The sequence below is a fragment of the Impatiens glandulifera genome, chromosome 7, assembly GCF_907164915.1.
Source record: "Impatiens glandulifera chromosome 7, dImpGla2.1, whole genome shotgun sequence".
NCBI classification, from domain to species: Eukaryota; Viridiplantae; Streptophyta; class Magnoliopsida; order Ericales; family Balsaminaceae; genus Impatiens; species Impatiens glandulifera.
The window spans coordinates 47,655,894-47,725,105 of NC_061868.1; the positions used below are offsets into that span (position 1 = coordinate 47,655,894).

At 27.9% G+C, this 69,212-nt stretch overlaps 7 protein-coding genes across 9 annotated transcripts; 5 read left to right on the forward strand and 2 right to left on the reverse strand.

The window, feature by feature from the left end:
* The first annotated feature begins 13,874 nt into the window (after positions 1–13,874).
* LOC124945858 (zinc transporter 1-like) lies at positions 13,875–18,821 on the forward strand. Its single transcript, XM_047486372.1, has 3 exons — positions 13,875–14,538; positions 14,611–14,837; positions 18,507–18,821. The coding sequence occupies exons 1-3, from the start codon at positions 13,924–13,926 to the stop codon at positions 18,733–18,735; spliced, it is 1,071 nt and encodes a 356-aa protein (XP_047342328.1). The 5' UTR covers positions 13,875–13,923; the 3' UTR covers positions 18,736–18,821.
* A 10,812-nt stretch (positions 18,822–29,633) lies between these two features.
* LOC124946096 (insulin receptor substrate 4-like) lies at positions 29,634–31,023 on the reverse strand. 2 transcript variants are annotated; one of them, XM_047486660.1, is made up of 5 exons: positions 30,524–31,023; positions 30,191–30,220; positions 30,089–30,118; positions 29,987–30,016; positions 29,634–29,916 (listed from the first exon to the last, which is right to left on the reverse strand). In XM_047486660.1, the coding sequence occupies exons 2-5, from the start codon at positions 30,218–30,220 to the stop codon at positions 29,671–29,673; spliced, it is 336 nt and encodes a 111-aa protein (XP_047342616.1). In that variant the 5' UTR covers positions 30,524–31,023; the 3' UTR covers positions 29,634–29,670. The 2 variants fall into 2 exon arrangements, with proteins under 2 accessions (XP_047342616.1, XP_047342618.1); XM_047486662.1 differs by having other exon boundaries at positions 30,191–31,023.
* A 1,985-nt stretch (positions 31,024–33,008) lies between these two features.
* On the forward strand, positions 33,009–34,630 carry LOC124946095 (decapping 5-like protein). Its single transcript, XM_047486659.1, has 4 exons — positions 33,009–33,449; positions 33,841–34,035; positions 34,122–34,274; positions 34,346–34,630. The coding sequence occupies exons 1-4, from the start codon at positions 33,090–33,092 to the stop codon at positions 34,484–34,486; spliced, it is 849 nt and encodes a 282-aa protein (XP_047342615.1). The 5' UTR covers positions 33,009–33,089; the 3' UTR covers positions 34,487–34,630.
* A 4,156-nt stretch (positions 34,631–38,786) lies between these two features.
* Positions 38,787–40,411, forward strand: LOC124910088 (actin-66-like). Its single transcript, XM_047450711.1, has 4 exons — positions 38,787–38,846; positions 38,924–39,308; positions 39,426–40,033; positions 40,322–40,411. Exons 1-4 carry the CDS (start codon positions 38,787–38,789, stop codon positions 40,409–40,411), a joined length of 1,143 nt encoding a protein of 380 aa, XP_047306667.1.
* Positions 40,412–53,283: 12,872 nt separating this feature from the next.
* On the reverse strand, positions 53,284–54,673 carry LOC124946142 (insulin receptor substrate 4-like). 2 transcript variants are annotated; one of them, XM_047486710.1, is made up of 5 exons: positions 54,174–54,673; positions 53,841–53,870; positions 53,739–53,768; positions 53,637–53,666; positions 53,284–53,566 (listed from the first exon to the last, which is right to left on the reverse strand). In XM_047486710.1, exons 2-5 carry the CDS (start codon positions 53,868–53,870, stop codon positions 53,321–53,323), a joined length of 336 nt encoding a protein of 111 aa, XP_047342666.1. In that variant the 5' UTR covers positions 54,174–54,673; the 3' UTR covers positions 53,284–53,320. The 2 variants fall into 2 exon arrangements, with proteins under 2 accessions (XP_047342666.1, XP_047342667.1); XM_047486711.1 differs by having other exon boundaries at positions 53,841–54,673.
* A 1,989-nt stretch (positions 54,674–56,662) lies between these two features.
* On the forward strand, positions 56,663–58,284 carry LOC124946141 (decapping 5-like protein). The gene is made up of 4 exons (XM_047486709.1): positions 56,663–57,103; positions 57,495–57,689; positions 57,776–57,928; positions 58,000–58,284. The coding sequence occupies exons 1-4, from the start codon at positions 56,744–56,746 to the stop codon at positions 58,138–58,140; spliced, it is 849 nt and encodes a 282-aa protein (XP_047342665.1). The 5' UTR covers positions 56,663–56,743; the 3' UTR covers positions 58,141–58,284.
* Positions 58,285–62,458: 4,174 nt separating this feature from the next.
* LOC124910090 (actin-66-like) lies at positions 62,459–64,083 on the forward strand. The gene is made up of 4 exons (XM_047450712.1): positions 62,459–62,518; positions 62,596–62,980; positions 63,098–63,705; positions 63,994–64,083. The coding sequence occupies exons 1-4, from the start codon at positions 62,459–62,461 to the stop codon at positions 64,081–64,083; spliced, it is 1,143 nt and encodes a 380-aa protein (XP_047306668.1).
* Positions 64,084–69,212: the final 5,129 nt, after the last annotated feature.

The following is a 69,212-nucleotide window of genomic DNA, read 5'->3' on the forward strand; positions in this document are numbered from 1 at the left end:
ATGTTTATGAGTCGTTAAAACTTTTTTAACTAAATTTTTCTCACTCATTAATTATTTTCAGTATTATATTTTATTATTAATATTTAAATAAGTAATAATAAAGACCGAACAAATCAAATTAACAAAAATAAAATAAAATAATTATACTATATATTAAATTATAAATATATAATTAAATATAAAAAATATTAATTTAATTTCTTTATCTCTATAGCAATTTTTTAATATGGTATTTCATGTAAAAAAATTTAAAGAACACTATTTACATATATTATTATTATTTTGTTAATTATTACTTATTTCAAAATTATTGATTAATTATTAACTTAAAATAAAATTAAGGAAAAATTAATAATGAGAGAAACAAGAGAATTAATTAAAATATAAAAATGAAAATAATTGATATTTTTTGTTTTTTTACATTAGCCATATTAAAAAATTACATTAAATTACATATTTCAAAGATATTTTAGTTATATTATTAAATACCTTTCACACCAAACATTTTAGATAAGAAAATAGTATTTTTTCTAAAACTTTTTTACATAATATATATATATATATATATATTATATATATATATATATATATATATTTTAAAGACCAATTAGTTATTAACTTTATTGAGAAAAATATCTAGTTAGCAATTGATATTTATTTGATATTTGTGATTTTTCGTTTCAAATAATATTAATAATTATAAAAATATCATAACTTTTTCAATACAATATTATTTTCAGAATTATTATTAGAATTATTACTATTATTATTATTATTATTTTCAGAATTGTTATTATTATTATTATTATTTTCAATTTTTTTTATTAATATTAGTCATTATTATTATATTGTTATTATTATATTTATTATTATTATTGTTATTATTATATTAAGAATTATTAATATTAATATTATTTTTATTTTTAGAATTATTATTTTTATTTATCAGAATTATTATTATTATTATTTTCAGAATTATTAAAATTAATAATATTATTATTATTTTCAGAATTATTATTATCATTATTTATTATTATTATTATTTTCAATTTTTTGTATTTTTTTTTTCAGAATTATTATAATAATAATAATTATTATTATTTTTAGAATTATGTTATTAATATTATTTATTATTATTATTATACTTTTTAATATTGTATAGTATGCAGTATCAGTTAGTTAGTTTTTTGGAGATTTTTTTTAAAAGAAAAATTTCATTAAATTGATATGATTGTTAATTCTATTATTTCTCTCATTATTTATTTTTTATTAATTTTATTTTCTCATTATTTATTTTTTCTTAATTTTATTTAACAGATATTTATTATTATTATTATTATAATTATATTTATTAATATTATTAATTATTATTACATTTATTAATATATTAATACAGTTATTATAATAATAATAATTATTATTATTATATTCAGAATTATTATTATGATTATTATTATTATAATTTTTTGAATTATTATTATTATTTTCAGAATTAATATTATCATTATTATTATTATTATTATTAGAATTACTAATATTATTATTATTTTTATTATTATTATTATTAATTTTTTAAGAATTATTATTATTATTATTACTTTTAGAATTATTATTATTATTATTATTTTTAGAATTATTATTATTATTTTTAAAATTATTATTATTATTATTTTTAGAAATATTTTATTAATATTATTATATTTATTAATAGTGTTATTATTATAATTATTATATTTATTATTATTATTTTCAGAATTATTATTATTATTATTTTTTTATTATTATTATTTTCATAATAATAATAATAATAATTATTATTATTATTTTTAGAATTATTAATATTATAATTATAGGAGAGAATCTCGAAATGAAATTGTAGGAGAGAGAATCTCTGCTGCTCCAATCCGCTACGCACCTCCGATCTGAGTTCTTCATCTTCTATCTTCTTTCTTCTCATTCTCAGTAAGTGTTCTTCCTGTCTACTCTCATCAGATCATGGATCGATGAATAGATTATAGAATTCATTTTATAATCTATATATATAATTATTTATATTTATATTATAATATTTATAATTATGATAATAATATTAATTATTTATATTTTTTTATCAGAATTATCATTAATAATATTATTATTATTTTCATAATAATAATAATAATAATTTTTAAAATTATTAATATTATTTATTATTATTATTTTTATAATTATTAATATGATTTATTATTATTATTTTTAGAATTATTAATATTATTTATTATTTTTAGAATTATTAATATTATTTATTATTATTATAACTTCATATTAATTTTATTTTTTATTATAATAATTTTATTTATTAATATTATTTATTATTATTATTATTATATTTATTAATATTTTTATTATTATAATTATTATATTTATTTTTATTATTATTATATTCAGAATTATTATTATCATTATTATTATTATTATTATCTGAATTATTATTAATATTATTATTTTTTTTAGAATTATTATTATTATTTTCAGAATTATTATTATTATTATTATATTTATTAATATAATTTATTATTATAATTATTTATTAATATTATTTATTTATTATTATTATTATATTTATTAATATTGTTATTATTATAATTATTATTATTATATTAAAAATTATTATTGTTATTATTAGAATTATTATTTTGAAAATTATTAATATTATTATTATTTTGAAAATTATTATTATAATCATTCTTTTTCTTAGAATTATTAATATTATTATTTTTTTTTTCTTCTCAATAAAATATTTATTATTTCATTAAATTTTAAATTTTTGTTTACTAATATACATTTAAACACCGAACACTATTTTTTTTAATATAGTCAATATTAAATATTATTTTCAGAATTATTATTATCATTATTATTATTAGAGTTATTATTTTTTCATAATAATAATAATAATAATAATAATTATTACTATTCATTTTATTATTACTATATTCATAATTATTATTATTTTCAGAAATATTTTATTAATGTTATATATTTATTATTATTATTTTCAGAATTATTATTATTATTATTATTTTCAAAATTATTCTTCTTCTTATTATTTTCAGAATTATTATTACATTTATTAATATTGTTCATAATTATTATTATCATCATTATAATTTTCAGAATTATTATTATTATTATTATTATTTTTAGAATTATAATTATTATTATATTATTATTTATTATTAATATTGATTATTATTATATTTATTAATATCATCTATTATTATATTTATTTTTTATTATTATTATATTAATAATATTATTTATTATTATTATATTTATTAATATTGTTATAATTATAATTATTATAATTATTATTATTATATTCATAATTATTAATATTATTTTTAGAATTGTTTTTATTTTCAGAATTATAATTATTATAATTAAATAATAATAATATTTATTATATTTATAATAATAATAATACTTATTATATTTATAATAATAATATTTATTATATTATTGTTGTATTTATTATTATTAATTATTATTGTTATATTTATTAATTAAAAGTATATTTATATATTTTATTAAAATAATATATAATAATAATGTCATATATATATATATAATACAATTTATCAATTCATTTCTTTTATGTAAGAATAAATAAATAAATAAAAGAGTAAGTATTATCATATTCTTTTTTATATGATATTTTCACATATTAGTTATTAAAGTTTAGTTTATTAATTTAATGTGGTTTTCAAACGTTAAAATGTGTTGAAATTTTAATTTTGATGTCCTTCATTTTTATTGCAGTGTCTTATTAATTTTAACTATATTAATTGTTCTCTCTATATGGGGTTGGGGGAGCTGGTAATTCTGGTATTGGGTTTTTTCAAGATTTACAAAACAAGTATATATATATATTTGTAAGTATTGATTTTATTTGTATTTTTAACACTTTTATATTATTAATTTTAAATTTTTTTTCTTCAATCTTATAAACTTTTTAATTGAGTAATGGGGTACCCATCGAGGATCAGGTACCCGATGAATTGGGGATGTGGATAAAAGTATAGATACTCATCAAGTTCAAGGTCGTGGTCAATTAATATAATAAAAATTGAGTTAGAGATGAGTACTTCATTATCTAAAGGATAAAATATATGTTGCGATCCTGTCCCCATCAGAAAGGACAAAACAATCATATTACTCACACATGCTATGAGGGGAACAAAATGGATGATCCCCGTAAGAGAAGATTCTTTCAAAAATTGAAATAGTTAAAATTAATAAAGAGAGAAAAAAAAAACAAATTATTAAGGACATCAAAATTAAAACTTCTAAACATACATAGTATAAAAATCAAGCTAAATAAATTTTTTAATAACGAATATATAAAAAGAATGATTTAGGCATATAACGAGAACAAAGTTACGAATCCGACATGACATGTCACATGTACAGTAAAATTGATTTATTTTTCTAAAAAATAACCATGTTCGGAAGAAAAGAATTTTTTTTTTTTACTTTCCGGGAAAATGGCCATGTTCGAAAGATTTTTTGTCCTGAACATGAGTAGAGATTTTTTTTTGGAAAATGGCCATGTTCATGATATTTTTGTTCTGAACATTACCATGTTCGAGAGATTTTTGTCTCGAACATGGCGCAGAAGAAGAAAGAATTTTAATATTTGTTTTATGAGAAAATAATGATCACGTTTGGGAGATTTTTTTTTTATTTCTCTTTCCTGCACACGTGACAGACCACATCAGATTCGTAACCTTGATTTTGTTCCCAAATTCGTTGTTCTTACCATATTTATATAAAAATATAAAAAATAAGAATATATCAATATTTACTTTTTTTATTATTGTTATGTCAAAGAAATGAATTAGTAGATTGAGAATTATTTAGACAAACGTTTTAATAAACTGAATTAATATATTTGTATATTTCAAATTTAACCATTTTTTAAAAAACATAAGCAGATGAATATGTGACATTGTATTTATAAGTTTATTTGTTTATGATGTAAACCATTGTATTTATAAATTTATTTTTTTATAACAATATTAAAGGATGATAAGATATTTTATAAATTATATTAATACAATATTTAACATTAATATCGTTCCACTCTTGTTGTGATATAAAATATTTGAAATTAAAAATAACATCAGACTTCATTTTTTTCACAGTTAATATGATTATGCATTCAACATACATGTCGGCCTGAGGAAAGCCTAGAGACTCACGGGTTTGGACAGCTCACCTCCAGGCAGCCTTAGACAAAAAATTTTATACGTTGGTTGATGATAAACATAAATAAATATATTTGAATATAACTTCAAATTTCACTGCAAACCATTATTTTTAACAATTTTTAAAACTAAAATTAAGTTAACCAAAATTATTTTTTATCGTTTTTTTACTTAGGTCATGGTGACCCGATTCTTGGGATCCACACTGCGAAATATATCAAATTTTGCCCATCTATGAATTACCTTTGTTTTAATGTTGTGTTTGGTAGAAAATAAGGTACAATCGTAAAAGTGTTTGATTAAAATTATTTTATATTTACAGTAAAATCATGATATAATTTATACTTTGAAAAGAGTATAAATTTGTAACACTCTACACCAGTTAAAAGGAGGTATTAAATTCATAATTTATTTTTACTATTTTTTTATCCTATTTTTTAATATTAACATTTATTTGTGTATTTAATTTTCATTAAAGTTTAATTATTATGTTTTTATTATTTTTAATTTTAGTATATAATATATATATTTATTAGATAAACTTATTTTTTAAAATTTATCATTTACAAATTTAAATAATTTAAAATTTTATTTATTTTTACAAAGAAAGTCAATCTTTATTATATAATTAGTAATATAAAAATAATAATAATATTATTAATAATTATAATTATTATATCTTTAACTCGTTAGTCAATAATTTTAAAAAAAATATATTATTTTTCATGTTTTAAATAAAATTATGAAATAATACTAATTATTTAATTTTATATATTATTATTAATTTAACATAATAACGTACTTATATTATTATTTATTTATTTGATATAATATTTAAATTAATTAAAATAAATTTTAATTAACATTAAAATATAAATAAAGTTAATTAAAAATAATATTAAAAAAATAATTAACAAAATAAAATAATAATTTTATTTTTATATTTAAATTTTATATTGTCAACCAAACAAAAAAATTATAAATTTATATTATTTATATAATGTCTTATACTTTCGATCAAACAATAATAATATATACAAATTATATTATTTTATACTTCCGTAACCTTTATATCTCTTATAGTTTATACATGGTATCAAAAACAGCCTTAATGTATAACCTATGTTGTAAGTAGAACTTAATTATATTAAAACAATAAGAGTGTATCACCTATATATTATTACATAATATATATATAAATATGCCATTATTATTATATATAAATTTAATTAAATAATTAAATTTACTTATATTTGTAAATATTATTTTATATAATGTAAATTTTCAATATCAATTTTTTATTTATAATTTTCTTTTAATTGGTATGAAAATAAATAAAAGAAGTATAAAAATTTATAAGTAAATTTTGTTTTTTTAAAATATAGATATTTTATTATTATCATATTATTCTATCTGTCTCTTATTAAATATTATTATATATTAAGTATAATTAGAAAATTAATTAATTAAACTTGATCTTTCTTCCACTTTATTATTTTCAATTATATTTCATTTACTTTTTATTGATGAGTTAGTAATAATAAACACATAATGTCTTATTAATTTTTATTGATGTCCTTCATTTTTATTGATGTCTTATTAATTTTAACTATATTAATTTTGTTATCTATGGGGTTCGGGCAGCTGGTAATTCTGGTATTGGGCTGTTTCAAGTTTCAGCCCTGTCTTTAGTGGGCTTCGATTTTATGGACTCCTTATAATGGAATTAGCCCACTCGTTACAAAATATACAGTATATTGAAAGTCATACTATTTAATAGATTTAAAAAAAATTATTAAATAAATTCATAAGCTTGTTGTAATTTGTAAATACTAATTTAATATTCAATTTATAACTCTATAGTAAATAAAAAAAAGTTAATGTATATTAAAATAAAAAAGTTTGAGCAAAAAAATATGAAATGAAGAGAAAATAATAAAAAGAAAAAAAAGAAAAAACGTTATTTAATAGGTTATCGATGTCGTAAGTTTTCGAGAGGAACGAATAACTCTCTTACGGAAGGCTTTCCGGAATGAATATCATAATTTTTAATAATAATAGCATGATAAATGATACGCATCGAACAACTACGATCAATTCATTATTCGATAAAATATTTAAACTATATTCCATAAATTAAAAACTAGAGACTTTTATTTTAAAGGTTTGGTAAGGAAAAATGAGTTTTCACACCTCCTTATCGAATAACTTGTATAAATGGTTCTTTAACATATAAAATTGTTCAAATGTGTTCTTAACATTCAAGTTCTTTTCAATTATTTTATTTGAATTAAGATTATAAAAAATAAATTATTTAGTATTGGATTTAAATTAAATGTTATTAATATATAATACAAAATAATTAATGAGATATATAAAAAATATAATTAAATTATTTAAAAATTATTCAATAAATAATATCAAAGTATTTGGAGAATTAATAATGTCATCTCCATAACATATGAAGGGAAATTGGACTAAATGACCCTAAAGATAGGGGTATTTGCGTCCGTGGTCACTGATAATTAAATTTGATCTGGTGACCACTTTATTTTTTTTGGACGAAATTACCCTTTTCGCGTAACGCGAAGTGGCTTTGCAAAACGCGAAGTGAATTAGGTTAATATAAATACTTAAAATTTTCATTTCCTTCATTTCTCTTCTCTCTCTTTCTCTCTCTTCTCTCTCTTCTCTCTCTCTGTTCTTGTTCGTCGGCCGACGACGGCGAAAACTTTGGCGACGGCGAAAACTTTGGCGACGAGGACTACGATTATGCCCCATGAATCTACAAAGATAAGAAAACCTTAACCTGAATCAATGTTTATAATACAGATTTATGTTCTTATTTCAATACCTTCATTTCAAACCCTAACTCTAACCCAAATCGATTTATGTTCATGTTTCCAGCATCTCCATCTGAAAACCTTAAATCAATTAAATCTGTTCATATTGGTTCATACTGGTTCATATTGATTCATATTGATTCATTTTTTTGTTCATCTTATTGTTCTTATGTCGATGATGATATTTGCAGATCATATGGGTTCTGTTTCGCGAAGTACTTCTCGTTACGCGAAGGGCTTCTCGTTACGCGAAGGGCTTCTCGTTACGCGAAGGGCTTCTCGTTACGCGAAGGGCTTCTCGTTTCGCGAAGGGCTTTATGTTTCGTCATATGGGTCTGGATTCAGTGAAGAGTACTTACAGCAAGACGGAAACCGGCTAAGTGTCGACGTTATAGATGAAAGATTTTCTCAATAGTCAATACAATTGAGTTGTTTTCATTTAGGTGTTCTATATTAAAGGGTTTATTTATAGAATTGCATTTTGAAAAGGGGGAGACATAGAGAAATTGAGATTGGACTTGGATAAACTTCCCTTTCATATTAAGAGACTTTAATCCAATTTGCATTATTAAACTTAATCCTAATGGACATTAAAATAAGCTTCATTTACTCAAATTCTCTAATTAAAATGAGGCTTCATTTCTTTTGTCTGTTTTATTTTTTTAATCAGATATATATAAAAATTTTCTAATTATTAATGTAATATTGTACTTTCATCCTGTCACTTAAAGAAATCAAATGATAAACATATTTTTGTTATTTACATTTGGGATAGAAATTTAAGACAAAACTCACCAAAATGTAAATTTTTTATCATTCATACTCACCAAGAAGTTTCAAACTAGACTAGAGAGTTATCATATATAAAGCTATAAAAAAACAAAAAATGGAGGACCAGTCTAGTTATTATTTGAACAAATAAGATATATCTTTTCTTTGGATATTGGTGGTAGTCTATTATGGAAATGAAAAATTGTTCTCATTCACCTAATCATTCACCTAATATTTTCTTTGTCCTCGTCAATTTGTTCTAGTTGTTCATATTGCGCACCACCACGCCCATTATTATGATTGTTTGATTTTCTTTGTCCTCGTCGACGACATTCATGTTCATACAATCCTTCCACTTCATCCTTCGGTTCCTCACGATCCTTTGGCTTCTCATAAGATTGCTCACGAGATTTCTCCCTATCACCCTCTCTATTTCTTCCCTTTTCACGAGATTTTTCCCTACACATGATGGGGGTGAACATTAGAAGCATTCATATCAAAATGCACAAACTGAAATTCAGATTAAAAAACACTAACTGTGTTTGGGAGAGGTACAATTCCAATTCTTTTGTTTGTTTAACAATTTAAAACTAAGAATTCAAATGAAAGCACCAAGGGTGTATGTAGTATTACCGGTTTGCATGACGATCAGCCCTTTAGTATTCGTAGTGCTTATGTAGTATGCCCTTCGCGAAACGAGAAGCCCTTCGCGTAACGAGAAGCCCTTCGCGTAACGAGAAGCCCTTCGCGTAACGAGAAGCCCTTCGCGTAACGAGAAGTACTTCGCGTAACGAGAAGCCCTTCGCGAAACAGAACCCATATGATCTGCAAATATCATCATCGACATAAGAACAATAAGATTAACAAAAAAATGAATCAATATGAATCAATATGAACCAGTATGAACCAATATGAACAGATTTAATTGATTTAAGGTTTTCAGATGGAGATGCTGGAAACATGAACATAAATCGATTTGGGTTAGAGTTAGGGTTTGAAATGAAGGTATTGAAATAAGAACATAAATTTGTATTATAAACATCGATTCAGGTTAAGGTTTTCTTATCTTTGTAGAATAATGGGGCATAATCGTAGTCCTCGTCGCCAAAGTTTTCGCCGTCGCCAAAGTTTTCGCCGTCGCCAAAGTTTTCGCCGTCGCCAAAGTTTTCGCCGTCGCCGGCCGACGAACAAGAACAGAGAGAGAGAAGAGAGAGAGAAGAGAGAGAAGAGAGAGAAAGAAAGAGAGAGAAGCAAAATGAAGGAAATGAAAATTTTAAGTATTTATATTAACCTAATTCACTTCGCGTTACGCGAAAAGGGTAATTTCGTCCAAAAAAAAATAAAGTGGTCACCAGATCAAATTTAATTATCAGTGACCACAGACGCAAATACCCTTATCTTTAGGGTCTAGTCCAATTTCCCCATATGAAAGCAAAAAAGACCGACAAGTATAATCAACATTATTATTAATGAAAATGAGTTGTCATATGTATGTATAAGTCAAATCTAATATATAAATTGGGGTCCCCTGTGTAGAAATTTGTAGCAGCAAAGTAAGACTATAGTTGAGACATACTATAGTTTTGAAACTTGACTCGAGACTTAGGATTACCTTAACCATAAAAAAATGTTATTAATATTATTTTTATTTCACTGTATATTAAATTATATTAAAAATATAATAATTTTAATTATATTAATCTTGTTTTAGGTCCGACTCATAATAAGAAAAACATATTTCAATAGCTTTATAAGTTTGTTTCTTTTAATAAATTTATTTAAAAAAAATGTGAAGGGTGATAATTTTGAATTTTTTTTTTATTTTTTATTTTGTAGTAAATATACATTGAAAGTAAAATATTTTTTTAATAAAATAATAAAATATTTTATTATTTCTACTAATAAATTGAATTATTATTATATATACTCTCATTATCATGATCCCACATTTTAGTTAATCAAATATTTGATTCATATTTTTTAACCATTATCATTTGTTACCGATTTATTATCCCTCGACAAACCAAATATCATTCATACTTGGTCAAATGTTTATATTTGTGTTTTTGTTAGGTTGAAAGTTCGAAACATATATATCATTTTTAATTTTACTTTTAAACGTTTCAAATTTATGGTGGGTCAACATATGATTTGACCAAATTATCCATTTACTTCTATTTCTATATATATATATTATATCAAAAAAAATTAGTGAAATAATTAATCGTGATAATAGGATAAATTAATCGGTAGAAGTAGAAAAAAAAAATTAGTAAAAGGAGAAAGAATATTCGGTGTTTAAAGGAATATTCTATTTTTCGCGGACATTCGCGGCCCCAGATTCGCGTTCCCTATCATTACTCTCTCTATATATATATATTTCAAACTTACAACCTAACAAAAATAGGTACAACCATCCAACCTAACCTAAGACTTTATATTTTAACTCAACACAAAATTTGATAAACGTATGACATTCCTAACCGTTCAAACTTTTTAACTAACTAATATATATATATATATAAAGTTTTTAATTTTATCTCTCATATATATTTTTAAGTTTAAAAAATATTATTTATCTCTCCTTATTCTTCATATTCATTATTTAACTTTTTTTTTAATTTTATTCTATTTTTTCTCTAATTTTGTTTATTTTTTTTCAAGATTTACAAAATAAGTATATATATATGTAAGTAATGATTTTATTTGTATTTTTAACACTTCTATATTACTAATTTTAAAATTATTTTTTTTTCTTCAATCTTTATAATATTATAAACTTTTTAATTGAGTAATGGGGTACTTATCGGAGATTAGGTACCCGATGAATTAGGAATGTGAATAAAAGTATAGATACCCATCAAGTTTAGGGTCGGGGTCAGGTAGTATAATGAAAATCGAGTTCATGAGTACTTGAGGAAACAATCATATTACTCACCTGCTATGAGGGGACCAAAATGGATGATCCCATAAGAGAAGATTCTTTCTAAAATTGAAATAATTAAAATTAATAAGAGTGCAAAAAAACAAATTATTATAAAGACATCAAAAATAAAACTTCTATGTAACATAGTATGAAAATCACACTAAATAAACTTTTAATAACCAATATATAAAAAGAGAATGATTTGGGCATATAACGAAAACAAAGTTACGAATCCGATGTGATCCGTCACATTTGCAGTAAAATTGATTTATTTTTCTAAAAAATGACCATGTTCGGAAGAAGAGAAAAAATATATTTTTTACTCTCCGAGAAAATGGCTATGTTCAAAAAAATTTTTTGTCCCGAACATGAGGAGAGATTTTTTTTGAAAAATGGCCATGTTCGTGATATTTTTGTTTTGAACATTGCCATGTTCGGGAGATTTTTGTCCCGAACATGGCCATGTGCAGAAAAAAGAATTTTAATATTTGTTTTATGAGAAAATAATGACCACGTTTGGAGATTTTTTTTTGTTTCTCTTTCTTGCACACGTGTCCGATCACATCAGATTCGTAGACTTGATTTTGTTCCCAAATTCCAAATTTGTTGCTCCTACCATGATTCTATATAAAAATATAAAAATAAGAATATGTCAATACTTACTTTTTTTTATTGTTATGTCAAAGAAATGAATTAGTAGATCGAGAATTATTTAGACAAATGTTTTAATAAACTGAATTAATTTAAAATTTTATTTATTTTTATAAAGAAAGTCAATCTTTATTATATAATTAGTAATATAAAAATAATAATAATATTATTAATAATTATAATTATTATATCTTTAACTCGTTAGTTCAATAATTTTAAAAAATATATTATTTTTCATGTTTTAAATAAAATAATAAAATAATACTAATTATTTATTTTTACATATTATTATTAATTTACATAATAACGTAATTATATTATTATTTATTTATTTGATATAATATTTAAATTAATTAAAATAAAATTTAAATAACATTAAAATATCAATAAAATTAATTAAAAATAATATTAAAAAAATAATTAACAAAATAAAAATAAATAAAAAAAAAATAAAATTATTATTTTATTTTTATACTTAAATTTTATATTTTTAACCAAACAAAAAATTATAAAACTATATTATTTATATAATGTCTAATACGTCCTAACCAAACAATAATAATATATACAAATTATATTATTTTATACCTCCGTATCATTTATACTTATATAATTGTACCAAAAGCTAGAGCGGACCCCGAAGTTTGGGCTGCCCCAGACCTGGTAGAGCAAGATTTGACCCATAACCATATAGAAATTCTAATTTTTTTATCTTAAACCACCAAGCCGCAATTATTTATATTTAAAATTACAATAAATTTAATAAAATACTTTGATATTTTTAATAAATAGATTGCCTTGGGAGTGAGTTGTCTTAACCCGAGGGCTGACCTGGCTTACCCAGGGCGGCCTGCCCCGCCAAAGCAGCCTTAATGTATAACCCATGTTGTGAATAGAACTTAATTATATTGAAACAATAAGAGTGTATCACCTGCATATTATATATATATCATTATTATTATATATAAATTTAATTAAATAATTAAATATACTTATATTTGTAAATATTATTTTATATAATATCAAATTTTTATTTATAATTTTCTTTTTTTAATTGGTATGAAAATAAATAAAAGAAGTATAAAAATTTATAAGTAAATTTTGTTTTTTTAAAATATATATATTTTATTATTATCATAATTGTCAAAATCTAGATGATCTATCGGTCTCTTATTAAATATTATTATATATTAAGTATAATTAGAAAATTAATTAATTAAATTTGATCTTTCTTCCACTTAATTATTTTCAATTATATTTCATTTACTTTTTATTGATGGTTAGTAATAATAAACACATAATGTTGTCATTTAAAAAAATTGTCCTTTATTACCAAGTCAACGAGTCATGTCATTTCTTCCTTTCTCTCTGTAACTTGTAGCTCCAATGTCGACATTCTCTGTTCACCTTCATACCGTCTTCTTATTAAACGAAGAAGAAGAAACAACAAATCGATCAAAACCCAGTGACCTATTGTATAATCATGATGAATTTGAAGCCTATTTCATTCCTCTTCTTCGCTATAATCATTCTCATCCTTCTTCCTAAATCGCTTCATGCAGAATGCGAATGTGAATCCGATACCGACGACAGAGACAGAGAGCAATCTCTCAAGCTTAAACTAATCGCATTAGCGTCTATACTAGTCGCCGGAGTAATCGGCGTATCACTCCCCAACCTAGGTCACAAAATTCCATCTTTAAGGGCAGAAAGTGATTTTTTCCTCGTACTGAAAGCCTTTGCCGCCGGCGTGATTCTTGCCACCGGATTCGTCCACGTCTTGCCGGACGCATTCGAAAGCCTCACCAGTCCATGCTTGGGAGAGAAACCTTGGGGAAAATTCCCTTTCGTAGGTCTGATAGCAATGGCTTCGGCCGTCGGTACGATGATGATAGACGCATTCGCTACTGGTTATTACGAGAGGGCAAACGTGAAGAAAGTTGAAGGACAGATTCAGGTGGTGGTTGGAGACGAAGAGATGCAAGAACGCGAAGGCCACGTCCACGTGCATACTCACAGCGCAAATGGCCATGCTCACGGCCACACTCACGGAACCCTAGAAAATGCAGATCTTCTTCGTCATCGTGTTATATCACAGGTAAATTAATTATCTTAAACCCTAAAAATCTGACCTAACTAAATTAATTATCTTAAACAACAACTGGTGCAGGTATTGGAGTTTGGAATTATTGCACACTCTGTTGTGATTGGAATTTCATTGGGTGCATCTGAAAGTCCAAAAACAATAAAGCCACTTGTAGTTGCTTTGAGTTTTCATCAGTTTTTTGAAGGATTGGGTCTTGGAGGATGCATCTGTCAGGCAAAATTCAAGGCAAGAACAGCATTGGTAATGGCTACATTCTTTTCCTTAACAACTCCAATTGGAATAGTGGTGGGATTTTGATGCGGTGCGAGTCGAAGAGATTGGAAGATAATCTAATTAAGGAAGGGATTGGAAGATATATTCTAATCAAGGAAAGGATTATAATATATATTCTAATTAAGGAAGAGATTACAAGGGATATTCTAAATTAGGTAGGGATATTCTTGTTATGGAAGGAATATCCTAAATTAGTGTAATTAAATTGTAATTAGACGTAATTCCTAATTTAATACGTGTAAGTCCTATAAATACCCTAAAGGTATTCCATTGAAAGAAGAAGATTATTAATCAGAAAACGAGGTTTCCTCAATATCTATCGACTTTCGGTATTCGTAAGAATCAACGAATCTTGATAAAGATTCATCCTAGCCACGCACGCTGCATCAGTTGGTATCAGATTCCAGTCGACCCTGAGGTATGCCGCCCCGAAGACAGCCGCACAACCCTACCCCTGGTGCTGATGATGGTGACCTTGCTGAGTTGCGACGTGAAAACGCTGAGTTTCGCCGTGATAACGACGATTTGAAGCGGCAGGTTGAATGGTTGACGCAGCGGATGGATGCATCTATGCACATGCACCACCCTGAAGATGATGTTACGATGACAGATGAAAACCCCTTCGGTGGTCTTCGGAATCGATCCCCTGAACGCCCCAATCATCGCTGGGAGCAGGCTTTCAGGGTGGACATCCCTAAGTTCGATGGTAGTCTATCACCGGAAGAGTTTATTGATTGGCTTTCTCAGGTTGAAGAGATTCTGGATTTCAAGGAAGTTCCTGCAGATCGTCGTGTACCCCTTGTTACGATCCGCTTACATGGTCGTGCACAAGCATGGTGGCAGCAGTTGAAACAGACACGTGTTCGTCATGGTAAGGCAAAGCTCACGAATTGGGACAAATTCAGGAAGCATATTAGGGCTGCGTTTCTACCATATAATTACGAACGTAACCTGTACCAGCGGTTCCAGAATCTTCGTCAGGGTTCTCGTTCCGTGGATGACTATTCCACTGAGTTTTACACCTTTGTGGCTCGTGTTGACCTGTCTGAGTCCCCTCTCCAGTTGGTTTCTCGCTATATTGGTGGCCTTCGCCTCCAGTTGCAGGATATTTTGAATATGTTTGATCCCTTGACTGTTTCTGAGGCACATCAGCGTGCTTCACAGGCTGAGAAACAGCTAGCTAGGCGCGGTTCGGGTAGCTTTGGAAAACAGGTTGTCCCCACTAGTGGCATTGGTTCTTCTTCCCAGTCGGCCCATCCCACCCCAGCCCCCCCTCGCGGCACTACAGCCCCCCCACAGGGACGTCCCGGTGGCTTGCGTTGTTTCGATTGTGGTGAAGTTGGCCATCGCCAAGCAGAGTGTCGCAACCCAAAGTCCACCAATCGTGGTCTTTTTACTGAGGTGGATGATCCTGACTCTGCTCTTCCTTCAGATTCAGCCCCAGTGTATGATGTTTATGATGATGAGGCAGCGGAGGAGTATGTTTCTGGTGATGTTGGCCCCCTTTTGGTGATTCGTCAATCATGTTTAACCCCTCGTGCTCCTGACAACGAGTGGTTACGTAATAATCTGTTCCATTCCACTTGTACCATCGGTGGCAAAGTTTGCACCTTCATCATTGATGCTGGGAGTTGTGAGAATGTGATTTCTGAGGTTGCAGTTTCGAAGCTGGGTCTGTCCACTGAACATCACCCCAAGCCTTATCGTCTGTCCTGGCTGAGTCAAGATTGTGTTGATGCCAAATCAGCCCAAGAAGGGTGCTGCCCCCACTCATCATGCGCCCCCCCTACCACCTTGTTGTCTCGGGGTCCTTTTCAGACCGCCATGGTCGAATCGGGCATGGTGTTTGCTCCATTTTGTTCGCTGATTACCTGTGGTGCTAGTTCTGAGGTGCCTATTCCAGTGCAGCCGCTGTTACAGGAGTTTGCAGATGTCTTTCCTGAGAATCTGCCTTGTGCCTTGCCTCCTTTGCGTGATACCCAGCATCACATTGACTTGGTTCCAGGTGCTGCCCTACCCAACCGTCCTCATTACCGCATGAGTCCCAAAGAACATGAAGAGTTGCGTAGGCAGGTGGAGGACTTGCTGGCTACGGGACACATTCGAGAAAGCCTTAGTCCTTGTGCTGTCCCGGCCCTTCTTACCCCAAAAAAGGATGGGTTCCTTTTCCGTGGTGTGCAGCTGTGCATTCCAGATTGCAGCCTGCGTTTGAGGATGATTCAGGAACCCCACAAAGAAGGCCATGTTGAGCGTGATCGTACCTTCCAGCTTCTTGCAGCTTCTTATTTCTGGCCTTCGATGCGCAAAGAGGTGGGGCGTTTTGTTGCTCGTTGTCGTGTTTGTCAGTTGGCTAAGGGCGCTTCGACTAATGCCGGGTTATACTTGCCTCTGCCTATTCCCACTCAACCATGGTCTGATGTCAGTATGGATTTTGTCCTTGGGCTGCCACGTACCCAGCGTGGTTCTGATTCGATTTTTGTGGTGGTTGACCGATTCTCGAAGATGGTTCATTTCATTCCCTGCAAGAAAACCTCTGATGCTGTGGCTGTTGCACAACTTTATTTCAGGGATGTGTATCGCCTTCATGGACTTCCTGCCTCCATAGTTTCTGATCGGGACACTCGCTTTGTGAGTCACTTTTGGAGGAGTCTTTGGCGTTTGGTTAATACTCAGCTGAATTTTAGCAGTGCCTATCACCCGCAAACTGATGGCCAAACTGAAGTTGTTAATAGGTCTTTGGGGAACCTTCTGCGCAGTTTAATTGGGGATCATCCTAAGGCTTGGGATCTGAAGCTGCCTCAGGCCGAGTTTGCTCACAATCATGCTGTTAATCGCTCCACTGGTTTCAGTCCTTTCCATGTGATTTACGGGCTGTCTCCGCGTGCTCCTCTTGATTTGTTAGCGCTGCCCAGCAAGGTGCGTCCTCATTCCACTGCTGCGGATTTTGTTGGTCAGTTGGCTCAGGTTCATCAGACCACTCATGACCGCTTGGTTGCTGCTACTGCCAAGTACAAGGAGAAGGCTGATTCGAGAAGGCGTGCTGTTGATTTTGAAGTTGGTGACTTTGTGTGGGCTATTCTGACTAAGGATCGTTTTCCAGCTCATGAATATAGCAAGCTTGCTGCTAAGAAGATTGGTCCTGTTGAGATTGTGAAGAAGATCAACCCCAATGCTTATCGTTTACGCCTTCCCAGCCATGTGCGTACCTCTGATGTGTTCAATGTGAAGCATCTTGTTCCTTTTGTGGGTGAGTCTTCTTCTGATGAGGATGATGCGGTTCCAGATTCGAGGACGAATCTTTTCTACCCTGGGGGGAATGATGCGGTGCGAGTCGAAGAGATTGGAAGATAATCTAATTAAGGAAGGGATTGGAAGATATATTCTAATCAAGGAAAGGATTATAATATATATTCTAATTAAGGAAGAGATTACAAGGGATATTCTAAATTAGGTAGGGATATTCTTGTTATGGAAGGAATATCCTAAATTAGTGTAATTAAATTGTAATTAGACGTAATTCCTAATTTAATACGTGTAAGTCCTATAAATACCCTAAAGGTATTCCATTGAAAGAAGAAGATTATTAATCAGAAAACGAGGTTTCCTCAATATCTATCGACTTTCGGTATTCGTAAGAATCAACGAATCTTGATAAAGATTCATCCTAGCCACGCACGCTGCATCAGATTTGGTATATCAAACAGATACAAAGAGAATAGTCCAGCAGCTCTTATAACAGAAGGGATGTTGAATTCTGCATCTGCAGGAATCCTTATTTACATGTCATTGGTTGATCTTATTGCTGCAGATTTCATGAGTCAGAGAATGAGGAGTAATTTTAAGCTTCAATTTACTTCTAATGTCTCTCTTGTTCTTGGGTTAAGCTGTATGTCTATCTTGGCTGTCTGGGCTTGAATATACCCATTTTTTTATTGTTAAATCACTCTTTTTTGTATGATTATTTGTTTTATAATATGTTTATAAAAAGATTAGATTTTGGATTATATCTTTAATTTTTGTTTGAAGAATAACTAGTAACTTAACTTGGTCAGCTTTCTCCAGTCATGTGAAATGAACCGTCGCAACTTATTGATCAAATTTCTCACCGGTAGTAGAATCTTATTATTCAATCATCTCTTTGAAATAGACAGTTTATTTATTTATTTTATTTTAAAGTAAAACAAATTTCATTCATTTTTGTTAAAGGGACCGTCTATATAATTTGAGATATATAATAGAGGAGGATGTTATCCAATTTGAGATCATTTCTCTACCTGAATAATTCATCCATCATGAAAAAACCCAGAAAGAGAATTATTATGTTTCATACCCAGAAGGACAGAAAACAAATTAAGAAGATTCTGAGTGATCCACCTTAGCCTTAGTCTTGTTGACCTCACAGGAAAGATTGAGGTTTGGGCTACTCAATTTTGTATTTCATTTACAAGTTAAAGTGGTGTTAATAATTTCATTTTTCCTTTTTTTTAGCAATGTTTTGTGAGTTGTAAATGTGAAAAAGAGTGTTATGTATTTTTATTTTATTTTTATGTTAATTATAATGAGTATTTGTTTTTTTTTTGCTAAAATTTTAAGGAATATTTAAGTTGATGATCAAAAAATAACAATCCTCTTAGTTTTTTTTTATTGGATCTACATTTAGAAAATGGGCAAAATTCATGAAAACCTATAAGCTATGGCATAGATTTCCTGAATTAAAAAATAAAATGAAGAAAAGGCATTCACCCATATTTATATATTTTAATTCTCCCCTATTATCATATTTTTATTAATTTAACTAGCCTTTAGCCCGTGCATTTGCACGAGTAATAATATAAAAAACCGTGAAAAAAAATTACGGATAACATTTTTATTTTATTTTTAATCGTTTTAAGTTCATGAATGGGTCAACCCACAATCCGACCCAAGTATCTATTTACTCAACATCATTATATATTAGTTAGTTAAAAAGTTGAACTTATATTAATATTAAAACGTCCCGCGTTTATCAAATTTGGTGTTGAATATAAAATATAAAGTCTTAGTAGCCTAGTTGGTTAAAGAGTTGTATTTGTTTTGTTACGTTGCAAGTTCGAAACTTACCTTTAGCATTTTTAATTTTATTTTTAACCGTTTTAAATTTAAAGGCGGGTCAATCCACAATTCGACCAAAGTATCCAAATTAACCACAGCTCTCGACCGGCAATCCGGACACTTTAAAAATTAAGCATCATTATATATATAGATAAGAAGATTATTGTATAATACACATGGATAATAATTTGAATAAAATAACTTTAATAAATAATAATAATATGTATTCCATATTTAAAATTTTAATAAATCACAAATAATATATTATAATAAAAAAATAATTTTAATATTTGATTAATATTTTTTAATATTTAACATCGTGACCTCACACTTTGGTCAATCAAATAATTGATTCATATTTTTGTAACCACTTTCAATTGATACTAGTCTATTATCCGTCGACAAACCACATCACAATCACACTTGGTTAAAGGTTGTACTTGTTTTGTTAGGCTGCAAATTCGAAACATACATATAACATTTTTTAATTTTATTTTAACCGTTTTAAGGTTTATGTGCGGGTTAACTCACAATTCGACCAAAGTGTCCATTTACTCTCACATTTATATTCAAATTAACCACAACTCTCGACCCGGCAATCCGGATATTTTAAAAATTAAACATCATTATATTATATATATATATATATATTTAATAAAAAATAATAATATGTATTCAATGTTCAAAATTCTTAATAAATCACGAATAATATATTACAATAAAAAAAATATAATTTTTTTTTCAAATGAATCTCTTATCTCGTGACCTTACACTTTCACTTTGATCTATCAAATATTTAATTCATATTTTTTAATATTTAACATCGTGACCTCACACTATTAAATAGATTATGTGCTTGATTAAGTGTGTTTGCGGGCTATGTACTTGACCCTTTGTGTCCACATTTTTTATATTTTATTTATATATTTTACCAAAACAAACATTTACATCTCCTCAAAATCATCACTAGTCACTTTCAAGATTATTTCAATAATCCCAAATGAGCCTAAGTTGAAGAGATCTAATAAATATTTTAAACATAATTTATATTTATTAACACGTCTTGGTATGTTTTTGACAAGTTTAACACATTTTTAACATTTTTACACGTTTTTGCACATTTAACATATTTTTGACATGTTTAATATGTTTTTTTGCACGTTTAACATATTTTGACAAGTTTTAACACGTTTTGGCACGTTTAACACATTTTTGGTATGTTTAACATGTTTTTCACGTTTTTGGCATGTTTAACACGTTTTCACGTTTTTGGCACGTTTAACATAGTGTTCACGTTTTTGGCATGTTAAACATGTAAAAAACATTTAAAAAATGTGAGAAACGTGTTAAACTTGTCAAAACGTAAAAAAAAAAAAAAGAAAAAAAAAAGAGGCATTCACCCATATTTATATATTTTAATTCTCACATATAATAATAGTTTTTTTAATTTTAAATTACTTACAAAATTATTTGTAAGATTATGCATTTACCTTTAAGCATAGTCTAACATTTGAATATTTTGTAATTTTGGTTTTCAAAATATAGGTGACTCTAAAATTAACTTTTATTTTTTACTATTAAATTATTTCCTTTCATTATACTATTTATTAAGGCACTATCTCCATTGATCCTCCAATTCTTAATAGACGCTGGCCTCGGCACCGGTTCGGGCTAAATCAAAGTAGCAGCAATCAAGATACATTATTATTTTTTTTTTTAAGAAAATCATTTTGTGATCCTTGAATATTATTTTTGGGTTAATTTTTGCTCTCTCTAGTTGATCAAATTCGTAAAAATGTTAATTTCTTTTCATTTTAATGTATAAATATTGTATTCCAAGAATATATAATAATTTTGAAATATAAAAGGGCCAGACTGGTCAGTATTCACCAATTAGTTTGTGGAAAAAGCCCAAATAGATTAAGTAGAATAGTCTGAGCCCGTTTATATTGGGCTTATTCATATCTAGATTGATTCGAATCAGCCCAAGGAAATAGCGAGTCAGATCCAATATAGCATAACATGTTCATTTGAGTAAACGAGTAGACATGGTTCGCCCCTAATTTTGGGATGCCCTAAAAACTAAATCTATTATATATTATTTTTTTCTAAACAAGTCTCCCACATCATCGATCATATATATATAGATTTTAAGAAATTATCAAATAAATTCATTTGATTGTAAACACTAATTTTATATTCAATTTATAACTTTATAGTAATTTTTTTAAAAAAAATTAATGTATATTGAAAATGATAAAAAAAAAAAAAAAAAAACGTTATTTAATAGGTTATCAAACTTGTAAATTCTCGAGAATAACGAATAACTCTCCGACGAACTATACCGACTTTCCGAAATGAATCTCATAAATAATAATAATAATAATAATAATAATAATAATAATAATAATAACATGATGAATGATACACATCGAACGACTACAATCAATAAAAGTTCGACGATTTCACTACAACCAAATAGTTCACAAAAATTTTTTTTTTGAAGGATAACACAATTATATGTAAATCTAAACTATTAGCTACATCAATCCAATTTTTCCAACAATTATCCAAAACTCGGGGTCAATGAAATCCTAATGATATACTACCAAAGATATTAGTGGTATATATTAATTAAAAAAAAAATTGTTTCTATTATATCAAATTAATATATTGTATAACTTTATATTCAATGTATGATTCAATTAATAGTTATAAATACATTGTTTCTTATTTTTTTAGTTTGTTTAAAGAATTATATTTGTTTCAATTTAAGAAGACAATCATAGGCTTGTTTGTTTGTGGTAGGGGTTATTAGGGTTCCTTCTAAAATATTATTTCAAAATTCAATATTTTTTTATCAACTATTTCAAACATCTAATCACACTTTTATATATTTAAATACCAAAATTATCTTTTATTTAATTATATAAATTTAATTTATCTAAAAAAAATAAATATTTTTTACTTTGAACCCTTAAAAACTATATATTTTTTTTAAATCTAATCAAAAATCATTTTTTTAAAAAACTCAACAAAAAAAAAAAATTAAAAAAAATACTAAATTAAACTAGCTCCTAATACTAAATTTTTAGCTCCTTAAAAAAATAATTTAAAAAAAAGGAACATAATTTAGGTTTACCCAATCCTAACCCAAACCCAAAATATTAATTTGGGTTGGGTTGGGTGAGTATGGGTTGAGTTGAGTATGTGTTGAGTTAAATTTGGGTTGGGTTAGGGTTACCCAAATTATATAAATTTAATTTAATTCTCTATTATTAATTCAATATAAATTAATCATCTTTCAACCTAAAGTCAAACACGTTTTTGACATTTTTAACACGTTTTTCACACGTTTAACATGTTTTTGGCACGTTTAACACGTTTTTAACATGTTTAACACGTTTTCACACTTATAACACGTTTTTCACACGTTTAACAAGTTTTCACGTTTTTGGCACGTTTAACACGTTTTTGGCACATTTAACACGTTTTTGACATGTTTAACACGTTTAACAAGTTTTCACATTAATAACACGTTTTTGGCACGTTTAACACGTTTTTGACACATTTAACACGTTTTGACATGTTTAACACGTTTTTACACTAATAACACGTTTTTCACACGTTTAACACGTTTTTGACATGTTTAACATGTTTAACACGTTTTCACACTAATAACACGTTTTTTACACGTTTAACACGTTTTTTTATAGGTTTAATACGTTTAACATATTTTTGACAAGTTTAACACGTTTTTCACGTTTTTGGCACATTTAACACGTTTTTCACATTTATAACACGTTTAACACGTTTTTGACAAGTTTAAAACGGTTTTCACGTTTTTGGCACGTTTATGACATTTTAACATGTTTAATACGTTTTTGATATGTTTAACATGTTTAAACATGTCAAAAACGTGATAAATGTGAAAAACATGTTAAATATGTCAAAAAGTGTCAAACGTGCCAAAAACGTGAAAAACACGTCAAAATGTGTTAAGTGTGTCATAATCATGAAAAACATGTCAAACATGTCAAAAACGTGTTAATTATAATAAAAATATGAAAAACGTGTTTAACGTGTTTAACGTGTCAAAAGCGTGTTAAACGTGTCAAACGTGTCAAAACGTAAAAAAATGTGTTAAATGTGTGAAAAACTTATTGATCATGTCAAAATCGTGAGAAACGTGTTAAACGTGTCAAAAACATGTTAAAAACGTGTTAAACGTGTCAAAAATGTAAAAACGTGAAAAATAAGTTAAACGTGTCAAAACGTGTTAAATGTTCCAAAAACGTGAAAAACGTGTCAAGATGTGTCATAATCGTGAAAAACGTTTCAAACATGTCATAAAGGTGTTAAATGTGTTAAAAAACGTGTTAAACATACCAAAAATATGAAAATTTGTGTTCAATGTATCAAAAACGTGTTAAACGTGTCAAAAACATGTTAAACGTGCCAAAAACGTAAAAAAAAGTGTTAAACGTGTAAAAAACGTATTGAATGCGTCAAAAACGTGAGAAACGTGTCAAAATGTGACAAAAACGTGAAAAATATGAAAAACGTGTTAAAAATGTTAAAAACGTATTAAATATGTCAAAAATGTGTTAAACGAATAAAAATGAGTCAAATGAGTCAAATACATGTTAAACGAAAAAATAAAAAATTAATTTGGGTTACCCAACTCATACCCAATCCAACCCATACCCAGCCCATATTACTATATTAATAAGTAATATAAGTTAAATTATGAGTTAATTAAATTTAATTTGAGTTGAAATGGATTAGATAATACAAGTTGAGTTTATCTATTTGCTCACCTTTGAAACTTTCTAGCAGACATACATATTGTTGTGTCCATCTTTCTTCACACTCAGGAGTATATATACCTCATATATTTGATTTCAGAACATGTCTATCTATTGAAAAAGCAGTTTAAAAAAAATTATCTTTTGTTCAACATTTCATAAAATAATATATTGTACAGTAACTGTGAATGGTTCAATATTTCATAAAATATGGTTAATTTAAAAAAAAGAAAATCAACTTAAAAATAACTAATAAAATATTTGAAGAATTGCAATTTAAAATTAAATTATAAACAGTGAAAACATTACAATAAAATTTTCAACCAAGTGATTGTTGGAAAAATAAATTCATACACTTTAGACAGAGTGTTGCTAAAATAGTTACTAAATTTTGTTATTATCCTATCAATAAATTAAGAGGTTTAATTTACTTTATAATTCTCGACAAATTACTTGTAACTAAATTCATGATATTTGTAATCCACAAGATAATTAAGTGTATCATCTTGACTGTGACGATAGATTCGTTTTTTTATTGATTTATTTATAAAAAAAATCATATAATTTGAAAAAACATATTTGAATTTCTTTTTAAGGATTGTATATTTGATATTTGTAATTCCCTTAAATTGTTTTGCTTATGATTTTGTATAATAGTATTACTTTCTTGAATGATATAAATAAATTTGAAATAAATTCAATCGATAACTATAACAAGCTCTAACTCTTTACAAAAATTAATGAGTGATTAGCCTATAATGGCTGAATCAAATTAACAATATTTAAGCATACTTTAATATAAATAATTAAATAAAAGGGAAAGGAAAAAAAACTTTATTTATTTATTTATTTATTTATTTATTTTTGACTATTTTCATGTCATTTGGTTGGTTAGAAGTACGGAAACAAGGGATAAACTCAATCCATATTACTCAACTAATATCCGACCCAAATTAAATTTAGTCAACATATTATTCAACCCATATTAATAAATAATATAGGTTGGGTTGAGCTGGGTAACCCAAACCAAATTTTAGTTTGTAATACATTTATTACGTTTTTACTCGTTTAGTATTTAACATTTTTGTCTTAGTTAACACATTTTGTTCCGTTTAATAATTATTTGATTCGTTTTTACCTAATTTAATACGTTTTTTACTTATTTAACACGTTGTTAATTCGTTTAACTAATATTTGATTCGTTTGTCCTGTTTTGACTCGTTTAATAACTTTTAGTTTTAACAAGTATGTAACTCGTTTTAATCCATTTCACATATTTTTTTCCACGTTTAATACTTTCTTAGTTGAGGCCTCGCGATAATATCACCTCCTTGCAATTAATTAAGTTGCATATGTTTTATCATTCCTATTATTTTTTATTTTTGTAGAGACACAATTATAAAAATATAAATTTACTATTCCAAATAAACTTGAAGTTGGCAAATAATATAAATTCACAATTTGGAAATAATGAATAGTAATTATCACGCTAAAGTTGACGATTTCTCTTAAAAAAAAATAAAATAAAACAAATTTACACTTACACAATGGATGCAGTGACAAAAGGATTCTTAGCCATCACAATGTGGTGTCAGGATTATTTGGAAACCCGCGGTACTGTAATTGGAATTGAGTTTGAATTTTTTATTTTTTATTTTAATTTATTTACTTAAAAATTATTTTTATTTTAAATATCTTATTTAAAATATTAATTTAGATAAAATAATGTTATGAAATATACTTTATTAATTAAGTATATATTAACCAATTTAAAAATATTTGTCCATTCAACTCCAACTCCAAACAGACAAAAGAAAATTCATTACGACTCATTCTCGTTTGATTTTGAGTCTTTTCTCACATTAAAGTTAGTAGCTCATTCTATTTTTTTTTACCTAAACCCAAAATTTTTCACTCATATTTACTGTTCATAATCCTCACTACCCTAGTATATGAATATATGATTACACCGATCCTTATATTAGACAACAATCATTGTTTGATTCATCATTAATTAATTGCATGCTTTCCAATTCATCCGCCACCCAATTAATTAAGTCTTGTCATCTACAAATGCCTCTCCCATGCACACAAATTATAACAAATTAAATATGATAATCAACACAATTGTTTATTTTATAAATGTGTTAAATATATTGTTTAACTGTTAAAATTAAAATAAAATGCATATTTTATCTTTATAATTGAATTTTATTCCATAAAAAATTGTATAAATTAAAAAAAATGCTTTATTTCGAAAAACCGAATGCAAATGCATGTGAGTATAAAGAAGAAATTAGACATTTGAATATATTAGGAATGGAAAGAAGGAATCTCGACTTTCGTTTATTTTTAAACTTGGCTAGGTGATCAGAATCCAGTTTGGAATTAGGTCAAGACAAAAAGGAGAAACGAAATTAAAAAAAAATAAATTACAAAAAAAATTGATTTAGAAGAAGAATTGCTTATTGGCATATTTATATTGCATAACGAAACATATATGACACACAGTAATCTCTCGCACATGAATAAGAGAGGGCAAACTTATTTATTAAAATTCAAATCATTTTAGCTTTTCTTTTCATATAATTGAATACTTTCAAGTTTTAATTATAAGATTAATTCAAGACATTAAATCTAAATCTAATCCTCTAATACAATCAATTCAAGCCTCTAAAGAAACTTGAGAATTTTATAAATAATAATAACCACTGTAATTATTAAATAAACATATAAATTATGTTTAAAATATTTGTTAGATCTCTTCAACCTAGGCCTTTGCGGTTGAGATTATTGAAATAATCTAGAAAGTGACTGGTGATGATTTTGAGGAGATGTAAATATTTTTTTTGGTAAAATATAAAAAATGTGGACACAATAGGTTAAGTACATAGCGTGTCGTCTGACGAGCTCGAACCCAAGACCTCAGAAAGACCGATAATGTTCACCTTTTGTTGTCGCCGGGATAGAAGAAGATGAGATTTAATTTGGAAGCTAAATAGTCAAAATTTGGTTTTGTTCGTCCTCCTGAATTGACTCAACCAACCCAACTTCTTCGTGAATCAACAAGACAACACATTTCATGAGAACAATTGGATTAGTCAACATTTAAGATATAATTTGTTTTAAGAAGATATTTTTTTTCCCTTAAAATGTATTTTATTTATTAGTAGACATTTAAGTTGTTTATGAGAAACAAAACATGAGAAAGTTAATTAGAGATCTCCATTTGCTATCCTAATTTAAAATTTGAAACGTGTCCTGAGCCTTTTGTAAGTGACAGATCTGGAGCCCTCTCAAATTTATGACACGTAGAGCTTGGGTTCATGCCCATTAGTCCTTGTTTTTTTTTTTATGAAATTTTAAAATATTCTGTTACTTGGCAATTAAAAAAAAGACAGAAATTTTGGAAAAAGTAAAAAACAAAAACCATAGTAGTCTCACCGTTCCTATTGATGTGCAAAAAAATCTATTTATACTTCTTCTTATTCTTTCTTCTTACCCTAATAACCGGTGCCAAATACGTCTATCATCATATTTTACTAAATATTTTTTCAAATTATTTTAAAATTTGAAATAATTTGAATCCAGTCGGTCGCAAGAATCACAGTGAAAAAATCACTATATGTCATTCAAGATGGAATTTCGTGACCTAGATTTGGCAGAGAAATACTGGTTATTCCTGCAAATAATATAGAAGCTAACTCAATTAATTTAAAATTGAGAGCACTCTTTCTCTGTTGTTGTTTCGTGTATTATCGGATTCACATTCTAATTCTGCATGGATCGATATAGGAATTATTATTATTATTATTATAGTAAATTTTTTTCTCTTCAAAATATAGTCATTTTATTATTATAATAATTATCAAAATCTAGATGATCTATTAATCTCTTATTAAATATTATTATATATTACATATATTAATTAAATTTGATCTTTCTTAAATCTCACTTCATTTATTTTTTAGTGATGATTAGTAATAATAAATACATAATGTTGTCATTTTAAAAAAAAAATCAATATTACAAGTCAATAAGTCACCATGTCATTTCTTCTTCTCTCGTAACTTGCATAGTTACATTGTCGACATTCTCGGTTCATCTTCGTACGATCCTTCTTATTAAATCAAGAACAACAACAAAAAAAAAGAAAAGAAAAAAGAAGACATACAATTGCATAATCATGATGAATTTGAAGCCCATTTCATTCATTTTCTTGGCTATTCTATTTCTCATCCTTCTTGCTAAATAGCATCATGCAGAATGCATGCATGTCTTTTTAACATTCTTAAAAAAAAACAAAAAAAAAAAAATTAAAAATTGTTTTATTTGATCTGTTTTGTTTTTAATTATAACATTCTTAACCAATATTAAAATTGATCAAATTTTTATTCTAATTAGAGCATTCTTAACAAATAATAAAAAAAATTGATTTTCAAATATATATATAAAAAAATAATCTACTTATAAATTTTTAATATTTTGGACATATTTTATATAAGTCGTTTTAACAAAATATTTGAAAATATTTAATTTCTATCATTTCGCTATTGCCTATTCTATCAAATATCTAAACTATATTCCACAAATTAAAAACTAAAGACTTTCTTATTATTGTAAAAGTTCGGTAAGGAAAATTGAGTTTTCACGTATCCTTTAGTTTTTGAATAACTTGTATGGACTATCATTTAACAAAAAAAAAAAAACTGTTCTAAGGTTTTATTTAGATTCAACTATTTAATTTATTTATTTGAATTAAGATTATAACAAACTAAATTATTTAGCATATGTTACTAAATATATAATAAAAAAAATAATTAATGAAAAAACAATAGAATTAACAAAAAATCATATCAATTTCATCAATTACTAATATATGCATCATATTTCATCAATTACTAATATATGCATCATAAGTCTTTTCTAAAACAAAATCAAACTAAACTCATTATTTCTTATGAACAATGATCCATGCATAATAAAATGCATGGATAGACACAGCAACAAGTACCATATTGGACACATATTCAATATAGGGTGGCTGGGGGGGTGGCAGGAGGGGTGGTAGGGGCGGTGGCAGGGGTGGTTGGGGCGGTGGTAGGGGTGGCTGGGGGGGCGCCTGTTGCTGAATCAAATCTTCGTAAAAATCAATTATGAACCTAGCCTGACCAGCTCCATGTCCAGGATTATCCATCTACACACAGAAAAACAACAGATAATTGAACAAATGATATTGATTTAACAGAGAGAGAGATGAACCTAACCTGACCAGCTCCATGTCCAGGATTATCCATCTACACACAGAAAAACAACAGATAATTGAACAAATGATATTGATTTAACAGAGAGAGAGAGATGAACCTAACCTGACCAGCTCCATGTCCAGGATTATCCATCTACACACAGAAAAACAACAGATAATTGAACAAATGATATTGATTTAACAGAGAGAGAGAGATGAACCTAACCTGACCAGCTCCATGTCCAGGATTATCCATCTACACACAGAAAAACAACAGATAATTGAACAAATGATATTGATTTAACAGAGAGAGAGAGAGAGAGAGAGAGAGAGAGAGATGACTTATAAATCTACAGGAAGAACTACATTCATCAAACTACTAATTAACAAACTAACAGAGGCAAAACACAAGATAATTGAACTGTTCGAATGATATTGATTCAACTATAATCTATTCAACCGATTAATTATCATCTGATCAAGATAGAAGAAAGAAGATGAAGATCTATTGATCGATTAATTAATGATCTATTCTTACTGACAGGAAGAAAATACTTACCGAGAAGAAAGAAGACGAAGAACTCGGAGCGGCGGAGAGCAGAGCAGACAATTTCGAGTTTGATTAGTTTAAACTAAAATGTTTCTTTTGTGTTTGGTTTTTTATGTTTCATGAATGAATGTATATGCTTACTCTCTGTTTGGTTTTGGTTTGAAAATGTTAGGTTTAGAGATTAATTTGAGTTTGAGAATTTGTTGTTTGTTTAGAGATTAATAACAAGAGTAAATAGAGAGAAAAAAAAGTGCATAGATAGATTTCCCCTCTCTTTCTCTGGCGAAGTGTGATGTGAAACGGCGGGCGGACGACGAATCATCATATTCGAAGCCTTCTTCTCCCCCGAGTGATTCGTACATTGGTAGCTATATCAGTTTGACGTCAAAATACGAGATGCGGTACGAGGAGGGAGTGCTTTATTACCTCAATCCACAAGACTACTCCTCCACCATTGGCTTGAATAGGGTTTGTTTTTTTATCCTTTCCCTTTGCCTGCCAGTTGATTATATATATACTATCTAAACGTACTATGATCAAATTTCATTATTCATGTACGTGGATATATCTGTAGTTTGTTTAAGTATTTTATTTTCAGTTGTAAAGTAAGTAGACTCCTCCTCCATGGGGGATTTTGTATTTATTGAAGTTTTCTTTTACACAATTCAAGTATTGAAGAAACATTGAATAATATACTATATATATTGGAATATCCCTTTCTCTATTTTCTAGTTCAATAAGCTTAATTAAACATTGAATAATATACTATATATATATATATACATATATTGAAAGACTAATCTCGTTGTTGACTGTAACAAAACAATTAAACCCTTTATTTACCCTGATTGCAGAACAGGAAACTGTTTGTTCAACTACACTTAAAAACAGTTAGTTTTTTAATTTGTCCTTATTAATATACAGTTTCATTAGTCATTCATAGATAGCAGAGTAATAATGTTTTACTTTCACATTACTCCTTAATGTGTTTGTTGATTGATATGCTTTAGATTGCTATATATACAAAGACCTAGTCCAACTTCTGCCAATACAAGTGAAACAATAAAAAAAAAAAAAAATGATGTTTATTCCTAGAGAACAATGTCTAACTGAAATGGCTGCTGCACTTACATATACTCTATACATTATTTATATACTTCTGTATCCAGATCTTTTTAATTCATAGGCGTACTTCTAAGGCTTAACAAAAAACAAACAAACTTTATATAAAAGCTTTGTTTTAGTGTTTCACAATCTACTTTGTTCATTTTCATTTGTAGCTAGGCTTCATCTTTGGTACATATTGAATTTTATTGTATTTAATGCTTATACCCTTATATATACATGAGTTTTCCTTATGCCTTTTGCAACAGTGAGGTCTTATGGAACCGAGGGGAGAAAGAAAGATGGGCATCAAATACCTCCTAGTGATAAAGTTTACGAATACATTCTATTTCGAGGATGTGACATCAAGGTCATTCATACTTCAACACTTGTTCTCCTATACAACTGAATTTTTTGTTCCTTTTATAACTTTATCCTGGTAACATTCCTTTGATTGTATATGCCTTTTTCTTCTTTATTGACGATGGGAAGTTCTGAGCTAAGGTGTAGGCTGCTTTTTTGGGGGCCATATTCAGACCTTATCTGTATACCTCATTGGTTTCATTTATGCAGTTATCTTTTCTGGGGCCATATTCAGACCTTATCTGTATACCTCAATGGTTTCTTTTATGCAGTTATCTTTTCTGTTTTGATAGCTTCTACATAGTCCATCAGATACCTGGAAACTCATCCTTTTATGTCATGTCTTCCCTGTACTTACGCTGTTCATGAGAAATACCCTTGATTAATACACCAACTAAAACTGTTTATTATTTCTTTTCAAGTATATGAGCTTATTTATTTCACCTCTATGAAAAGAGCATTAGCATTTTATGCTTATGGTGTTTGGGACTCTTGGATCCTATTGGATTTCAGGATTTGCAAGTAAAGCCATTTCCTACTCCTGAGGAGGATGCCAGTATAGACGACCCTGCTGTGGTTATTCAGGTGCTTTTTTTTCGTTTTTTGGTGAAGTCACTTGATGTGAATAATACTAGTTCAGAATATTCTAAAGATCCATGCCTCAGTTCTTGTTTGTTTCATCTGCAGTCAGCGCATAGCATGGGGGGGACTGCAGGTTCATTGAGATCATCGGCCTACATTAGTAGTGGTGGGTCCATGACAGCTCCAGATTTTAGTCAAGAAAATAGGGTGGTCAATCCTGTCACACTGGCTTCACATCAAACTGGTACTAACTCTAGTCAAGTTAGTTCTTTACAAATAAGTCCAAATGCAAATGTTGCATCTGCTGCCCCACAACGTTATTTCGAAGGATTTGATGGAAACTCAACTAGTGAATCATACATACAGAAGCTACCTAATCCATTAGTGCCTACGAATCAGCTTCCACCTCATCCAGTGCAGGTTTATGAAGAAATGAGTATATTCCAAAATCCTATTGGATTCAGTTCATCTTCCCTTCCTACTGCTAATTCTGTACAGTTTAATATGCAACCTCCTCCCGATCCGAATGAGCAATACAATCTGGTTGATATCTCATCTCACTCCACTAACTGGTAATACAGTGGACATGCCTTCTTTTTCTACATTCAATCAAGGCATTGGATGTCCACTTGTTTCTGAAGCTGATTTAGGGTACGCCTATAGTTCATTTCCACCTATTCCAGACTTCACAACAGGTCAATTGTCTGAGGAAGGACCGAATTTTTTAACAACAGATCAGTTGGGTCATCTTAGGCCTCCTGTGCTGTCAACTTTGGACAATATCTATGTTGATCAGAAAAATATGGATTCTATTAGTGCTTCATCTTCAATAACTGCACCAGAAGTTCCAGTGGCATTCTTGCCATCAAATCTCCCTGGAAAACAGGTTGGTTAATCCATTCCCTTTCTCTAAATGTCAAGTTTCTTTTTGAATATTAATATAACTCTAAATTAAAGGAATATATACAATATTTAAAAGAGTTATATAAATATACCATCTTTTTTCAATCCACAACTACAAGTTATGCCAGTTATTTAAAGGTGATCTTACTGAATGGGACATTTCTTAAAATATTCTATTTATTTGCCTAACTTGCATTTATTTTTCCTGGTGGAATGTGGGAGGATGGATTTTTTATAAAAAATATTGAATTGAGCTCTTGAACCATTTTTGTAAAATCAACCCTTAAAATTGAAACCACTCTTTTTTAATGCATGACATCGCATCATTAAAGAGGAACTCACTAAAATTCATTTGGCCGCTCTTCCTTTTCCAGGATTGTTGTGTTCTTTCTCTCCCTTTCACTGAAGAATTTGATTTTGAAGCAATGAATGAGAAGTTTAAAAAGGAAGAGATATGGGGTTACCTTGGAAGCACTAGACAAAGGGAAAAAACTCTAAGTGTTTCCTCTCCTCAAAACTTGGGTAATGAAGGATTGTATGGATCAGAACTACTGAAAATTGATAGCAAAGTAGGTGTAATGAAGTTTATTTTTCTGTTCTTCCATTGATTATATGCATAATTATGGTCAAATTAATTAATTTGTCCTGTGAACAGCCTGCTTACAACAAGGAAGAGTTCTTTGACACATTGTCAAAGGCCTCTTATAATAAGCACGAGTGTTTCAACACACTGTCTGGTAATACGCACATGCGTGGACCAAGGAACGGACCACCTAGGTTTTCTAATCGAATGAAGATGGATAACGAGGTCTGTTTTATTATTTTATTATTTTCACTGGATATTTTAATGTTATGTCAATACTTCATCTTACTTTGCAGACTTTTAGCAACTTCAACCAGAGACATTATGCTGGCTACGATGCTCATGATGAGACTTACAGAAGCCCTCACAATTGGGGAAGGGATTATAACCATGATGGAAGAGGAGGCGGTGAAGAGTATTATCCATATAAGCTTTGAGTTATGTTGCATGAAGAATAATGTGGGCATGTATTCCCTGGTTTTATAAAATCTAATGCAGGTTTATTATTTTCTTTCTGGTCAATGATTACATGTTCTCTTATCCTCATGAATACTATATTATTAAGCAGGAGGTTTATTACTAAACTATTTTCATTAGTTTCTCTTGTCAATTTCTCAGATTAGTGACATTTAATTTATGTTGGTAAAGCATTAGGCTTTATATGCATTTCTTTTTTGTGAACATTTTAGTTCAAGACTGTTACTACTTGAGTGAGATGTTTTTTTAGGAGCATTCCTTTTTTTATGGACTAAATAGTGATTTTGAAGAAATGTGTTACAGGAATAAATAAACACCCTCTGTATATTTGAAGTTTGAAATATGAGAGAAAGTAGAAGGCTCTTTCTTTATTATTGTTTCCTGATTCTCCTTATTTCTCAAGTATAAAAGAATGGTTTACAGTGTTTTGTTTTTTAGTTCTCTATGGTGGGTATACTTTGCTTCTTCATGAAGAAACTACTTTTGTTTGTAATCTCTATGTTGACAGTAGTAGTCCTCTTTAGATTGGTCCAAGATGTGCATTTGGGTACAATTTGGCATGTCTTGATGTTTAGAGCTACAACAGCTGATAGAATTGTTGAGCCAACGGCTAACAGGACTAGGATGGCCGAGCCAACAAAGACATCGTCCTTGACCAGGTAGGCAATCGCCGTCTAGCCATCCTTCCTTGACCGTAGGGCTGCACTTTGTTCATGCTTGTTGTGGCTGAACTTATTAACACCAATGCAATCCCAAAGCTGACCCTGCATACTTACAAATTATTAATCAGACATTAAATTATAAAATCACTTTTACATCTACACAAATAAGAATATCAATGAAACCATCATAAACGAGTTATTAACTTGTGTGAATGATGGGCCACAACAATTTTCCAGATCCCTCCTTGCAAAAACTTTTCACCTTTCCTGTTACTAATAACAATAAAAAATGAAAAGATTATATATATATATATATATAAATAAGAGACTTAACAGGGACACTATTTCCCTTTCAGATATGTACAAATTCTGTTTGCACATTATAGCCAGTCAACCATAAAAACAACAATGGTGGTCAAATATGTCCCGTTTTCTGCACTATTAATAAATTTAGCAGATTGCACCTTACCACCTTTGAGTCACGATTAATGAGGTCTAGCTCCAGCACTTAAATAAAACGTGCAAAGATTTTAGGCAAAAGCTTACAACATAAGTGCACCTAGGTTTAGATTGAACTGAAGAAGTGATTTCTTCCCCATGGTTGATTCTTAATCGTTATTTTTCTTATATGTCTACTTCAAATTTTTTTTAAGACACCCAAACCTGAATTTGGATATATCTATGAAGGTAAAGACGGTAAAGATGATGTTTTTTTTTTCATTTATATCATAATTTGTGTTGAATTGTGATAATAAAATTTTGTGATATTCTCAAAGAGTGTGCATTAATTAATGAAATTGTTTGATTATTTTTTTTAAAAGTAAAAATTATGAGAAGTGGAAACCATGATTGTTTTTATTCTCTATATCTACCTAGGGGTGAGCAAACGGGTAAACTCAACCCGTATTACCCAACCCAAATTAAATTTACGGTATTTACCCAACCCATAATCCGGGTATGGGTTGGGTTGGGTAACCCAAATTATTTTTTTTTTATTTTTCATGTATTTGACTCTTTAACACATTTTAATCCATTTAACACGTTTTGACATTTTAACACGTTTTCCACAATTTTTACGTTTTTGGCACGTTTAACACGTTTTTGACACGTTTAATACGTTTTTCACACGTTTAACACATTTTTGACACGTTTAACACATTTTTAACATATATAACACGGTTAACACGTTTTGACACGTTTTTCACGATGATGACACGTTTAACACATTTTGACATATTTTTCACGTTTAACACGTTTTGACACGTTTAACATGTTTTTCACGTTTTTCACATTCTTGACACGTTTAACACGTTTTAAACATTTTTAACACATTTTCACACGTTTTTCCCGTTTTCCCATTTTTGGCACGTTTAACACATTTTGACATGTTTTTCACGTTTTTAGCACGTTTAACACGTTTTAACACGTTTAACATGTTTTTCACGTTTTTCACATTCTTGACATGTTTAACACATTTTTAATATTTTTAACACATTTTCACACGTTTTTCACGTTTTGGCACGTTTAACACGTTTTCCACGTTTTTGACACGTTTTGACATTTTAACACGTTTTGACACGTTTAACATGTTTTTCACATTTGTGACACGTTTAATACATTTTTTACACATTTAATATGTCAAACGTAAAAAACGTGTTAAACGTGCCACAAACGTGTAAACGTGTTAAATATGCAAAAAATGTGTTAAACATGTCAAAAAAGAACGTGTTAAAACTTGTCAAAACGTGTTAACGTGCAAAAAACCATGTTTAACATGTCAAAAATATGTTTAATGTGCAAACACATGTTAAACGTGTTAAAATGTCAAAAATGTGTTAAACTTGCCAAAAACGTATTACACGTGCAAAAAACGTGCAAAAACGTGAAAAACATATTAAATGTACCAAAACATGTTAAATGTGCTAAAAATATGTTAAATGAGTCAAAAACGTGTTAAACATATCAAAAATGTGTTAAACATGTTAAAATGTCAAAAACGTGTTAAACGTGCCAAAAACGTGAAAACCGTGTTAAAATTGAAATATTTATAAATAATAATATTATATATATATTCTTTCAAATTTATGTTAGTTTTATATAATAATTATTTCCTAAGATATAATAATGTTTAATATATTAATTTATTATATAAATATATTTTGTGTTAGGGTAGTTGGTATTTGAAGTGTATATTATAATTTGGGTAAAAAGTTTTGAGTTTTTTTTATATATATATATATATATATATATATATATATATGGGTATAAAGATATTTTAAAAAATTATATAAATTTTAAATAAAAAAAATCGGGACCAGTCAAACCAAAAGACACTCCTTATAGTTGTATGGAGATGATTTCATTGTAAATTCAAAGAAATTCAATTAGCCTCGTCACATTTGTCAGTATAAAAATAAAATTTTGGTATATTTTAACTTTTGTATGGTATCTGTATATATAATTGATATTTTAAAAATAATTATTTAAGAAAAAACAATTCACTATAATTAAATAATTTTCAAATTAGATTAAATTGGAAGCGTGTTTTTTGTATTTAAGAAGAACATATTATTCGATTCCATTAAATATTTAACTCTGTTTTGAAAGAAAAAAACAAATAATTCATAATTAAATAAAATTAATTATATATATATATATATATTGTAAAATAGAATATCTAGATATTAGATATGAAAAAAAATATTATAATTATATTTGAATTTAATTTAAAAAAAAGAAAAATAAGTGTTTCTATAATTAAGTTAATAATAAATATATTTATTTCCTTATAAGTATTATATATTTATGTATTTTAATTTATAAATATCATTTTATATGAAAATTTGGTATATTTGTACCATTAATTTTGATATTCATATCCTATCTTATATTTTTTTTTATATATTGGGATACAATATTTACTGTACTTCTAAATTTGAAACGATAATTTTTCCATTCCTAATCAAACTTACTAAGAAATTAGCATTAAATAACCTTGAATTTTCTAAAGTAACTGCAAATCAAAACAAACATCCTGCATCCTCTCCCACTATCTTCTTCTCTTTTTGTTTACCAGGTATAAGGTATTTTTTCATCACGGTAAGATTTCTTAACTGCTCTCTCTATCTCGATCTGTATCTATCCATTTATACTTTGCAATAAGAGTTTAATCGTCGTTCTTCTTAGACGATGATACTTCATATATAATTGAAATTCTCAATTTTCACTAGCTATCTACTTTATCTTATGTTTTCGTGTTCATTGTCTATTGTGCTTATTGTCGTTCATTTTCTCGAATGAATTGTTAAGATTTACATGATCTCATTTAGTCTAAAGTTAGATCATTAATTTGTCCATTGAACTTGATACAATATGATCTTTTTAACATGTCAAGCTTAAAGTCTTACTATTTTTATCTTCTTTGTTTTTCAAAATAAGTGGGTCAAATGATTATCTATTTTTTACTATAATTATATGATGTAATGCTAATTATTTTAAACTTTTGCACTAAAGATTTACTAGTTAAGATGTAATTGAGAAATGACGATGCACGCTCTTATCGCTTCTTATATATATGAATCCGTGGACAGTACCTAAGATGTTAGAAGGCGAGGACAATCGGCGACTGGTGTTCGACAATGGGACCGGAATTATTAAGGTATTTCAAATGGGGTGAGTTTTCATATGTATTTGAGATATACGACTAAATTATAATCGGAAAAATTCAATTGGTAGGCTGGATTTGCCGGAGATAATGATCCACTAGCTGTGTTTCCTAACGTTGTGGGTCATCCTCCTCCTCACACGCATTATTGGAAAGACTTTTTTATCGGTGACGAAGCTTTGACAAATAGAGTTAATTTAAATTTAAATTTAAATTACCCAATTGAGCATGGTATTGTGAGCAATTGGGACGATATGGAGAAAGTATGGCATCAAACATTCAAAGAGCTTCGTGTTTCCCCGGAAGATCATCCCATTCTTCTTACTGAAGTACCTCTTAACCCTGAGGTTAATCGTGAAAAGATGACCCAAATTATGTTTGAGACATTTAACACCCCTTCCATGTACGTCGCCAATCAGGCCGTACTTTCTCTCTATGAAACTTGTTGTCTCACTGGTAAGCCATTTAAAGTAATTATTCATGCAATCTCTATATACGGTGTTTCCAAAATTTTGTTTTAAAAAAAATATGTTGACCTCTTTCAATACTTGTTAACATTTTTCATCTGAGTAGGTATTGTGTTGGATTCGGGTGAAGGTGAGACCCACGTAGTCCCTGTATACAAAGGACAAGTCCTTCCACACGCAACCATTCGTCTTGATTTGGCTGGTCGAGACCTGACAGATCACTTGATGAAAATCCTGACAGAAGGCGGTTATCCATTTACTAGGGAAATTGCGAGGGATGTGAAGGAGAAGTTGACTTACATAGCTCTGGATTATGAAAAGGAGATTGAGACTTCAAGAACTAGTTCTTCATTAGTTGAGAAATCATACGAGCTTCCTGACGGGCAAGTGATCACCATTGGTGCTGAGAGGTTTCGATGCCCTGAGGTACTTTTCCAGCCATCAATGATTAGAATGGAAGCTGCTGCCGGAATACACGAGATAATTTACAACTCCATCATGAACTGTGACGTGAATATCAGGAAAGATCTTTATGGACACATTGTGCTTAATGGTGGTTCAACTATGTTCTCTGGTATTGTAGAGAGAATGAAAAAAGAGATCACCGCCCTTGCACCTAGTGGCACGAAGATAAATGTGGTTGCACATCCCTGGAGGAAATATAGTGTCTGGATGGGTGGATCTATCTTTGCATCTCTAAGCACTTTCAAGCAGGTAATATTAACTTTTTATTTTTTTAAAGATTCTAATTTTAAACTATTCTAATTCTAAATATTCTTGTCCTAAGATTTAGAGTTAGCAAAAAATAACCAATTAGATTTAAATGTTTCACAAAAGCTCTTATATTTTTGCTGCATTTACAAATAAGATATCAAACTTATGAATAAGTTAATTCTATTAAATTATTACAAATTTATCATTCGAATTTTGTAATTGAATTATTACAACTCTATACAAGGTCATTCACTCTATGAAGATTTTTATTTATTTTTTTGATAACAGAGGTTGATTGAAAGGGCAGAGTACGATGAATTTGGACCTTCGATTGTTCACAAAAAGTGTTGCTCAGCTGAGGAAGTCCATCACACTTAAAATAACTAAGTACTATTTGTTATTTCTATGCAACTAGAGTGATCTACAACTTAAAAAATGTTTTTGTTTATGATTTTTCTATATTTGTTGTTTCTAGTTGGATTTTCTAGCGAGTTTGTTCTGTTTTATTTCGATAATAAGTGTTGTTTCTCTATTATTCAATCCCAGTGATGGCTCGTGTTCTTGTTCACTCGTCTCTAAGAATGACTTGTCTTTTAATAACTTATGTAGTCTCTCGTACAATTATTTTACATTTTTGAACCTCAATTGATTCTAATTATAAATAGAAATAAAGATACGTGGGGATGAATTAAAATAAATAAACTATAAAACAGACCCTCACCCTTTTTCATCAACAAAATGAAAGCTTTGTTTCATTTGTTGTATGGAATTTGCATCAGAGATTATATCAACTCTTCTGCAATTCTCTCTAGTTCATGGTGAGAAGATGCCCCATCTTCATTTTCTTTTATCAAATTCATTTAACCTTTCAAATAATGGTCCAAACTCTGATGATCAGATGACACGACAGAGCCGATAACTTCAGGACATCGACATCAAAAGGTGACAGCGAAACTATTTTCATAGAGGGACCTTCTAGAACGGTTGTATCTCCATTATAACTGACTTTTTCTATCAAACTTGGATAAATTGCAGAAGAAAGAAGAAGAAGAAGAAGAAGTGACTATTCAAAAATCAAAATCAAGAAGAAGATGATAAAATTGAATTGGAAAGAAAGAGATGTTATTATACATACATTTGAGTTGGAGTAGCACTGGTGATAGCACATCTTGCCTTGTTCATCTTGTCTCGAAACTTAGAGAAGCTTGCCTTTTGAGATCGTGAAATGAAGAAGCGATATTAAATTTCGGTGAAGTTTGATGATCACAATGAAGTTTCATTTTTTTTGAGATTTACATGTTTGAAAATTGTTTTACACCTATATATTTTTCTCTCTTTAAACATAAAATCATGTATTAAATTAGATAGATTAAAATATGACTTGAAAAGTTTTAAACAAAAAAGTATTTACAAAAAAAATATATATAAATTGACGTATAAAAAAAATTATTTATTTATAATTTAAAATTAAAAAACAACTAATATATAAATTATTAAATATTATCATACATCTAATATTTTTAAAAAAATATCTAATATAAATTATAATTTATAAATATATAACTAAATTATTACCGGTATCGATAGAAAAATCGTTCAACCAAATCTAACCTTTTATCCGTTAAAAAATTATTTAATCGAAACCGATTAACCGATAAAACAGTTAATGAAAACGGTAACATATCGTTTTCCGTTTATTTTTTTTCACAATTCTACAAATATTTGTACTATAAATTTATAAATATATAAATAAAAATTACTCTTGTTGGGCTTAAAAATATATATTAACAAGGTTTTAATATATATTTTAAAATAATATTTGATGATAAACTTAAAATACTACCCATCAACTTGTATTTTGTTTTTAATTCTCAAGTGATGTTTGAATGATTAAAAAGTGGGCCAATGTTAATAATTTCATTTTTATGTGGTTTGAGAATTTGAGCATTTAAATTCTTCATGAATATGTAATGTTTTGTAAGTTGTAAATGTGAAAAAGAGTGATATGTATTTTATTTTATTTTTGTGTTAATTACAATGAGTATTTGTTTTTTTTTTTTGGCTAAAAAACTAAGAAGTGTTTAAGTTGATGTTCAAAAAATAACAATCATCTTAGTTTTTTTTTTATTGGATCTACATTTAGAAAATGGGCAATATTCATGAAAACCTGTAACTTATGGCATAGATATCCTGAATAATAATAATAAAAAAAAAAGGCATTCACCCATTTTTATATATTTTAATTCTCACATATAATAATAGTTTTCTTAATTTAATTAGCAAAAAAAACTTTTATTTCTATTTTAATTCTCACCTATAATAATATATATTTTTTTCAAAATATATGATCATTCAGTAAGACAAACAATTAGATAATTTTAAATAACAGTACACAAATATTGAGAAAATTTAAAGGTATAAAAAATGAATAAAAACAACCCATTATATACTCCTGTATAAGAATGACAATTTGAAACCGTCCTGTAAAAATCAAACTGAATTATCTCGTTTGGGATGGTTTTTCCCCAAAACCGAACGGGGATGGAGCGGGGATGGTATTTGTGTCCCCCGTCCCGATCCGCCCCGATCTCACCCCGTTTATGTCCCGAAAACTATAAAATATAATTAAATATATTAAATCACTAATATAATTGTTTATTAAATATATTTTATAAGAGTATTAAATTTATTTCCTTATAATAATATAAAATTTTAATATATTACAATATATATTATATTTAAAAATCGTTTATATAATATTATTTTGTGAAAAAAATTTATTATTTTAAAATATTTGATTAATGGTGTCCCGGAGGGATTTCTCAAAACTGAAAAAAATTGAACGGGACGGAGATGATATTAAAAAAATTCCTGAAATAAAAATGGGACAGAGATGATAAATACATTCTCCGCCCCCAAACCGCCCATTATCATTCTAATTTAAAAAACATATAAAGGCTACGATGGTAGAAGGAATAAACTTTCAAAGCTAAAAGCATCTTGGATATGAGTATTCTAGTAAGATAATAAATTTCTTTAAAAAAAATATGTACTTTTTTTAAACAAAAAAATCATTACTTATTATTTCAACAAAAAGCTATATATATAATTTTTCTTCAAGTTTGCACACACATGTTAGCATTTTCTATCATTCAAGTCTCCAATATCGAGAATAAAAAAAATCATGGTTTTCACTTTTCATAATTTTCAATCTAAAAAAAAAAAATCAAACAATTTCATTAATTAATACACGCTCTTTAGAATATCACAAAATCTTAATTAAGATAATTCAATACAAATTATGATATAAATGAAAAAAAAAAACATCATCTTTACTTCCTTACCTTACTTCCTTACCTCCATAGATAGATCCGGGATTCAGGTTTGAGTGTCTTACAAAAAAATTTGAAATAGGCATATAAAAAATAAGCAAGGATACAAAGTAAGTTTTATTATTTTTTTTATAATTATATAAACATGATTTTTGTTTTTAAATCAAGGGAAAATGTTAAATTTTAACCGTAAAAAATCATGATAGATTTCAGCCCACTCGAGTACTTACATAAATTTTTTAATAGGTTTGTACAAAAAAAACAGAAAACCGATAACCCAACCGAACCGATAGTTAACCGGTTTTATTTTAACAGTTTATTGGTTAACTGGTTTTAGCGGTTTCGGTTAACCGGTTTTTTACCGGTTAAACGGTTCGGTTTTCGGTTTCCCTATTTTTTTAACGGTTTAACTGATAAACCGGTAATAATTTAATTATATATTTTATAATTTATATTAGTTATTTTATAAATAATATTTAATAATTTATAAATCTTTTTATTTTTAAATTTTAAATTATAATTTTTATTGAATTATTTTTTAAAAACACTATAATTTATATATAAAAAAATTATAAAAATAAATTAAAAACAAACTAAAATTATTTTATTAAAATATGTAAAATTATTTTTATAACTATACAATAACAACGTAGAATTATAAGTTAAACAAATTAAAATAACTATAAAATATATTATATTGTTACAATAAAATAATATATTATAACATATTTCTAAATATATCAATATGACAAGAAAGGATAGAGAATATTATAATAGGAAAGTGCAAACAATAATTTTAAAAAAAATATTTCAAAATTTATTATTTAATTTAAAAAATTGAATTATCGGTTCCTGGTTAAACCCGGTTAACCGATAAGAACCGACCAAACCCGGTAGAACAAAAACCGGTAAAACCGATACCATTAACGGCCGGTTAACCAGTTTGTAAAATAAAAGACAAAATCGGTCTTAACCGGTTAACCGATCGATTGAACACCCCTAGATTTTTATCATACATATTCGGTGTACATAAGCTAGTTCCGTTCACCAAAAGAATCACCGTCCATGGGACTAAAATATGGAAAAAAAAAAATAGATACAAATTGAAAAAAAAAAAATTAAGGTACAAAAGTAATACTTCTATATATATTTGAAAAAAATAAAATTATAACAGAACATATAGAAATAATTTTTTTTTAAAATGGTTAATTAGTAAAATACTCTAGGTCTATATAAAAAAACAAAAATAACAAGTAAGTTTTTTGTTTTTATATTAGAATGGAATTTGTGATATTTGATATCTTATGAGTTGATAGATTTTTTAATTGATTATTTGTTATCCCTTCAATTAAGTTGATAGATTTTTTACCTCTTGAATTAAGTTGATAAATTTTTTAAATGATTATTTTTTATTGATAGTTTTATTATTATCATTGGTATATATATATATATATAATGTGAGAAATAGAATAACAGTCTAAATCATTTGATAAAAAACATATATTGAACCAATTAGTGAGATGGTGCGTTTGTACTAAATATTTGGCTTAGGGTGTGAAAAGTTGTTAACCAATTAAGGAGGTGATTATTAATTAGTTCTACCAAATCAATTATTAGTTCTTTGACCATCCCATATGATTGATATTCAAATCATAAAAAAGTGAGATTATTATACATAATTAGTCAATGTTTTCGTATATTTGTACGGTTAAAAACAAAATAATTCATATTTACCGACTTATTTTCATCAAAATTAAGCAATATATTTCTTAGATTTGATTGTTTTTTTTTTTATAAATTTATGTATGAATATATAATTTATATGACTAATAATTATATATATATAATAAATTATATATATATATATATATATGATGTTATATATATATAATAAATTATATAAATAAATTTAAAATATTATTAGTTTAATTATTTGAGATGTTCAAGTTATATTATTAGAAATGTCATATATCTAAATTGAAGTTGATTTTAAAATATAAAGTGGTATTAATTTAGTTGGTTAAAATGTTAAACTTATATTTTGAGGTTGTAAGTTCAAAACTTGTGTATGTCACATTTATTTTATTTAATTTTTCAAGTTTATGGGTAGGCGGGTCAACCCACGACCCGACTCAAGTATCCAATTACTCTCTTATATATATTAAAAATTACTTACAAAATTATTTGTAAGATTATGCATTTACCTTTAAGCATAGTCTAACATTTAAATATTTTATAATTTTAGTTTTCAAAATAGGTGACTCTAAAATTAACTTTTATTTTTTACTATTAAATTATTTCCTTTCATTATACTATTTATTAAGGCACTATCTCCATTGATCCTCCAATTCTTAATAGACGCTGGCCTCGGCACCGGCTCGGGCTAAATCAAAGTAGCAGCAATCAAGATACATTATTATTTTTTTTTTTAAGAAAATCATTTTGTGATCCTTGAATATTATTTTTGGGTTAATTTTTGCTCTCTCTAGTTGATCAAATTCGTAAAAATGTTAATTTCTTTTCATTTTAATGTATAAATATTGTATTCCAAGAATATATAATAATTTTGAAATATAAAAGGGCCAGACTGGTCAGTATTCACCAATTAGTTTGTGGAAAAAGCCCAAATAGATTAAGTAGAATAGTCTGAGCCCGTTTATATTGGGCTTATTCATATCTAGATTGATTCGAATCAGCCCAAGGAAATAGCGAGTCAGATCCAATATAGCATAACATGTTCATTTGAGTAAACGAGTAGACATGGTTCGCCCCTAATTTTGGGATGCCCTAAAAACTAAATCTATTATATATTATTTTTTTCTAAACAAGTCTCCCACATCATCGATCATATATATATAGATTTTAAGAAATTATCAAATAAATTCATTTGATTGTAAACACTAATTTTATATTCAATTTATAACTTTATAGTAATTTTTTTTAAAAAAATTAATGTATATTGAAAATGATAAAAAAAAAAAAAAAAAAAAACGTTATTTAATAGGTTATCAAACTCGTAAATTCTCGAGAATAACGAATAACTCTCCGACGAACTATACCGACTTTCCGAAATGAATCTCATAAATAATAATAATAATAATAATAATAATAATAATAATAATAACATGATGAATGATACACATCGAACGACTACAATCAATAAAAGTTCGACGATTTCACTACAACCAAATAGTTTACAAAAAAATTTTTTTTGAAGGATAACACAATTATATGTAAATCTAAACTATTAGCTACATCAATCCAATTTTTCCAACAATTATCCAAAACTCGGGGTCAATGAAATCCTAATGATATACTACCAAAGATATTAGTTGTATATATTAATTAAAAAAAAAATTGTTTCTATTATATCAAATTAATATATTGTATAACTTTATATTCAATGTATGATTCAATTAATAGTTATAAATACATTGTTTCTTATTTTTTTAGTTTGTTTAAAGAATTATATTTGTTTCAATTTAAGAAGACAATCATAGGCTTGTTTGTTTGTGGTAGGGGTTATTAGAGTTCCTTCTAAAATATTATTTCAAAATTCAATATTTTTTTATCAACTATTTCAAACATCTAATCACACTTTTATATATTTAAATACCAAAATTATCTTTTATTTAATTATATAAATTTAATTTATCTAAAAAAAATAAATATTTTTTACTTTGAACCCTTAAAAACTATATTTTTTTTTTAAATCTAATCAAAAATCATTTTTTTAAAAAACTCAACAAAAAAAAATTTTTAAAAAAATACTAAATTAAACTAGCTCCTAATACTAAATTTTTAGCTCCTTAAAAAAATAATTTAAAAAAAAGGAACATAATTTGGGTTTACCCAATCCTAACCCAAACCCAAAATATTAATTTGGGTTGGGTGAGTATGGGTTGAGTTGAGTATGTGTTGAGTTGAATTTGGGTTGGGTTAGGGTTACCCAAATTATATAAATTTAATTTAATTCTCTATTATTAATTCAATATAAATTAATCATCTTTCAACCTAAAGTCAAACACGTTTTTGACATTTTTAACACGTTTTTCACACGTTTAACATGTTTTTGGCACGTTTAACACATTTTTAACACGTTTAACACGTTTTCACACTTATAACACGTTTTTCACACGTTTAACAAGTTTTCACGTTTTTGGCACGTTTAACACGTTTTTGGCACATTTAACACGTTTTTGACATGTTTAACACGTTTAACAAGTTTTCACATTAATAACACGTTTTTGGCACGTTTAACACGTTTTTGACACATTTAACACGTTTTTGACATGTTTAACACGTTTTTACACTAATAACACGTTTTTCACACGTTTAACACGTTTTTGACATGTTTAACATGTTTAACACGTTTTCACACCAATAACACGTTTTTTACACGTTTAACACGTTTTTTTTATAGGTTTAATACGTTTAACATATTTTTGACAAGTTTAACACGTTTTTCACGTTTTTGGCACATTTAACACGTTTTTCACATTTATAACACGTTTAACACGTTTTTGACAAGTTTAAAACGATTTTCACGTTTTTGGCACTTTTATGACATTTTAACACGTTTAATACATTTTTGATATGTTTAACATGTTTAAACATGTCAAAAACGTGATAAATGTGAAAAACATGTTAAATATGTCAAAAAGTGTCAAACGTGCCAAAAACGTGAAAAACACGTCAAAATGTGTTAAGTGTGTCATAATAATGAAAAACATGTCAAACGTGTCAAAAACGTGTTAATTATAATAAAAATATGAAAAACGTGTTTAACGTGTTTAACGTGTCAAAAGCGTGTTAAACGTGTCAAAACGTAAAAAAATGTGTTAAATGTGTGAAAAACTTATTGATCATGTCAAAATCATGAGAAACGTGTTAAACGTGTCAAAAACATGTTAAAAACGTGTTAAACGTGTCAAAAATGTAAAAACGTGAAAAATAAGTTAAACGTGTTAAAACGTGTTAAATGTTCCAAAAACGTGAAAAACGTGTCAAGATGTGTCATAATCGTGAAAAACGTTTCAAACATGTCATAAAGGTGTTAAATGTGTTAAAAAACGTGTTAAACATACCAAAAATATGAAAATTTGTGTTCAATGTATCAAAAACGTGTTAAACGTGTCAAAAACATGTTAAACGTGCCAAAAACGTAAAAAAAAGTGTTAAACGTGTAAAAAACGTATTGAATGCGTCAAAAACGTGAGAAACGTGTCAAAATGTGACAAAAACGTGAAAAATATGAAAAACGTGTTAAAAATGTTAAAAACGTATTAAATATGTCAAAAATGTGTTAAACGAATAAAAATGAGTCAAATGAGTCAAATACATGTTAAACGAAAAAATAAAAAATTAATTTGGGTTACCCAACTCATACCCAATCAAACCCATACCCAGCCCATATTACTATATTAATAAGTAATATAAGTTAAATTATGAGTTAATTAAATTTAATTTGAGTTGAATATGGATTAGATAATACAAGTTGAGTTTATCTATTTGCTCACCTTTGAAACTTTCTAGCAGACATACATATTGTTGTGTCCATCTTTCTTCACACTCAGGAGTATATATACCTCATATATTTGATTTCAGAACATGTCTATCTATTGAAAAAGCAGTTTAAAAAAAATTATCTTTTGTTCAACATTTCATAAAATAATATATTGTACAGTAACTGTGAATAGTTCAATATTTCATAAAATATGGTTAATTTAAAAAAAAAAAAATCAACTTAAAAATAACTAATAAAATATTTGAAGAATTGCAATTTAAAATTAAATTATAAACAGTGAAAACATTACAATAAAATTTTCAACCAAGTGATTGTTGGAAAAATAAATTCATACACTTTAGACAGAGTGTTGCTAAAATAGTTACTAAATTTTGTTATTATCCTATCAATAAATTAAGAGGTTTAATTTACTTTATAATTCTCGACAAATTACTTGTAACTAAATTCATGATATTTGTAATCCACAAGATAATTAAGTGTATCATCTTGACTGTGACGATAGATTCGTTTTTTTATTGATTTATTTATAAAAAAAATCATATAATTTGAAAAAACATATTTGAATTTCTTTTTAAGGATTGTATATTTGATATTTGTAATTCCCTTAAATTGTTTTGCTTATGATTTTGTATAATAGTATTACTTTCTTGAATGATATAAATAAATTTGAAATAAATTCAATCGATAACTATAACAAGCTCTAACTCTTTACAAAAATTAATGAGTGATTAGCCTATAATGGCTGAATCAAATTAACAATATTTAAGCATACTTTAATATAAATAATTAAATAAAAGGGAAAGGAAAAAAAACTTTATTTATTTATTTATTTATTTATTTATTTTTTTTTGACTGTTTTCATGTCATTTGGTTGGTTAGAAGTACGGAAACAAGGGATAAACTCAATCCATATTACTCAACTAATATCCGACCCAAATTAAATTTAGTCAACATATTATTCAACCCATATTAATAAATAATATAGGTTGGGTTGAGCTGGGTAACCCAAACCAAATTTTAGTTTGTAATACATTTATTACGTTTTTACTCGTTTAGTATTTAACATTTTTGTCTTAGTTAACACATTTTGTTCCGTTTAATAATTATTTGATTCGTTTTTACCTAATTTAATACGTTTTTTACTTATTTAACACGTTGTTAATTCGTTTAACTAATATTTGATTCGTTTGACCTGTTTTGACTCGTTTAATAACTTTTAGTTTTAACAAGTATATAACTCGTTTTAATCCATTTCACATATTTTTTTTCCACGTTTAATACTTTCTTAGTTGAGGCCTCGTGATAATATCACCTCCTTGCAATTAATTAAGTTGCATATGTTTTATCATTCCTATTATTTTTTATTTTTGTAGAGACACAATTATAAAAATATAAATTTACTATTCCAAATAAACTTGAAGTTGGCAAATAATATAAATTCACAATTTGGAAATAATGAATAGTAATTATCACGCTAAAGTTGACGATTTCTCTTAAAAAAAAATAAAATAAAACAAATTTACACTTACACAATGGATGCAGTGACAAAAGGATTCTTAGCCATCACAATGTGGTGTCAGGATTATTTGGAAACCCGCGGTACTGTAATTGGAATTGAGTTTGAATTTTTTATTTTTTATTTTAATTTATTTACTTAAAAATTATTTTTATTTTAAATATCTTATTTAAAATATTAATTTAGATAAAATAATGTTATGAAATATACTTTATTAATTAAGTATATATTAACCAATTTAAAAATATTTGTCCATTAAACTCCAACTCCAAACAGACAAAAGAAAATTCATTACGACTCATTCTCGTTTGATTTTGAGTCTTTTCTCACATTAAAGTTAGTAGCTCATTCTATTTTTTTTTACCTAAACCCAAAATTTTTCACTCATATTTACTGTTCATAATCCTCACTACCCTAGTATATGAATATATGATTACACCGATCCTTATATTAGACAACAATCATTGTTTGATTCATCATTAATTAATTGCATGCTTTCCAATTCATCCGCCACCCAATTAATTAAGTCTTGTCATCTACAAATGCCTCTCCCATGCACACAAATTATAACAAATTAAATATGATAATCAACACAATTGTTTATTTTATAAACGTGTTAAATATATTGTTTAACTGTTAAAATTAAAATAAAATGCATATTTTATCTTTATAATTGAATTTTATTCCATAAAAAATTGTATAAATTAAAAAAAATGCTTTATTTCAAAAAACCGAATGCAAATGCATGTGAGTATAAAGAAGAAATTAGACATTTGAATATATTAGGAATGGAAAGAAGGAATCTCGACTTTCGTTTATTTTTAAACTTGGCTAGGTGATCAGAATCCGGTTTGGAATTAGGTCAAGACAAAAAGGAGAAACGAAATTAAAAAAAAATAAATTACAAAAAAAATTGATTTAGAAGAAGAATTGCTTATTGGCATATTTATATTGCATAACGAAACATATATGACATACAGTAATCTTTCGCACATGAATAAGAGAGGGCAAACTTATTTATTAAAATTCAAATCATTTTAGCTTTTCTTTTCATATAATTGAATACTTTCAAGTTTTAATTATAAGATTAATTCAAGACATTAAATCTAAATCTAATCCTCTAATACAATCAATTCAAGCCTCTAAAGAAACTTGAGAATTTTATAAATAATAATAACCACTATAATTATTAAATAAACATATAAATTATGTTTAAAATATTTGTTAGATCTCTTCAACCTAGGCCTTTGCGGTTGAGATTATTGAAATAATCTAGAAAGTGACTGGTGATGATTTTGAGGAGATGTAAATATTTTTTTTGGTAAAATATAAAAAATGTGGACACAATAGGTTAAGTACATAGCGTGTCGTCTGACGAGCTCGAACCCAAGACCTCAGAAAGACCGATAATGTTCACCTTTTGTTGTCGCCGGGATAGAAGAAGATGAGATTTAATTTGGAAGCTAAATAGTCAAAATTTGGTTTTGTTCGTCCTCCTGAATTGACTCAACCAACCCAACTTCTTCGTGAATCAACAAGACAACACATTTCATGAGAACAATTGGATTAGTCAACATTTAAGATATATTTTGTTTTAAGAAGATATTTTTTTTCCCTTAAAATGTATTTTATTTATTAGTAGACATTTAAGTTGTTTATGAGAAACAAAACATGAGAAAGTTAATTAGAGATCTCCATTTGCTATCCTAATTTAAAATTTGAAACGTGTCCTGAGCCTTTTGTAAGTGACAGATCTGGAGCCCTCTCAAATTTATGACACGTAGAGCTTGGGTTCATGCCCATTAGTCCTTGTTTTTTTTTTATGAAATTTTAAAATATTCTGTTACTTGGCAATTAAAAAAAAGACAGAAATTTTGGAAAAAGTAAAAAACAAAAACCATAGTAGTCTCACCGTTCCTATTGATGTGCAAAAAAATCTATTTATACTTCTTCTTATTCTTTCTTCTTACCCTAATAACCGGTGCCAAATACGTCTATCATCATATTTTACTAAATATTTTTTCAAATTATTTTAAAATTTGAAATAATTTGAATCCGGTCGGTTCATCTTCGTACGATCCTTCTTATTAAATCAAGAACAACAACAAAAAAAGAAAAGAAAAAAGAAGACATACAATTGCATAATCATGATGAATTTGAAGCCCATTTCATTCATTTTCTTGGCTATTCTATTTCTCATCCTTCTTGCTAAATAGCATCATGCAGAATGCATGCATGTCTTTTTAACATTCTTAAAAAAAAACAAAAAAAAAAAAATTAAAAATTGTTTTATTTGATCTGTTTTGTTTTTAATTATAACATTCTTAACCAATATTAAAATTGATCAAATTTTTATTCTAATTAGAGCATTCTTAACAAATAATAAAAAAAATTGATTTTCAAATATATATATAAAAAAATAATCTACTTATAAATTTTTAATATTTTGGACATATTTTATATAAGTCGTTTTAACAAAATATTTGAAAATATTTAATTTCTATCATTTCGCTATTGCCTATTCTATCAAATATCTAAACTATATTCCACAAATTAAAAACTAAAGACTTTCTTATTATTGTAAAAGTTCGGTAAGGAAAATTGAGTTTTCACGTATCCTTTAGTTTTTGAATAACTTGTATGGACTATCATTTAACAAAAAAAAAAAAACTGTTCTAAGGTTTTATTTAGATTCAACTATTTAATTTATTTATTTGAATTAAGATTATAACAAACTAAATTATTTAGCATATGTTACTAAATATATAATAAAAAAAATAATTAATGAAAAAACAATAGAATTAACAAAAAATCATATCAATTTCATCAATTACTAATATATGCATCATATTTCATCAATTACTAATATATGCATCATAAGTCTTTTCTAAAACAAAATCAAACTAAACTCATTATTTCTTATGAACAATGATCCATGCATAATAAAATGCATGGATAGACACAGCAACAAGTACCATATTGGACACATATTCAATATAGGGTGGCTGGGGGGGTGGCAGGAGGGGTGGTAGGGGCGGTGGCAGGGGTGGTTGGGGCGGTGGTAGGGGTGGCTGGGGGGGCGCCTGTTGCTGAATCAAATCTTCGTAAAAATCAATTATGAACCTAGCCTGACCAGCTCCATGTCCAGGATTATCCATCTACACACAGAAAAACAACAGATAATTGAACAAATGATATTGATTTAACAGAGAGAGAGATGAACCTAACCTGACCAGCTCCATGTCCAGGATTATCCATCTACACACAGAAAAACAACAGATAATTGAACAAATGATATTGATTTAACAGAGAGAGAGAGATGAACCTAACCTGACCAGCTCCATGTCCAGGATTATCCATCTACACACAGAAAAACAACAGATAATTGAACAAATGATATTGATTTAACAGAGAGAGAGAGATGAACCTAACCTGACCAGCTCCATGTCCAGGATTATCCATCTACACACAGAAAAACAACAGATAATTGAACAAATGATATTGATTTAACAGAGAGAGAGAGAGAGAGAGAGAGAGAGAGAGATGACTTATAAATCTACAGGAAGAACTACATTCATCAAACTACTAATTAACAAACTAACAGAGGCAAAACACAAGATAATTGAACTGTTCGAATGATATTGATTCAACTATAATCTATTCAACCGATTAATTATCATCTGATCAAGATAGAAGAAAGAAGATGAAGATCTATTGATCGATTAATTAATGATCTATTCTTACTGACAGGAAGAAAATACTTACCGAGAAGAAAGAAGACGAAGAACTCGGAGCGGCGGAGAGCAGAGCAGACAATTTCGAGTTTGATTAGTTTAAACTAAAATGTTTCTTTTGTGTTTGGTTTTTTATGTTTCATGAATGAATGTATATGCTTACTCTCTGTTTGGTTTTGGTTTGAAAATGTTAGGTTTAGAGATTAATTTGAGTTTGAGAATTTGTTGTTTGTTTAGAGATTAATAACAAGAGTAAATAGAGAGAAAAAAAAGTGCATAGATAGATTTCCCCTCTCTTTCTCTGGCGAAGTGTGATGTGAAACGGCGGGCGGACGACGAATCATCATATTCGAAGCCTTCTTCTCCCCCGAGTGATTCGTACATTGGTAGCTATATCAGTTTGACGTCAAAATACGAGATGCGGTACGAGGAGGGAGTGCTTTATTACCTCAATCCACAAGACTACTCCTCCACCATTGGCTTGAATAGGGTTTGTTTTTTTATCCTTTCCCTTTGCCTGCCAGTTGATTATATATATACTATCTAAACGTACTATGATCAAATTTCATTATTCATGTACGTGGATATATCTGTAGTTTGTTTAAGTATTTTATTTTCAGTTGTAAAGTAAGTAGACTCCTCCTCCATGGGGGATTTTGTATTTATTGAAGTTTTCTTTTACACAATTCAAGTATTGAAGAAACATTGAATAATATACTATATATATTGGAATATCCCTTTCTCTATTTTCTAGTTCAATAAGCTTAATTAAACATTGAATAATATACTATATATATATATATATACATATATTGAAAGACTAATCTCGTTGTTGACTGTAACAAAACAATTAAACCCTTTATTTACCCTGATTGCAGAACAGGAAACTGTTTGTTCAACTACACTTAAAAACAGTTAGTTTTTTAATTTGTCCTTATTAATATACAGTTTCATTAGTCATTCATAGATAGCAGAGTAATAATGTTTTACTTTCACATTACTCCTTAATGTGTTTGTTGATTGATATGCTTTAGATTGCTATATATACAAAGACCTAGTCCAACTTCTGCCAATACAAGTGAAACAATAAAAAAAAAAAAAAAATGATGTTTATTCCTAGAGAACAATGTCTAACTGAAATGGCTGCTGCACTTACATATACTCTATACATTATTTATATACTTCTGTATCCAGATCTTTTTAATTCATAGGCGTACTTCTAAGGCTTAACAAAAAACAAACAAACTTTATATAAAAGCTTTGTTTTAGTGTTTCACAATCTACTTTGTTCATTTTCATTTGTAGCTAGGCTTCATCTTTGGTACATATTGAATTTTATTGTATTTAATGCTTATACCCTTATATATACATGAGTTTTCCTTATGCCTTTTGCAACAGTGAGGTCTTATGGAACCGAGGGGAGAAAGAAAGATGGGCATCAAATACCTCCTAGTGATAAAGTTTACGAATACATTCTATTTCGAGGATGTGACATCAAGGTCATTCATACTTCAACACTTGTTCTCCTATACAACTGAATTTTTTGTTCCTTTTATAACTTTATCCTGGTAACATTCCTTTGATTGTATATGCCTTTTTCTTCTTTATTGACGATGGGAAGTTCTGAGCTAAGGTGTAGGCTGCTTTTTTGGGGGCCATATTCAGACCTTATCTGTATACCTCATTGGTTTCATTTATGCAGTTATCTTTTCTGGGGCCATATTCAGACCTTATCTGTATACCTCAATGGTTTCTTTTATGCAGTTATCTTTTCTGTTTTGATAGCTTCTACATAGTCCATCAGATACCTGGAAACTCATCCTTTTATGTCATGTCTTCCCTGTACTTACGCTGTTCATGAGAAATACCCTTGATTAATACACCAACTAAAACTGTTTATTATTTCTTTTCAAGTATATGAGCTTATTTATTTCACCTCTATGAAAAGAGCATTAGCATTTTATGCTTATGGTGTTTGGGACTCTTGGATCCTATTGGATTTCAGGATTTGCAAGTAAAGCCATTTCCTACTCCTGAGGAGGATGCCAGTATAGACGACCCTGCTGTGGTTATTCAGGTGCTTTTTTTTTCGTTTTTTGGTGAAGTCACTTGATGTGAATAATACTAGTTCAGAATATTCTAAAGATCCATGCCTCAGTTCTTGTTTGTTTCATCTGCAGTCAGCGCATAGCATGGGGGGGACTGCAGGTTCATTGAGATCATCGGCCTACATTAGTAGTGGTGGGTCCATGACAGCTCCAGATTTTAGTCAAGAAAATAGGGTGGTCAATCCTGTCACACTGGCTTCACATCAAACTGGTACTAACTCTAGTCAAGTTAGTTCTTTACAAATAAGTCCAAATGCAAATGTTGCATCTGCTGCCCCACAACGTTATTTCGAAGGATTTGATGGAAACTCAACTAGTGAATCATACATACAGAAGCTACCTAATCCATTAGTGCCTACGAATCAGCTTCCACCTCATCCAGTGCAGGTTTATGAAGAAATGAGTATATTCCAAAATCCTATTGGATTCAGTTCATCTTCCCTTCCTACTGCTAATTCTGTACAGTTTAATATGCAACCTCCTCCCGATCCGAATGAGCAATACAATCTGGTTGATATCTCATCTCACTCCACTAACTGGTAATACAGTGGACATGCCTTCTTTTTCTACATTCAATCAAGGCATTGGATGTCCACTTGTTTCTGAAGCTGATTTAGGGTACGCCTATAGTTCATTTCCACCTATTCCAGACTTCACAACAGGTCAATTGTCTGAGGAAGGACCGAATTTTTTAACAACAGATCAGTTGGGTCATCTTAGGCCTCCTGTGCTGTCAACTTTGGACAATATCTATGTTGATCAGAAAAATATGGATTCTATTAGTGCTTCATCTTCAATAACTGCACCAGAAGTTCCAGTGGCATTCTTGCCATCAAATCTCCCTGGAAAACAGGTTGGTTAATCCATTCCCTTTCTCTAAATGTCAAGTTTCTTTTTGAATATTAATATAACTCTAAATTAAAGGAATATATACAATATTTAAAAGAGTTATATAAATATACCATCTTTTTTCAATCCACAACTACAAGTTATGCCAGTTATTTAAAGGTGATCTTACTGAATGGGACATTTCTTAAAATATTCTATTTATTTGCCTAACTTGCATTTATTTTTCCTGGTGGAATGTGGGAGGATGGATTTTTTATAAAAAATATTGAATTGAGCTCTTGAACCATTTTTGTAAAATCAACCCTTAAAATTGAAACCACTCTTTTTTAATGCATGACATCGCATCATTAAAGAGGAACTCACTAAAATTCATTTGGCCGCTCTTCCTTTTCCAGGATTGTTGTGTTCTTTCTCTCCCTTTCACTGAAGAATTTGATTTTGAAGCAATGAATGAGAAGTTTAAAAAGGAAGAGATATGGGGTTACCTTGGAAGCACTAGACAAAGGGAAAAAACTCTAAGTGTTTCCTCTCCTCAAAACTTGGGTAATGAAGGATTGTATGGATCAGAACTACTGAAAATTGATAGCAAAGTAGGTGTAATGAAGTTTATTTTTCTGTTCTTCCATTGATTATATGCATAATTATGGTCAAATTAATTAATTTGTCCTGTGAACAGCCTGCTTACAACAAGGAAGAGTTCTTTGACACATTGTCAAAGGCCTCTTATAATAAGCACGAGTGTTTCAACACACTGTCTGGTAATACGCACATGCGTGGACCAAGGAACGGACCACCTAGGTTTTCTAATCGAATGAAGATGGATAACGAGGTCTGTTTTATTATTTTATTATTTTCACTGGATATTTTAATGTTATGTCAATACTTCATCTTACTTTGCAGACTTTTAGCAACTTCAACCAGAGACATTATGCTGGCTACGATGCTCATGATGAGACTTACAGAAGCCCTCACAATTGGGGAAGGGATTATAACCATGATGGAAGAGGAGGCGGTGAAGAGTATTATCCATATAAGCTTTGAGTTATGTTGCATGAAGAATAATGTGGGCATGTATTCCCTGGTTTTATAAAATCTAATGCAGGTTTATTATTTTCTTTCTGGTCAATGATTACATGTTCTCTTATCCTCATGAATACTATATTATTAAGCAGGAGGTTTATTACTAAACTATTTTCATTAGTTTCTCTTGTCAATTTCTCAGATTAGTGACATTTAATTTATGTTGGTAAAGCATTAGGCTTTATATGCATTTCTTTTTTGTGAACATTTTAGTTCAAGACTGTTACTACTTGAGTGAGATGTTTTTTTAGGAGCATTCCTTTTTTTATGGACTAAATAGTGATTTTGAAGAAATGTGTTACAGGAATAAATAAACACCCTCTGTATATTTGAAGTTTGAAATATGAGAGAAAGTAGAAGGCTCTTTCTTTATTATTGTTTCCTGATTCTCCTTATTTCTCAAGTATAAAAGAATGGTTTACAGTGTTTTGTTTTTTAGTTCTCTATGGTGGGTATACTTTGCTTCTTCATGAAGAAACTACTTTTGTTTGTAATCTCTATGTTGACAGTAGTAGTCCTCTTTAGATTGGTCCAAGATGTGCATTTGGGTACAATTTGGCATGTCTTGATGTTTAGAGCTACAACAGCTGATAGAATTGTTGAGCCAACGGCTAACAGGACTAGGATGGCCGAGCCAACAAAGACATCGTCCTTGACCAGGTAGGCAATCGCCGTCTAGCCATCCTTCCTTGACCGTAGGGCTGCACTTTGTTCATGCTTGTTGTGGCTGAACTTATTAACACCAATGCAATCCCAAAGCTGACCCTGCATACTTACAAATTATTAATCAGACATTAAATTATAAAATCACTTTTACATCTACACAAATAAGAATATCAATGAAACCATCATAAACGAGTTATTAACTTGTGTGAATGATGGGCCACAACAATTTTCCAGATCCCTCCTTGCAAAAACTTTTCACCTTTCCTGTTACTAATAACAATAAAAAATGAAAAGATTATATATATATATATATATAAATAAGAGACTTAACAGGGACACTATTTCCCTTTCAGATATGTACAAATTCTGTTTGCACATTATAGCCAGTCAACCATAAAAACAACAATGGTGGTCAAATATGTCCCGTTTTCTGCACTATTAATAAATTTAGCAGATTGCACCTTACCACCTTTGAGTCACGATTAATGAGGTCTAGCTCCAGCACTTAAATAAAACGTGCAAAGATTTTAGGCAAAAGCTTACAACATAAGTGCACCTAGGTTTAGATTGAACTGAAGAAGTGATTTCTTCCCCATGGTTGATTCTTAATCGTTATTTTTCTTATATGTCTACTTCAAATTTTTTTTAAGACACCCAAACCTGAATTTGGATATATCTATGAAGGTAAAGACGGTAAAGATGATGTTTTTTTTTTCATTTATATCATAATTTGTGTTGAATTGTGATAATAAAATTTTGTGATATTCTCAAAGAGTGTGCATTAATTAATGAAATTGTTTGATTATTTTTTTTAAAAGTAAAAATTATGAGAAGTGGAAACCATGATTGTTTTTATTCTCTATATCTACCTAGGGGTGAGCAAACGGGTAAACTCAACCCGTATTACCCAACCCAAATTAAATTTACGGTATTTACCCAACCCATAATCCGGGTATGGGTTGGGTTGGGTAACCCAAATTATTTTTTTTTTATTTTTCATGTATTTGACTCTTTAACACATTTTAATCCATTTAACACGTTTTGACATTTTAACACGTTTTCCACAATTTTTACGTTTTTGGCACGTTTAACACGTTTTTGACACGTTTAATACGTTTTTCACACGTTTAACACATTTTTGACACGTTTAACACATTTTTAACATATATAACACGGTTAACACGTTTTGACACGTTTTTCACGATGATGACACGTTTAACACATTTTGACATATTTTTCACGTTTAACACGTTTTGACACGTTTAACATGTTTTTCACGTTTTTCACATTCTTGACACGTTTAACACGTTTTAAACATTTTTAACACATTTTCACACGTTTTTCCCGTTTTCCCATTTTTGGCACGTTTAACACATTTTGACATGTTTTTCACGTTTTTAGCACGTTTAACACGTTTTAACACGTTTAACATGTTTTTCACGTTTTTCACATTCTTGACATGTTTAACACATTTTTAATATTTTTAACACATTTTCACACGTTTTTCACGTTTTGGCACGTTTAACACGTTTTCCACGTTTTTGACACGTTTTGACATTTTAACACGTTTTGACACGTTTAACATGTTTTTCACATTTGTGACACGTTTAATACATTTTTTACACATTTAATATGTCAAACGTAAAAAACGTGTTAAACGTGCCACAAACGTGTAAACGTGTTAAATATGCAAAAAATGTGTTAAACATGTCAAAAAAGAACGTGTTAAAACTTGTCAAAACGTGTTAACGTGCAAAAAACCATGTTTAACATGTCAAAAATATGTTTAATGTGCAAACACATGTTAAACGTGTTAAAATGTCAAAAATGTGTTAAACTTGCCAAAAACGTATTACACGTGCAAAAAACGTGCAAAAACGTGAAAAACATATTAAATGTACCAAAACATGTTAAATGTGCTAAAAATATGTTAAATGAGTCAAAAACGTGTTAAACATATCAAAAATGTGTTAAACATGTTAAAATGTCAAAAACGTGTTAAACGTGCCAAAAACGTGAAAACCGTGTTAAAATTGAAATATTTATAAATAATAATATTATATATATATTCTTTCAAATTTATGTTAGTTTTATATAATAATTATTTCCTAAGATATAATAATGTTTAATATATTAATTTATTATATAAATATATTTTGTGTTAGGGTAGTTGGTATTTGAAGTGTATATTATAATTTGGGTAAAAAGTTTTGAGTTTTTTATATATATATATATATATATATATATATATATATATATATATATATATATATGGGTATAAAGATATTTTAAAAAATTATATAAATTTTAAATAAAAAAAATCGGGACCAGTCAAACCAAAAGACACTCCTTATAGTTGTATGGAGATGATTTCATTGTAAATTCAAAGAAATTCAATTAGCCTCGTCACATTTGTCAGTATAAAAATAAAATTTTGGTATATTTTAACTTTTGTATGGTATCTGTATATATAATTGATATTTTAAAAATAATTATTTAAGAAAAAACAATTCACTATAATTAAATAATTTTCAAATTAGATTAAATTGGAAGCGTGTTTTTTGTATTTAAGAAGAACATATTATTCGATTCCATTAAATATTTAACTCTGTTTTGAAAGAAAAAAACAAATAATTCATAATTAAATAAAATTAATTATATATATATATATATATATTGTAAAATAGAATATCTAGATATTAGATATGAAAAAAAATATTATAATTATATTTGAATTTAATTTAAAAAAAAGAAAAATAAGTGTTTCTATAATTAAGTTAATAATAAATATATTTATTTCCTTATAAGTATTATATATTTATGTATTTTAATTTATAAATATCATTTTATATGAAAATTTGGTATATTTGTACCATTAATTTTGATATTCATATCCTATCTTATATTTTTTTTTATATATTGGGATACAATATTTACTGTACTTCTAAATTTGAAACGATAATTTTTCCATTCCTAATCAAACTTACTAAGAAATTAGCATTAAATAACCTTGAATTTTCTAAAGTAACTGCAAATCAAAACAAACATCCTGCATCCTCTCCCACTATCTTCTTCTCTTTTTGTTTACCAGGTATAAGGTATTTTTTCATCACGGTAAGATTTCTTAACTGCTCTCTCTATCTCGATCTGTATCTATCCATTTATACTTTGCAATAAGAGTTTAATCGTCGTTCTTCTTAGACGATGATACTTCATATATAATTGAAATTCTCAATTTTCACTAGCTATCTACTTTATCTTATGTTTTCGTGTTCATTGTCTATTGTGCTTATTGTCGTTCATTTTCTCGAATGAATTGTTAAGATTTACATGATCTCATTTAGTCTAAAGTTAGATCATTAATTTGTCCATTGAACTTGATACAATATGATCTTTTTAACATGTCAAGCTTAAAGTCTTACTATTTTTATCTTCTTTGTTTTTCAAAATAAGTGGGTCAAATGATTATCTATTTTTTACTATAATTATATGATGTAATGCTAATTATTTTAAACTTTTGCACTAAAGATTTACTAGTTAAGATGTAATTGAGAAATGACGATGCACGCTCTTATCGCTTCTTATATATATGAATCCGTGGACAGTACCTAAGATGTTAGAAGGCGAGGACAATCGGCGACTGGTGTTCGACAATGGGACCGGAATTATTAAGGTATTTCAAATGGGGTGAGTTTTCATATGTATTTGAGATATACGACTAAATTATAATCGGAAAAATTCAATTGGTAGGCTGGATTTGCCGGAGATAATGATCCACTAGCTGTGTTTCCTAACGTTGTGGGTCATCCTCCTCCTCACACGCATTATTGGAAAGACTTTTTTATCGGTGACGAAGCTTTGACAAATAGAGTTAATTTAAATTTAAATTTAAATTACCCAATTGAGCATGGTATTGTGAGCAATTGGGACGATATGGAGAAAGTATGGCATCAAACATTCAAAGAGCTTCGTGTTTCCCCGGAAGATCATCCCATTCTTCTTACTGAAGTACCTCTTAACCCTGAGGTTAATCGTGAAAAGATGACCCAAATTATGTTTGAGACATTTAACACCCCTTCCATGTACGTCGCCAATCAGGCCGTACTTTCTCTCTATGAAACTTGTTGTCTCACTGGTAAGCCATTTAAAGTAATTATTCATGCAATCTCTATATACGGTGTTTCCAAAATTTTGTTTTAAAAAAAATATGTTGACCTCTTTCAATACTTGTTAACATTTTTCATCTGAGTAGGTATTGTGTTGGATTCGGGTGAAGGTGAGACCCACGTAGTCCCTGTATACAAAGGACAAGTCCTTCCACACGCAACCATTCGTCTTGATTTGGCTGGTCGAGACCTGACAGATCACTTGATGAAAATCCTGACAGAAGGCGGTTATCCATTTACTAGGGAAATTGCGAGGGATGTGAAGGAGAAGTTGACTTACATAGCTCTGGATTATGAAAAGGAGATTGAGACTTCAAGAACTAGTTCTTCATTAGTTGAGAAATCATACGAGCTTCCTGACGGGCAAGTGATCACCATTGGTGCTGAGAGGTTTCGATGCCCTGAGGTACTTTTCCAGCCATCAATGATTAGAATGGAAGCTGCTGCCGGAATACACGAGATAATTTACAACTCCATCATGAACTGTGACGTGAATATCAGGAAAGATCTTTATGGACACATTGTGCTTAATGGTGGTTCAACTATGTTCTCTGGTATTGTAGAGAGAATGAAAAAAGAGATCACCGCCCTTGCACCTAGTGGCACGAAGATAAATGTGGTTGCACATCCCTGGAGGAAATATAGTGTCTGGATGGGTGGATCTATCTTTGCATCTCTAAGCACTTTCAAGCAGGTAATATTAACTTTTTATTTTTTTAAAGATTCTAATTTTAAACTATTCTAATTCTAAATATTCTTGTCCTAAGATTTAGAGTTAGCAAAAAATAACCAATTAGATTTAAATGTTTCACAAAAGCTCTTATATTTTTGCTGCATTTACAAATAAGATATCAAACTTATGAATAAGTTAATTCTATTAAATTATTACAAATTTATCATTCGAATTTTGTAATTGAATTATTACAACTCTATACAAGGTCATTCACTCTATGAAGATTTTTATTTATTTTTTTGATAACAGAGGTTGATTGAAAGGGCAGAGTACGATGAATTTGGACCTTCGATTGTTCACAAAAAGTGTTGCTCAGCTGAGGAAGTCCATCACACTTAAAATAACTAAGTACTATTTGTTATTTCTATGCAACTAGAGTGATCTACAACTTAAAAAATGTTTTTGTTTATGATTTTTCTATATTTGTTGTTTCTAGTTGGATTTTCTAGCGAGTTTGTTCTGTTTTATTTCGATAATAAGTGTTGTTTCTCTATTATTCAATCCCAGTGATGGCTCGTGTTCTTGTTCACTCGTCTCTAAGAATGACTTGTCTTTTAATAACTTATGTAGTCTCTCGTACAATTATTTTACATTTTTGAACCTCAATTGATTCTAATTATAAATAGAAATAAAGATACGTGGGGATGAATTAAAATAAATAAACTATAAAACAGACCCTCACCCTTTTTCATCAACAAAATGAAAGCTTTGTTTCATTTGTTGTATGGAATTTGCATCAGAGATTATATCAACTCTTCTGCAATTCTCTCTAGTTCATGGTGAGAAGATGCCCCATCTTCATTTTCTTTTATCAAATTCATTTAACCTTTCAAATAATGGTCCAAACTCTGATGATCAGATGACACGACAGAGCCGATAACTTCAGGACATCGACATCAAAAGGTGACAGCGAAACTATTTTCATAGAGGGACCTTCTAGAACGGTTGTATCTCCATTATAACTGACTTTTTCTATCAAACTTGGATAAATTGCAGAAGAAAGAAGAAGAAGAAGAAGAAGTGACTATTCAAAAATCAAAATCAAGAAGAAGATGATAAAATTGAATTGGAAAGAAAGAGATGTTATTATACATACATTTGAGTTGGAGTAGCACTGGTGATAGCACATCTTGCCTTGTTCATCTTGTCTCGAAACTTAGAGAAGCTTGCCTTTTGAGATCGTGAAATGAAGAAGCGATATTAAATTTCGGTGAAGTTTGATGATCACAATGAAGTTTCATTTTTTTGAGATTTACATGTTTGAAAATTGTTTTACACCTATATATTTTTCTCTCTTTAAACATAAAATCATGTATTAAATTAGATAGATTAAAATATGACTTGAAAAGTTTTAAACAAAAAAGTATTTACAAAAAAAATATATATAAATTGACGTATAAAAAAAATTATTTATTTATAATTTAAAATTAAAAAACAACTAATATATAAATTATTAAATATTATCATACATCTAATATTTTTAAAAAAATATCTAATATAAATTATAATTTATAAATATATAACTAAATTATTACCGGTATCGATAGAAAAATCGTTCAACCAAATCTAACCTTTTATCCGTTAAAAAATTATTTAATCGAAACCGATTAACCGATAAAACAGTTAATGAAAACGGTAATATATCGTTTTCCGTTTATTTTTTTTCACAATTCTACAAATATTTGTACTATAAATTTATAAATATATAAATAAAAATTACTCTTGTTGGGCTTAAAAATATATATTAACAAGGTTTTAATATATATTTTAAAATAATATTTGATGATAAACTTAAAATACTACCCATCAACTTGTATTTTGTTTTTAATTCTCAAGTGATGTTTGAATGATTAAAAAGTGGGCCAATGTTAATAATTTCATTTTTATGTGGTTTGAGAATTTGAGCATTTAAATTCTTCATGAATATGTAATGTTTTGTAAGTTGTAAATGTGAAAAAGAGTGATATGTATTTTATTTTATTTTTGTGTTAATTACAATGAGTATTTGTTTTTTTTTTTGGCTAAAAAATTAAGAAGTGTTTAAGTTGATGTTCAAAAAATAACAATCATCTTAGTTTTTTTTTTATTGGATCTACATTTAGAAAATGGGCAATATTCATGAAAACCTGTAACTTATGGCATAGATATCCTGAATAATAATAATAAAAAAAAAAGGCATTCACCCATTTTTATATATTTTAATTCTCACATATAATAATAGTTTTCTTAATTTAATTAGCAAAAAAAACTTTTATTTCTATTTTAATTCTCACCTATAATAATATATATTTTTTTCAAAATATATGATCATTCAGTAAGACAAACAATTAGATAATTTTAAATAACAGTACACAAATATTGAGAAAATTTAAAGGTATAAAAAATGAATAAAAACAACCCATTATATACTCTTGTATAAGAATGACAATTTGAAACCGTCCTGTAAAAATCAAACTGAATTATCTCGTTTGGGATGGTTTTTCCCCAAAACCGAACGGGGATGGAGCGGGGATGGTATTTGTGTCCCCCGTCCCGATCCGCCCCGATCTCACCCCGTTTATGTCCCGAAAACTATAAAATATAATTAAATATATTAAATCACTAATATAATTGTTTATTAAATATATTTTATAAGAGTATTAAATTTATTTCCTTATAATAATATAAAATTTTAATATATTACAATATATATTATATTTAAAAATCGTTTATATAATATTATTTTGTGAAAAAAATTTATTATTTTAAAATATTTGATTAATGGTGTCCCGGAGGGATTTCTCAAAACTGAAAAAAATTGAACGGGACGGAGATGATATTAAAAAAATTCCTGAAATAAAAACGGGGCAGAGATGATAAATACATTCTCCGCCCCCAAACCGCCCATTATCATTCTAATTTAAAAAACATATAAAGGCTACGATGGTAGAAGGAATAAACTTTCAAAGCTAAAAGCATCTTGGATATGAGTATTCTAGTAAGATAATAAATTTCTTTAAAAAAAATATGTACTTTTTTTAAACAAAAAAATCATTACTTATTATTTCAACAAAAAGCTATATATATAATTTTTCTTCAAGTTTGCACACACATGTTAGCATTTTCTATCATTCAAGTCTCCAATATCGAGAATAAAAAAAATCATGGTTTTCACTTTTCATAATTTTCAATCTAAAAAAAAAAAATCAAACAATTTCATTAATTAATACACGCTCTTTGAGAATATCACAAAATCTTAATTAAGATAATTCAATACAAATTATGATATAAATGAAAAAAAAAACATCATCTTTACTTCCTTACCTCCATAGATAGATCCGGGATTCAGGTTTGAGTGTCTTACAAAAAAATTTGAAATAGGCATATAAAAAATAAGCAAGGATACAAAGTAAGTTTTATTATTTTTTTTATAATTATATAAACATGATTTTTGTTTTTAAATCAAGGGAAAATGTTAAATTTTAACCGTAAAAAATCATGATAGATTTCAGCCCACTCGAGTACTTACATAAATTTTTTAATAGGTTTGTGCAAAAAAAACAGAAAACCGATAACCCAACCGAACCGATAGTTAACCGGTTTTATTTTAACAGTTTATTGGTTAACTGGTTTTAACGGTTTCGGTTAACCGGTTTTTTACCGGTTAAACGGTTCGGTTTTCGGTTTCCCTATTTTTTTAACGGTTTAACTGATAAACCGGTAATAATTTAATTATATATTTTATAATTTATATTAGTTATTTTATAAATAATATTTAATAATTTATAAATCTTTTTTATTTTTAAATTTTAAATTATAATTTTTATTGAATTATTTTTTAAAAACACTATAATTTATATATAAAAAAATTATAAAAATAAATTAAAAACAAACTAAAATTATTTTATTAAAATATGTAAAATTATTTTTATAACTATACAATAACAACATAGAATTATAAGTTAAACAAATTAAAATAACTATAAAATATATTATATTGTTACAATAAAATAATATATTATAACATATTTCTAAATATATCAATATGACAAGAAAGGATAGAGAATATTATAATAGGAAAGTGCAAACAATAATTTTAAAAAAAATATTTCAAAATTTATTATTTAATTTAAAAAATTGAATTATCGGTTCCTGGTTAAACCCGGTTAACCGATAAGAACCGACCAAACCCGGTAGAACAAAAACCGGTAAAACCGATACCATTAACGGCCGGTTAACCAGTTTGTAAAATAAAAGACAAAATCGGTCTTAACCGGTTAACCGATCGATTGAACACCCCTAGATTTTTATCATACATATTCGGTGTACATAAGCTAGTTCCGTTCACCAAAAGAATCACCGTCCATGGGACTAAAATATGGAAAAAAAAAATAGATACAAATTGAAAAAAAAAAAATTAAGGTACAAAAGTAATACTTCTATATATATTTGAAAAAAATAAAATTATAACAGAACATATAGAAATAATTTTTTTTTAAAATGGTTAATTAGTAAAATACTCTAGGTCTATATAAAAAAACAAAAATAACAAGTAAGTTTTTTGTTTTTATATTAGAATGGAATTTGTGATATTTGATATCTTATGAGTTGATAGATTTTTTAATTGATTATTTGTTATCCCTTCAATTAAGTTGATAGATTTTTTACCTCTTGAATTAAGTTGATAAATTTTTTAAATGATTATTTTTTATTGATAGTTTTATTATTATCATTGGTATATATATATATATATATATAATGTGAGAAATAGAATAACAGTCTAAATCATTTGATAAAAAACATATATTGAACCAATTAGTGAGATGGTGCGTTTGTACTAAATATTTGGCTTAGGGTGTGAAAAGTTGTTAACCAATTAAGGAGGTGATTATTAATTAGTTCTACCAAATCAATTATTAGTTCTTTGACCATCCCATATGATTGATATTCAAATTAGTCAATGTTTTCGTATATTTGTACGGTTAAAAACAAAATAATTCATATTTACCGACTTATTTTCATCAAAATTAAGCAATATATTTCTTAGATTTGATTGTTTTTTTTTTTATAAATTTATGTATGAATATATAATTTATATGACTAATAATTATATATATATAATAAATTATATATATATATATATATGATGTTATATATATATAATAAATTATATAAATAAATTTAAAATATTATTAGTTTAATTATTTGAGATGTTCAAGTTATATTATTAGAAATGTCATATATCTAAATTGAAGTTGATTTTAAAATATAAAGTGGTATTAATTTAGTTGGTTAAAATGTTAAACTTATATTTTGAGGTTGTAAGTTCAAAACTTGTGTATGTCACATTTATTTTATTTAATTTTTCAAGTTTATGGGTAGGCGGGTCAACCCACGACCCGACTCAAGTATCCAATTACTCTCTTATATATATTAAAAATTACTTACAAAATTATTTGTAAGATTATGCATTTACCTTTAAGCATAGT

Coding starts and splice junctions, on each gene's coding strand:
- LOC124945858 (XM_047486372.1), top strand. CDS start 13,924: ATGATGAATTTGAAGCCTATTTCATTCCTCTTCTTCGCTATAATCATT. Junction 14,539..14,610: donor GTCATCGTGTTATATCACAG/GTAAATTAATTA, acceptor CAACTGGTGCAG/GTATTGGAGTTTGGAATTAT. Junction 14,838..18,506: donor CCAATTGGAATAGTGGTGGG/ATTTTGATGCGG, acceptor ACGCTGCATCAG/ATTTGGTATATCAAACAGAT.
- LOC124946096 (XM_047486660.1), bottom strand. CDS start 30,220: ATGGATAATCCTGGACATGGAGCTGGTCAG. Junction 30,119..30,190: donor CTGGACATGGAGCTGGTCAG/GTTAGGTTCATC, acceptor TTCTGTGTGTAG/ATGGATAATCCTGGACATGG. Junction 29,917..29,986: donor CTGGACATGGAGCTGGTCAG/GTTAGGTTCATC, acceptor TTCTGTGTGTAG/ATGGATAATCCTGGACATGG.
- LOC124946095 (XM_047486659.1), top strand. CDS start 33,090: ATGAGCAATACAATCTGGTTGATATCTCATCTCACTCCACTAACTGGT. Junction 34,036..34,121: donor TACTGAAAATTGATAGCAAA/GTAGGTGTAATG, acceptor TCCTGTGAACAG/CCTGCTTACAACAAGGAAGA. Junction 34,275..34,345: donor GAATGAAGATGGATAACGAG/GTCTGTTTTATT, acceptor CTTACTTTGCAG/ACTTTTAGCAACTTCAACCA.
- LOC124910088 (XM_047450711.1), top strand. CDS start 38,787: ATGTTAGAAGGCGAGGACAATCGGCGACTGGTGTTCGACAATGGGACC. Junction 38,847..38,923: donor ATGGGACCGGAATTATTAAG/GTATTTCAAATG, acceptor TTCAATTGGTAG/GCTGGATTTGCCGGAGATAA. Junction 40,034..40,321: donor CTCTAAGCACTTTCAAGCAG/GTAATATTAACT, acceptor TTTTGATAACAG/AGGTTGATTGAAAGGGCAGA.
- LOC124946142 (XM_047486710.1), bottom strand. CDS start 53,870: ATGGATAATCCTGGACATGGAGCTGGTCAG. Junction 53,769..53,840: donor CTGGACATGGAGCTGGTCAG/GTTAGGTTCATC, acceptor TTCTGTGTGTAG/ATGGATAATCCTGGACATGG. Junction 53,667..53,738: donor CTGGACATGGAGCTGGTCAG/GTTAGGTTCATC, acceptor TTCTGTGTGTAG/ATGGATAATCCTGGACATGG.
- LOC124946141 (XM_047486709.1), top strand. CDS start 56,744: ATGAGCAATACAATCTGGTTGATATCTCATCTCACTCCACTAACTGGT. Junction 57,104..57,494: donor CAAATCTCCCTGGAAAACAG/GTTGGTTAATCC, acceptor TTCCTTTTCCAG/GATTGTTGTGTTCTTTCTCT. Junction 57,690..57,775: donor TACTGAAAATTGATAGCAAA/GTAGGTGTAATG, acceptor TCCTGTGAACAG/CCTGCTTACAACAAGGAAGA.
- LOC124910090 (XM_047450712.1), top strand. CDS start 62,459: ATGTTAGAAGGCGAGGACAATCGGCGACTGGTGTTCGACAATGGGACC. Junction 62,519..62,595: donor ATGGGACCGGAATTATTAAG/GTATTTCAAATG, acceptor TTCAATTGGTAG/GCTGGATTTGCCGGAGATAA. Junction 62,981..63,097: donor TGAAACTTGTTGTCTCACTG/GTAAGCCATTTA, acceptor TCATCTGAGTAG/GTATTGTGTTGGATTCGGGT.